The 72,089-nt window shown below is 44.3% G+C and overlaps 2 protein-coding genes and 3 pseudogenes across 2 annotated transcripts; 1 reads left to right on the forward strand and 4 right to left on the reverse strand.

Moving 5' to 3' along the window:
- Window positions 1-13,804: 13,804 nt before the first annotated feature.
- On the reverse strand, window positions 13,805-16,639 carry LOC136529669 (probable methyltransferase TCM_000168; annotated as a pseudogene).
- A 1,350-nt stretch (window positions 16,640-17,989) lies between these two features.
- LOC136525801 (inactive anthranilate O-methyltransferase 1-like) lies at window positions 17,990-21,836 on the forward strand (annotated as a pseudogene).
- Window positions 21,837-21,959: 123 nt separating this feature from the next.
- On the reverse strand, window positions 21,960-22,998 carry LOC136529553 (ethylene-responsive transcription factor ERF014-like; annotated as a pseudogene).
- A 23,437-nt stretch (window positions 22,999-46,435) lies between these two features.
- Window positions 46,436-51,210, reverse strand: LOC136526869 (uncharacterized). Its single transcript, XM_066519442.1, has 4 exons — window positions 50,290-51,210; window positions 47,311-47,448; window positions 46,988-47,227; window positions 46,436-46,902 (listed from the first exon to the last, which is right to left on the reverse strand). The coding sequence occupies exons 1-4, from the start codon at window positions 51,151-51,153 to the stop codon at window positions 46,822-46,824; spliced, it is 1,323 nt and encodes a 440-aa protein (XP_066375539.1). The 5' UTR covers window positions 51,154-51,210; the 3' UTR covers window positions 46,436-46,821.
- A 344-nt stretch (window positions 51,211-51,554) lies between these two features.
- Window positions 51,555-54,600, reverse strand: LOC136526870 (transmembrane emp24 domain-containing protein p24delta3-like). The gene is made up of 4 exons (XM_066519443.1): window positions 54,272-54,600; window positions 52,223-52,432; window positions 52,051-52,127; window positions 51,555-51,859 (listed from the first exon to the last, which is right to left on the reverse strand). The coding sequence occupies exons 1-4, from the start codon at window positions 54,473-54,475 to the stop codon at window positions 51,715-51,717; spliced, it is 636 nt and encodes a 211-aa protein (XP_066375540.1). The 5' UTR covers window positions 54,476-54,600; the 3' UTR covers window positions 51,555-51,714.
- Between the last annotated feature and the right edge of the window lie 17,489 nt (window positions 54,601-72,089).

Genomic DNA, 72,089 nt, shown 5'->3' on the forward strand with positions numbered 1-72,089 from the left:
GTAAACAAATATATTCACGATACCATATTGAACCATAATGAAGTCTTCTTGAACACATTCCACAACACCATGAAAGAGGTGTTTCATGGGTTTCTAGTTGATTAGGTTGGTCCGGCTTATTACAACATTCCACATCCGTTGACTCAGGGGACTAATCAAGCTGGTACTAGCCATCAAGAAGCAGCACTAGCTGGTAATGATGATGTTTAGGTAGTTCAGAGTTCATCTAAGCAAGTTCAAGATGCTACTACAAATCAGATATAGTATAATCCTGGATCGTCAGTGCAGTATGTGCAACAGCCGGTGGGGTAAGGTCACAACCAGATGATTAATTTTGGCACATTAGGCCACATACCATGGTCGGCTCAAAAAATAGCACCATCAATTCAAAGGATCCATAGAGATATAGATCCTAACATCTATAACCAGAGACTTCAAGCAGCAAACTAGCAAAGGACCCAGCAGATAGAGATTCCATAAGGATATCATTATGGCATAGATTACAATAACCTTCACATGATTCCAAATCCAGGGTACCAAGGTACCTGAAATTTTAATCCACAAACGAGTCAACAGGTGCAGAGAAATCCAAATTCAAATGCTAATGAGTTGTTGCTGAGAGTAACCAAGATGATGAATAATCAGTTCGGTTTGAAGCTGAAAGGGCAGACCTTCTAGTACAAACGCCCATGTCCAGAAGGGTATGATTTGGTTGCTCTTCCTACAAATTGCAGGCTCCCAGAGTTTGCTAAGTTCACTGGCCAAGACAGCACAAGCACAATAGAACATGTCAGTTGGTATCTTACACAATTGGGCGAAGCATCCATTGAAGAGGTCCATCGAGTTCATTTCTTCTCCTTGTCACTATCAGGGCCAGCCTTCACTTGGTTTTCATCACTGCCAGTTAACTCGATTACCAATTGGGCTAACCTAGAGAAGAAGTTTCATACATATTTTTACACTAGGACAGGAGAAAAGAAGATTACTGATTTGATAACTATAAGGCAGAGAACTAATAAATCAGGCACCGAGTTTCTTCAGAGATTCTGAGAGACCAGAAATTTATGCTTCTCACTGAACTTAACTGATGATCAGCTAGCTGCTTTGGCCATTCAAGGAATGTTGCCAACATGGAGAGAGAAGCTGATGGGACAAGAATTTGACAACTTGGGTCAATTAGCTCAACGAGTGTCAGCGCTCAATAGCCAATTCTAGAATATATGTAGAGATACCCGATTCTAAAAGAGTACCATAATGGCCAAAGCCTATAATCTGTATTCAGTCAATGACTGCTATGAGGACGATGAGCAAGAAGAAGTTGCCATGGCTAAATAGAATTAGGGTAAGAAGATGGTAATGGTGCCAAATCCTTGGGGAAGAGGAGTCGAAAAAAGCTACGATTTCAACATTACAAAGTTAGACAAACTCTTTGATTTCTTGCTTAAGAAGAGACATATCAAGTTGCCTGATAATCATGTTACGTTGCCCCCTAATCAGCTGAAGAATAAGAAGTTCTATAAGTTTCATAACACTACATCTCATTCTACTAATGAGTGCAGAGTTTTCCAGCAATGTATACAGAGGGCTATTCAGCAAGGACAGCTCAAATTTGATACGCCTCAGAAGATGAAATTTGATGATAATTCTTTCCTAGGAGATCAGAACATGGTCGATGCTAGGTTGCTCAAAGGGAAGACTAAGGTCCTAACATCAACCAGATCGAAAGAAACTAGAACAGTCGATCCCGAGAGACAAATATCAGCTGATGAATACAGAGAAATTAGAAGGCGTCGTGACCAACAAAAGAGCTGATATGAGCAGGGAGAAACGTCAAAGGATGGGGCGACAAGACCTCATGTTACATCTCAAATTTTGTTGAATAAGTGGCAGTGGCAGAGGGAAAAGGATTATCAGCATTGGTTAGAAGAGCAAGAATACCAGCGTCAATAAGAGAAAGAGAGGTATGAAAGGAAATAAGCTAAATCACTTTAGAATTATCCTTTCTTTAGATATTGCTGGAATAAAGGTTTGAAATTGTCTACCAGAAATAATTGTCCAGAGTGCAGCGAACAATATTGAGAGTTTAGGCAATCTCAAGCCAATAACCAGTCTATCCATGCTCAAGATGCGTATCATCATAATAATATGGATTGGCACTTAAAAATAGAAGTGTTCATAATTGGCTTGGAAAACGAGTTGTTGATCAAAACTGGGCTAATTGTGAAGAAGAAAGTAATGAGGGAGAATATGTTTGGCAGGAAGGCCAATGATGTCCAAGAGGTCTGTCAAGAAGCTAGAAAAGAAGAGTCCAATGCCTAAGGAACAGAGAGCTAGAACAGGCTCAGGTGTCTGGTAAACCTCAAGTATGGCGTGTTAAATAAACAGTCGATAGAGGGCAACCATCGGCTAATATTCAGATGACCTTTCTATTGCCGTTTGAATTTAGAGCTCTAGTAGATCAAGAAGTTTATTCATATTTTGATGAATCAGAGTATGAAGAAATAGTTGCTAAGTTGACAGTTATACAATAGGCTATATTTGATAAGCCAGTCAAGCATTGGCACTTAAAAGCTTTATATGTAAAGGGTTTTATTGATGAGAAGCCGATGAACAAGATGTTGGTGGATGGAGGTGCTTCTATCAATCTTATGCCTTATACCACTTTTTGTAAACTTGGTAAGGGACCAGGAGATTTAATTGAAAGTGATATGATGCTTAAGGATTTTGGGGGCAATGCGTCTAAGACCCAAGGGGCAATGAACATCGAACTAACAATCAAAAGTAAGACTCTGCTCACCACATTCTTTGTCATCGATGGAAAAGGGTCATATAGTTTACTCCTTGGTCGTGATTGGATTCATGCAAACTGTTGTGTGCCGTCAACCATGCATCAATGTCTGATTCAATGGCATGGAGATGATGTCAAGCTAGTTTGGGCTAATGAATCTATAAGTATTACAACAGCCGATCCAGTATACTAGGAGCTAGAAGACTTCAAATGCTTTTCTAACAAGTTATGGGAAGGAGGCTTCATTAAGATCAGTGATGAAGGCCAACAGCCAATCCAAGCAATCGGCTCTGAGAGTTTATTTTCATGAATAATCATGGCTTCACGTCGGCTAGTGGATCAAGGGAAATAAACATTGGTCATGAAGATATGCCTAGGCCGATGTATGTAAGCGCTAAATCAGATCTTGAGTACAAACCATAGTTGATAAATTTATTAGAGGTTCTTCTGCTTGATGAGATGCTTGGCTTAGACTAATCAAATTGTTCAAGCTTTGATCCGAAGAGTTCTGATGCAACCTATCAAGAAGCGATCAGTGAAAGTAATTGAAGGAGTATTATCTTAACATTTAGATCAATGCTTGATAGCTAGTTTGTTTAATCATCGGCTCTAATAGCCGATACCAGAAGGGTATCGCCTCTAGTTCAAAAAATAAAAATCTTCGAAGATGTAAAAGCTGATACAATATGTATCGCCTCTAGAGCAAAAGCAAAAACAAAGACAATCATGGCATATACAAACATATTGCACTAAGACACGATCATGGAAGAGCAGAAGATTTCATTCATTAGTTTGCCCTAAATATAAACTAATCAAAGACCTTATTCACCACATCCTGAGTGGATGTGATGTCCATAATGGCCTCCACCGCGACGACGAATTCTTTGATCAGATCCTCATGCTCCTTGGGGCCATCGCCCATTGGGAAGCCAATCTCCATGGCGTGGAGCTCGTACCTAGTCTGGACTTGCGCCACGGCCAGCGCCACCGACACGCCCTGATGAACGCCATGGAGGGTGATCTCCTGAACGTGAGCCGGAACGTCGTTGAGGTGGATGTTGATGAGGGGGCCTCGAGCGTTGATGGCATCCACGACCACATTTGCTGCTAATTGAAGAGACTCCAACTGCACCATTAGGGATGGCAATCATAGAAATAGAAGAGCTATCAATATAAAGACAATGAAAATCAGAATAAAGGCATTCTTGGACATTCATCTTACCCACCACCCTGGCATCGGACTCGGCTAGCCAAGCTCGAACGGCATTGGCCTTGTCTTTAGTGGTGTCAAGGGCAGCTTGGGTGACCCTGAGGCGGATCTCAAGCTGACCGTTTTCCCGAGTCACCTCGAAATAATAGTCTTGGGCCACCTTCCACTCTCGGAGAAAGCGCCGGGCATCGTTGCCATTGTATGAGTTAGAAGAATCTGACGACGAGGCTGGCGTGGAAGATGCAGCATCAGAGGGCTCGCCGACCCTAGGAAGAGGACGAAGACTATCATTCAAAATGAACCTATAGACCAATCAGAACAGTTCGTTGTCATGAACAAAAGATGCCGATCTCACCTTATGCGTCGAAGGCGTTGGTTCACCGGCCATGAAATTGATTGGATCTACAAGAGGAGGAGAAGGCTGCTACAGAGGTTATGAGGGTGAAGAAGTGCAAAGGAACAGGAGCGGTTGCATGTGTAGATGTGTTCGAGGCTAGAGCCCTCGGCTAGTATTTGAAGCCACGGAGCAAAGAGGTGGACTCCTCGGGGCATGCAAAAGACAACCGAAATTAATAGAAGGCAAAGCGCCACCTCACTAATGCCAAAGAGAATACGGTGCTGGGTGAACTAAGGGTAGAAGATCGAGGGGTTCTCTTAATAAAGGCCGTGTTTTCAGACTTGATTGGATTAAAATTAGAAGTCTGGAATTGGCTATTTTCAAATTGGCTCTTTAGCCAAAGACAAGAAATACAATGAGACGACAAAAGTACAGTTATCGTTGATTCTACACAAGATACACATTGATATACATATCAGATTACTTTCAACACTTCTAGCTGGATAGTATCAACTTCTGTGATTTGTTGCTTGTCTTCTTCGGCCGATCTAGGAATGTTCTCGAGGCTACTTCAGATAACTCTGCTTTCTCTGACTTTGACCAGCAATTCCTATTTCTTTTGTTTGATGACATCGGGTATTTGAGCTAGGGTGGACTTATGACGATCGATGGCAGCCTTCATGTTTTTTAGCTCCTTCTCAAGTTCTGCATGCTTGATTTCCAGCCGAGACAACTCTAGGTTGATCCTGAGGGAGGATTTCTTCAAATCATCAATCAGTTGTGCCAGCTCTTTAGCCTCTTGCCTGTTGGAGTTCCTCTTGGTCAATAAGGTTTCACGGTTGGACAGGTTCCTCTAGGCCTTTTCACCTTTGAGGCTTGATCTTCAATGATGGATAAAGGTGACAAGACTCTGGAGAGGACTGGGGATGGATTATCCTTAATAGCCAAGAAGACTCTCTACATTGAATCAGTATCTTGGACCAAATCGGCTATATTCTTCTCAAACATTGGTAGTACATCCCTTAGCCGATTTCTAGTCTCTTCCGACAAAGCTTCCTTAGAGGAGGAGGCTGATGAGTTGATCTCGTCTTCATCTAGATACTCCTCAAGATTGAAAGAGTAGCTTAGAGCTAGGAGATTGAGTGCCTATATATAAGAAAATCTTGATTACAAGGTTTGGATCAGTTTATAATAAAATAAACGGTAAAAATGGATGCGGAACCTTTCCTGTGGTAGTCCCTGTCTGAAGAGAAGGAATAGCTGATGATGCACCAATGATATCTGGTTGAATCGACTCTGAACTCTCAACATTAACATCTGCAAACATCAGAGCAAATTTTTAGTTCATGTTTGTTGTAGAGAAATAAGCTAAGCATATGACTTCCTTACCATCAGTTATGTGTTGGACTGGGGAATCGACAGTTTGAATATCATCAACAGTAAGATCATTTTCAATTAGGAGACTGTTAGACTCCTATTCTTGCATAGGTGTTTCCTCAGGAAGTATCTGACATGGTAAGAAGTCAGATGAAGGATAAAAATTGAATAAAATCAAGAATTTTGGAAAAATGCTTCAGCAGCATCAAGGGTAAAATGGAGGGGCTCACATCTTCTGTCGTTTTTGAAGCATCTATTGTTTCAACCAAAATTGGCACTTCTTGGGGATCAGTTGATGAAGGACTAGTTGATGTCAAATCGAACGTCTAGGACAATAGCTCCTTACCCAGAACTGATTGGGATGCAATGGTTGATAACTATGAAAAAGGGGATCAACAGTTGAATATCATTTTGAGAAGGAGATGAATTGTTTACCTGAGCTGCTGATGGTCTTGTTCTGTGGAGTCTCTTCCTAGTAGTGGTTTTTTGGGTTGTCCCTTGAGCCGCCTTGCACTTTGAAGATTAATATGTTACGATGGTGGAGGCAGCATGAGTTTTCATCAATTTCTTCAGTGAAGGCGCAACCGATTCTATTCTTGAAACTGGGCATGGTGGCCGGTAATCTATAGGATGCCCCTTCCTATTTAAGCTCAGAGGATCAAATTTAGTATCCTAAAAAGGTCGATTAGAACAATTGGCAAAAGAATTCATCGAACAATTTTCTTGAAAAGGAATGGCAAGTTACCTCTCCATCAGAAGCAAATTCCCCATCTAGGGCTATACACAAAGGGTGGACCAACCCATAGAAAAGAAGGGAGTGTCATTCTTGCCACCAGGAGTCGAAGAGAGTGGAAGAGAAGTTGACTCTGATCTAGTCATGCAAGCAGAGGGAAGGGAGATCTGATCCCAGTTGGAAAACTCTAAAGGCTTCTAGCACTTCACTGATACCTTCTCTTGGCCTCAGTATATTCTTGAAGAAAAGTTGAGGAGGCAATTGACCAAGACCAAACTGATGAGCTGCAAAAGAGGGATTGTAAAATTCATAGGTTGGATGGTTATCTAGGAGGAAGGAGCCTGTAGCCATTTTGCCATAACAATGATGAAATTCAGCTGGAAGGACACAGGGCTTGATGAAGAAATTGAAGATTACAACCATCGTCTCGTCTAAACAGCCTGATTCAAATCGAAATTTGAATGGGAAGATCAACTCATTGTTCTCATCCTCATCATAGGGTAACCAAATCAGGATATCTACATCAAACCCTCTGTAAAACTTTTTGAAGAGGTGGCCAACATTGACAACAATTATTATGGCCGATGCAGCTTCACCATAACTCATGCACTGACGGGTTCTTCCATCTTCGCCTCTATATTCCTCGTCAAAGCTAGAAGAAGGAAAGCTCAAGCTTCTGAGATCAGACCTTACCATCTTGTGCATATACAGGTTCAGCCATAATTGTATCAACCACCAAGGACCACTAATAGTATGCACTGGTTCGTTCTTCAGTAACTAGGCGGCTACCTGATGCATCAGATAATAAGCAGCTCCTAATAGATATTTTTCAAGAGGAATATCCTTGCCTACTGCCAGATGCTCTGCCATAAGTTTATGATTATAAGTCAGACCACAAGATGATCCATAGAAGATGAATCTCTCCAACCACATGTTCAGAAAGGCCACATATTCCCTTTCACTAACAGTTGATTCGTCTCCACTATGATTCAGAATGTAACTGGCTCATCCTGTGCAGTCTGATATCTTGGCTAATTTCTTAGATCTAGCACTTAAGAAGTCATAAGGCTGCATCGATCCTGTTATTCTGAGGCCGGTCAGTATATAAACTTCGGCCAAAGTAATAGTCATTGGCCCATGACAAAAAAACAAAGGCATTTAGGGTATTGGACTAGAAATAAGATGCAGAAATCAAGAGTGGATCATTTCTCTCCATTCTAGACAATGAGAGCGTCAAGCATTGATTCAGATTATAAAGCTCCCAATCTCCACCCTTTTTCTCAGACACCCTACGGAACTAATTTCTCCACCCCTTAGGCATTTTGGGCCAGTTTCTGAAAGGAGTTTTGGTGTTTCAAGAGGACAAATCTACTGTAGACTATTTGAAAGAGATTTGGTTGGTTTCTTGATAGATAAAATAATATGGATCTGGGTCACCCATAGGCCCAAGAAAATAAACATTGGAAGCAACAACTGATAGAATCAAGATTTCATTCCTTATTTCCTAGAAATCGGATGAAATAAATTTGAGAACAAAGGAAATGTAGGGTAGCGACCGATGCTTTGAGAACAGGAACATGAAAGTATACCTCAAGGATATGGTCGCTAGTCGCCATTACAACCGAGATAGATTTGAATCTAAGGAAGACCGCTTGAATAAAGGCTTGATAGGGCAGAAGATTTGTTAGGTTTGAGGCCTTGGTGAGTAAATAGGCTGAGTAAGTTGGAAAAGATGCTATTGGATATTATATAACACTCGGACCGAGAAGTCAGGAGTCACGCGTCTATCTCAGAATAAAACGGTTGCGGCGTGGTAAACAGATAAATAGGAATTTTGGAATAAAATCATTTTTATCCCAAAATTGGGGGGCATGTGTTTACACTAAAATTTGGGGAGAAGAACGCGGAAACTCGAAGCTTCCAAAATTGTGTCGATCAAGGACTTGATTGCATGAAGATCGATATCAGCTGATTCAGAGGAGGCACTAGAATCGGCTCCCTTTGAATGACATCAGTAGATAACGATAATGGGCTACAATTGGCATCAAGAAATACATATTGGACTCTATAAAAAGGGAAAGATTAGGGTCTAAGTTATCTTAAGTTAGGAATGTTCTCTTATATACCAAAGATTGTATTGAGTCATACTTGAGTAGGATTCATGTTTAGGCTCCAGGTATAAATACTGAACCCCAGCTATTATAAAGGACACACAATCAATCAAATATAAGTTATTTACTTTTTCGGCTCCAGCCACCCCTTAGGAGTAGGATTAGAGTAGATCTCGATGAGTTCTTCAGCGAGCAGAGCTGCATCGGTCCAGCCGACCTCTGTCTTGTCTATAAGTACCTTCATGGCTTATACTTCTATTTGTATGGCTGCATCGATCCTGTTGACCTCCACTGCGACTCTGGTATAAGCTAGTTATCGACTCTTGTCTAGTTCAAGTATGGCTGCATCGATCCAATCGACCTCCACTGCTCGAATTAGATTAAGGTCAAGTTATCGGCTCTACCTAAGAGTGACAATCTTTGGTAGATTCATTAAGTTACCGATCTTGTTGATGTTTTTTATTGTCATTAGTCTGCAACAACATCAATCTACCTGGTCAATATTGATTTAGATTGGCCTCATATCCTTTAGATCCCCACTGTTAGATCGGCCTCATATCGATTTAGATTCATCGACTTAATGATTCATACTGGCAATATCCACCTAGCTGATGATCTCATTAACATATACATGCACTATACCTATCAACATAAAATCAATCGCTACCCACGAGCCTTACAGTCTGTAACAGTCGATTTATGTGTGTATTAGCTATTTAATTGCTCTTCCCATATGGCTGCTCCCGAAGCAGCACACTTGGAACTATCTAGGCACAGACTGGCACGTTCCACCTTTAATTACTGATAAACTTTCTCTCCTTATCAATTGCAGGGTCAAATTAACTGGCACGTCTTAGAAGGAATAAGAAGGATCGATTATCCCTACGTTAAAGCTAGGCGGATCTCTAGCTCCATCGAGCAGACCCTTCAAACTTACTGTGTGCCGACACGACACATTTTTGTGCCGACCGTTCTGTTTTGGCCTCCCCCCTCTGTAGGATCTGACCTCCCCTTATAAACCGAGGTAGGTCAGGTACAAGGTGGTTCAAGGGTTGAGTCTATGGTCCACGTGCACCGGTTCTAGGATGGTGCTGTTGTGGCGTGGATGGACCTTGGCATTGTCATGGAGTCAGAGGAGCTCGGGCATCGTCTGGCTACTCTGCCCTGATGATCTGACCGTCAGGGGTTGTCGGCTTGGACCGGCCTCCACCGGGTGAGTCTTCTCAAGGCTTCCTTAGCGGTGAAGGCATCTGGCTTGAGGGGCTGATGAGTGGGCCTAGGAGCCCCCAAGCCCCTAGAGCTGGCGAAAGGGATTGTCTCCTTATGTCATGCCGCGCGAGTGACCTTATCGGAGGAGTGGGCAAAAGTGGCATGCCAGTTGGGCGAGGCAGTGTTGACGAGCCCCCGAGCCCTGGGTGCTCAGGGTGCTAGGTTTCAGCCCAACCTTTGGCTCAAACCTGAATGGAGCTAAGGATCAGGCCTAGGCTAACGCCGATCGGGAGCATGAAGCTCAGGCTAGCCTCCCTGAAAGCTCTAGTTTGGTTTTAGTGATTTGATGAAACCCAAAGTGCTAACCCAGTTTATCAAAGTGATTATGTGATAGGTAGCACCACTCCAAGTGGTGAAGCAATGGTGATCATGATAAGATGATGGTGATGGCATGGTGATGAACAAATGCTTGAACTTGGAAAAAGGAGAAAGAAAAACAAAAAGCTCAAGGCAAAGGTAAAACTTGATAGGAGCTTTTTGTTCTAGTGATCGAGACACTTAATGAGTGTGATCACATTTAGGATTGATAGTCGTACTATTAAGAGGGGTGAAACTCGTATCAAAATATGGTTATCAAAGTACCACTAGATGCTCTAACTCATTGCATATGCATTTAGGATCTAGTGGAGTGCTAACACCCTTGAAAATGTGTTGTGAAAATATGCTAACACACATGCACAAAGGTGATACACATTGTGTTTAGCACTAGGGAGCAAGGGTAAGAAACTTCACCGGTGTAGTGTCTGCCCATAGAGTACGGACAGTCCGACGGTGCCACCGGCGCCCTATACAGAAAAGATAGGGTTTCATAGAGTGCACCGGACGCTGGTCTCAACTAGATCGGAGCATCCGGTCAGTGGAAGTAGTGAAGACATTGGCGTCGGTCTTCGACCGGACGCTGGGTCACTTCATGACCGAATGCTGGCTGGCTACGTTTGGTCCCACTGACGTGGCAGCGCATAGAGAAGACCGTGAGTGACCGGACGATGGGCGAGTCCGGTCAGGCATGACCGGACGCATCCGGTCACAAATTTCCACCTCTAGAAGCTTACTGGAAACGACCGAACGCTGGTGTTGGTGCGTCCGGTCACTTCGAGCAGCGCATCCAGTCACAACTTAAGTGCACTGATGACCATTGAGATCAGGCGATCAGCATTTGAAGCAGGGGCCACGTGGCGAGCATCGCGCGACCGGACGCTGGGGTCCTGCATTCGATCGATCTAACCTGCGTGTCCGGTCGCCCTGTTTTTCAGTGGGCTGAGGAGCCAACGACTCTATTTCATGGGGGCTTCTATTTAAGCCCCATGGCCGGCTCTAGCTCACTCTCTTGTCCATTTGTATTGACATAGCAACCTTATGAGCTTAGCCAAAGCCCTCCCACTCATCTCTATCATAGATTCATCATCTTTGTGAGATTAGGAGTGAATCCAAGTGCATTGCTTGAGTGTTTGCATCTAGAGACACTTGGTGTTCATGTTTTATTGTAGGATTCACTTGTTACTCTTGGTGGTTGCCGCCATCTAGACGGCTTGGAGCAACGAGGATCGTCGAGCGGAGGTTGGTGATTATCTCCGGCTTCGATCGTGGTGATTGTAAGGGGTTCTTGACCTTTCTCCAGCGGAGAGCCAAAAGGTACTCTAGTAAATTACTCGTGGCTTGTGTGATCCTCATCTTGTGTTGGTTGTGCGGCACCCTATTGAGGGTTTGGCGTGTGATGCCAATTAGCGCGTAAACCTCCAAGTGAGTGAATCACCACAACAAGGACTAGCTTGCCGGCAAGCAAGTGAACCTCGATAAAAATCATTGTGTTATCATTTGATTCTGAGGTGATTGGTCTTCATTGATATTGATTCTAGTGATTGATTGGTTCATTCCTCGACTCGGCGGTATAATCATCTTGCTATCTCTCTTTACATTACCGCAAACTAGTTATCAAGCTCTTTAGTGTAGCTAGTTGTGAGAGCTTGTTATTTTGGTTAGTGTGGCTCTTTAGTTAGCCTTTGAGAGCACACTAACTTAGTATAGTGACATAGTCATTGTGTGGTTAGAAACTAGAATTGTGGTAGGTGACATAGCCATTGTGTGGTTAGCCAAAGCCCTCCCACTCATCTCTATCATAGATTCATCATCTTTATGAGATTGGGAGTGAATCCAAGTGCATTGCTTGAGTGTTTGCATCTAGAGGCACTTGGTGTTCGTGTTTCGCTACAGAATTCGCTTGTTACTCTTGGTGGTTGCCGCCACCTAGACAGCTTGGAGCAGCGAGGATCGTTGAGCGGAGGTTGGTGATTGTCTCCGGCTCTGATTGTGGTGATTGTAAGGGGTTCTTAACCTTTTTCCGGTGGAGAGCCAAAAGATACTCTAGTGAATTACTCGTGGCTTATGTGATCCTCAGCTTGTGTTGGTTGTGAGGCACCCTATTGAGGGTTTGGCGTGTGATGCCAATTAGCGCGTGAACCTCCAAGTGAGTGAATCGCCACAACGAGGACTAGCTTGCCGACAAGCAAGTGAACCTCGGTAAAAATCATTGTGTTATTATTTGATTCCGAGGTGATTGGTCTTCATTGATATTGATTCTAGTGATTGATTGGTTCATTCCTCGACTCGGCGGTATAACCATCTTGCTATCTCTCTTTACATTACCGCAAACTAGTTATCAAGCTCTTTAGTGTAGCTTGTTGTGAGAGATTGTTATTTTGGTTAGTGTGGCTCTTTAGTTAGCCTTTGAAAGCACACTAACTTAGTATAGTGACATAGCCATTGTGTGGTTAGAAACTATAGAAACTAGAATTGTGGTAGGTGGCTTGTATTTCTAGTAGGCTAGCGCAATACTTGCTTCGCCTTATAATTATCTAACCGATTTGTTAAGTGTTGTTGTAGAAATTTTTAATAGGCTATTCACCCCCTTTAGCCATTAGGACCTTTCACCCCTGAGTCCTAGGCCAAGGGCGTGCTCGGATTTCGCCCGATCCTTTGCTGGAGGATATGCGCGAGCGTACTCCAGGATCGCTCAGGGGTCCTTTGATCGGGAACCTGTCTTCCAAGGACTTAGCATATCCCTATATTTAAGTCTCATCACCTCTCTTCGCCCAATCACTAGTGGCTACGGTAGAGCATGGGTGGTGGAGAGTCCTAGACGGTTAAATATGGTTGTGAAACAGGGACAATTATTCGTAGTCTTTTGGAGTACTTATAGAATTTATGGTCCGTTTCATCATCATCTAGTATTTTCTAGACGAGATTTATATTATCTTTTATATGGTGCAAACTTACTTTATACTCGCAGAATCCTTGTAAACATCCGAGCCCTGTTCAGATTCTAATAGCAATGCCAATATTCACGATGGAATACTATATGCGCCATTATTCTATTCCCGTTTTGTTAGGGAAACTGACAAGGACATCACTCCTTCGGATGCACCCGTTGATCCTCTAAACAATAAGCAAGGTTTAATGACCCAAGCTTGAATGCACCAGCTAAATTTAGAGGTGAGTTCGTTCTTAAGCAATCATTTTCATACTTTTGAAAATAGACTACTGTCTAATGATGTTATATTTCTTAGGAACATTCGATAGGGTCTTCAGGAACTTGGAGGAAGAGATGGAGACAAAGATGACCAGCAAGGACGTCCAACACAAGCCAAGCCAGAGGGACGGTGCAACATGAATTCGAGTCTGCCTCGGTCTGCAGGACCAGTCTACCATAAACTGGTCACCCAGGACACGTCTGGACTCCGTTTTCGACGATCCACATATGGATGGGAAAATAATTTCTTAAGAAACCCAATGAAAGCGGTCCCACATCAAAATCCTTTCAGAATCAACGGAAATCGTCAAAACAAGTCTACGTTCAGAATCTGTCAGGGTGTTGCGTCGCCGTATTTGGTCCAATGGGCCGTGTATCGTCTTTGAGCCCTTTAGGGGGGCACGTCCAGGGTAGGCGACGATCCTAAGACCATTATAATCATACGCCGCCACCCTCGTTAGATTTTGGGTTTTGCTTAGACCATTCTGTCATTGACAGTCGCCGTCTATTGGTTCGTGGAACCCCAACTCGTGTGCTTAATATTCATCTGTAGTTTGTCTCAAATCTTGAGCTGCGTTCTTTCGAGTTCTTGCTTGTGTTCTTCGTTTCGTAGGCAGGGATTAGCCTTCTTAGCGAGGTCAACCGGTTTGGTGACACGGTTGATAACCTGAGGAGTCGTGGTGCTAAGACTGCAGGGTTCGGGTCTTTGGATGTGAAGCTGGATCGGTGTGTTGTGCTCCACCAAAACAAAAGTTATCATCACGTGATGGAAGATCAGGATCCCCGTTCCCATCAGAAACACATAAGAAAAGTTAGCTGCCTGCAGGAGAAGCTGGAACGTGGCTGAGTTGGCGCTCAATGGTTCCAACGAACTCATCCATAACTCCTTCCGAACGTACAAAATGCTGGATGATTGTTGGCTCGAATGCAGCCCTGGCTGCGAGTGCCCTGATCATTGGGGTCTGCAGGCCTTTGTCTACACCACTCATTTGTTCATGCACATTGTTGATCTCGAAAGACCCTTCATATTGTATGATCTCCATGAACTCCTTATCTGAAGGCCCATATAGTGGTATGTAAAATGAATCTAACTTGTCTCTACTGATCACACCCTGCTAAATCAGAAATGTGTGTGTTAGTTTTCTTGCGACAATACAATGTGTGTAATTGGACACGCAAAACCCTGGATATGTTTTATGGATTCAAATGAAATTTAATGAGTTAGCCCAACCAAGAAACATAATCAAGTGGAAGAATTTTACCGTGCCCTTGATGCCATGTCATTTAAAGGCACAAATAAAAAATCCCATGGTTGAACGGATTGGTAGGCAGTGTCACTGGAAGGTCTGCCTACCATGGAAAGCACCATTTGACAATTAGGGACTAATTCTTTAGCCCGTGTGTTCAAGAAAATTGCGAAATCCTTTCTGAATTGTTGGCTAAAAGCCTGAACAACGAAGGGCCGCCTTGCTGCCTGAGACCCTCGTCTTTGTCATACACAGGGATCCTGCTTTTCTTTAGATCCTCAGGTACCTGTTATTTCATTATGCCTATGTAAATCTCCGAAGATTATTGCAAGTCAGGGACTATATAGATTACCTGAGCTAGCCAATTCAAGCTATGTGATGATAAAACTAGATTCACGGAATTACTGGTGAAGAGTTTCTTGTAGAATGATCCAGGTACAATAGCAGTAACAGCTGGACCACAATCCTGTGTGCTTTGCTGGAATGCATACAACCTCTTTGCGACGTCGTTGAAGTCATTATCCGGGAGATCATTCAGCAGCACTGATATCTCCGATACTATTTCCTTATGATCTGAGCAATGGTGAAATATTGCATCAACTGCAGTTTTAACAAGGGTCAGTGCATTCGGTCCAGCTGAGCATCCCAAATCAGCGATGACTATGTTTTTGTGGGTGTTTGTATTTTTCCACAAGTTTGTGATAGCCTCCTGTATCAAATGCTTCATCCTGTTTTGCCCTGCATTCTATGAGGGAAGTGTAGATTTTGTTCAGATTTTTGAACAACCTAACTGTACGACTCTACTGCATAGAAACAGAAATTTAATCATACTCCTAAGTCCCCGTGGTGGCCTATTTAGAAAAGGGGGAGTATACTCTAGGTTACTAAATCCTGCAAAAAACCTCTTTCCAGTTAGGAGTTAGCACCTAAAGATACAAAGAATGAAATTGTGAACCAAATCTGTGACCTTCACCACTTTCACAACAAGCCAAATTTGTGAAATGTCAAGAACGATACATAAAGAGCAGGTAGAAAGCATATTAATTCCACATAAAAAGCAGGTAGAAAGCATGTTAATTCCAAACGGTTGAGGCATATAAGTTCGGAGGATACCTGAGTGGTAGAGTTCCGAGCATAGCTCGCTTCTCCCTCTCCCCTATTCATGTGCAGAGATTGCCCGGAGGACATGGTACTATTGCAAATGTTGCGTTGACGCAGAGGCTACCACCAGAAGTTGCAGCTGCTAAAGATCAACAATACAAAGGCTACGATGTTATAGATGTATGGGATCGTTTGGGACTTCAGAAAGTTTTTTTTAACAGTTGGAAGCCATCCTTTAAAAAAATTAATCTAATAGAACCAAATGAAAATTTATTTTAGTATCTAGCAAACCGCAAGTCAGCATGATTATTTGAGGTAGTTAGAAGACAAACGAAACAACTGATAACATTGTTTAAGTTAGCTAAATGCAAGCCAGATGATGATCCCAGTCAGCTTCACTATATAAACTAATTGTATTATCTTAACGCTGGGCTAGACAGAGATTACAGTCATCTCTGTTCCTATTCTAGACTACATGAAAGAGTATTATCTATAGGAGTACAATACAAAATGATTCAAAGATCCGCGAACGTGAGCCCTCACCTACAGATCTGCGAACTCTGGCAACGTTCCCTTCCGGGCTAAGTCGGTCTCCCTCCGTTTCCTCAAATGTTTCGGGAGATCCACGAGCTTGATCGCAGATTTTGGCAAGTCCCCATCTCATCGCTGATTTTGGCAAGTCCCCATCTGAATGTTTGGGTGCGATTGGGGCAAGTTGCTGGTCTTCGTGCAACTCGAGCGAAATCAGACAGAGGAGCAAGGGTGATTTGGTTTGACTTTGCTGATCCTCTCGCTGATCGGTTGAAGGGAGCAAGGGAAATTGGTAGGTGGATCTGATGCTGGCTGATGCTGTTGTTGCCATGTGGGGCAAGTCCTTCACAAGGCACGGCAAACAGGCAGCGACCAAGGCAGTGGCTCATCAGTCCCAAACAGGCAAGTCTAGAACTTAGCTAAGAACCTTATCAATTTGAGAGATTTAAGGGATAAGATAGAGTGAATTTAGTGGAGTGTTTTAAAAGCTGGCCGTGGACCTACGTGTAAGCCATTCGGCATCGACAGATGAAGGCATAGCCTATTTTCTATTCCTCTCTAATCAAAATAGGAAGCTGAGGGGCAAAATCTTGCTCTCATGATCTCATCCTAACCGCGACTACGGTTTTCGTATTTGGAGCTCGTCACCTACTCTACCATTGTTGCCGCCATACCGGCGACACAACATCATGGTATGAGATTCTAGGCCCCCATCGCCCTCCCACGCTTCCCCGCGCTTTGCCCCACCTCTGCTCAACCGCGCTGCTCCTAAGCCATGTCACTCCTAATTACAGCATTAAGGTACCTACAGGACATTGGCGGTCATGTCATCTCTTTGATGTCGGTAAAGTGAGTGAATAGCTGGAGCCGTCCAAGCTATGATGGCGACTTCCATGGGCAAATGCGACCGCCTATTACTAGTTATAGTGTAATTTTTAGCGTAGATATAATCTGGTAAGATAGTCGTCAATCGTCAAGATTTGTAATATATATTTTGTTTGATTTTTGTAACCTCTTGTGAGATGTGGTCTTGATTTGGGGCAGCTATATCGGTATTAATGCGCAGCTAGATCCTGTGTCTTGATGTAGTGGAGATGTGGATGGCATCTCCCGAGGATCGAGGTCAATTAATGCGGCGGATCCCTACAGTAATAACCAACCGCGTAATCACAACATTAAGGTAATTGACCTGCCATTAGAAGACCAGCACGTCGCACGCCCACGCCCATCACCCTATCCCGGCAATCGAGCGAGCGCATGCTTCCTCCTTTTTCTCTACCCAACAACTTAACTATTTAAGTTGGCTTCACTCCTCCTAGAGTAGCAATGTGTGAATGGACCTTTGGGATTTATTAAAATTATTATTTGGACCAGCCTAAATCTTCAAATAATTTACTCATGTACTCTTTGTCATGCTATGACTCTACAATCGGAGCAGAGATGACTCAGTCATGTACTCTTGTACTCTCTGTCTAGCCCCAGCGTTAAGACAATACAATGAGTCTAAATAGTGATGCTGACTTGGATCATCCGGCTTGCATTTAGCTAACTAATCTGAATAATAATATTCACTTTTTGGATCATCTCGTTTGCCTTTAGCTAACACTTCACATAATGACGCTGACATGCCAACTGTTATAGAACTTTCTGAAGTCCCAGACAACCACATAAATCTATGAGATCGTAGCCATTGTTGATCTTTAGGACCTGCAACTTCTGGTGGTAGCTTCTGCATCAACACAAGATTTACTATAGAACCATGGCCTCTGAGCAATTTCTACATATGAATAGGGGAGAAGGAGAAGCGAGCTATGCTCGGAATTCTACCACTCAGGTATCCTCCCAACTCATATATGCCTCAACAGTCAGAAGCATTACTATGCTTTGTATCTGCTCTTTAAGTATTGTTCTTTACATTAAGTGGTGAAGGTCACAAAGATTTGGTCCAGAATTTCATTTTTTTTGTACCATCTTTAGGTCCTAACTGGAAAGTTTTTTTTTGTGTGTGTCCAAATCATAAGGATTTAGTAACCCTGAGCACTCCCCATTTCAAAATAGGCCACAAGGAAGTAGGCGTATGGATATGATTAAATGTTTGTTTCTATTAGCAGAGCTGAACAGTTAGGATGTTCAAAAATCTGAACAAAACCTACACTTCGCTCCTAGAATGCAGGGCAAACAGGATGAAGCCTTTGATACAGGAGGCTGTCGCAAGCTTGTGGAAACATACCAACACCCTGAGAAACGTAGTGATCACTGATTTGGGATGCTCAGCTGGCCCGAACGCACTGACCCTTGTTAAAACTGCAGTTGACGCGATTTTTCACCATTGCTCAGTGTTAGATTGATCTCCGATTCCAAACTGGGCCCAACGGCCCAGTTGAGCCTTTCATCCGCGCCCTGATCGGGGGTGCCCAACCCACTATGGTTGGAGGGCACCTGTCACACTGAGCAATAAATAGAGGTGAGGCCGGCGGCTCAAGTCACGAGGTTTGGCTGAGCCGAGCTCCCCACCGAAATCTAAACCCTAATCCGATCTAGAGGGGCGCAGCCAGCGGCGGGAAGCCACCAGCCGTGCCGCCCCGCTCTACCGACGTCGACAGCTTCATCGACCTCTTCCCTGAACGTCGCTGCCCGTGCGTGGACTTCACTGACGAACGAGATGGCCGACGCTTCTGGATCGACTCCCTCTGCAGTGTCAGGTTTGACACGTCCATCTTCTACCCCTCTCTTTTTCTCTTGTTCTACCTACTGTTACTGCACTAGTAGATGTTCTAGGGTTCATGATTCTATTCAACAGCATAGGGTTCATGATTCTATTCAACGGCAAGTAGATATGCTAGTTCTATGCCTATAGATCCTATTCAAGGTTCAACACTCAGATCATAAGGAAATGGTACCGGCGATATCAGTGCTGCTGGATGATCTTCCTGATAATGACTTCAATAATGTTACAAAGAGGTTGTTTGCATTCCAGTAAAGCACACAGGATTTTGGTCCTGTTTTTACTGCTATTGTACCTGGATCGTTCTACCAAAGACTCTTCACCAGTAATTCCGTGAATCTAGTTTTGTCATCACATAGCTTGAATTGGCTATCTCAGGTAATCTATATAGGCCCAGACTTGCAATACCCAAGAAAATCTCTGGAGATTTACATAGGCACGATGAAATACACAGGTACCCGAGGATCTAAAGAAAAGCAGGATCCCTGTGTATGACAGAGACGAGGGTCTCAGGCAAGCAAGGCGGCCCTTCGTTGTTCAGGCTTTTGGCCAACAGTTCAGGAAGGATTTCACAATTTTCTTGAACACACGGGCTCAAGAATTGGTCCCTAAGGGTCAAATGGTGCTTTCCATGCGCGGCCGACCTTCCAGTGACAGTGCATTTATTCCTTTAAATGAAATGGCATCAAGGGTATGGTAAATTCTTCAACTTGATTATGTTTCTTATCTATACCAACTAATAATTAGTTTTCTTATGAATGCATAGTGCACATCGAGGGTTTTACATGTCCAATTACACGCACTGTCCATTTCAATTGATAGAGAAGAAAGGTCTCCAGGGGTGAAGCAAAATCAAAAGCTAATTACAACAATGATAGCTGAAATATTAGCCATGGGAGGCAAGAATTCGCGGCCAGCTTCTTCGCCCCCCACTAGTACCTAAGTTCTAGCTCCGTCCTTCATTTTTTTCAAAGAGCCAATTGGTCGATGACTCTGTTCTAAAAGAGTCTTTAATTCCTTTCTTTCGAGATCTGCCAACCCATCTTACTCTTACTAATTAAAGGTCCCAATGAAGCCTCCGCGGTAATTCTAACGAAACATGCTAGAAATTGGATGAATATTATCCACACAATAATTAGATACATCTGCTTGGCTTTAATCATTATGACCAAAAATCCTAGATATTCTAACTAGAGTTACCAAAGGAGCCTCCATATTAATCCTCACGAAACACACGAAAAAATCCTACAAATTCTCACAAAAATTAAAATCATCTAACCATCAATTCAACATACTTTAATCACCATAGATAATAATAATCATTTGATCTATTCTATTTTCTAAAGATTTACCACTTCTTCGATTATGAAAAACAACATAGAATACCCATAAATTTGTATTTAAATTACCCACACCTACCATTATGATAGCTAATCTATTTAGCTTGTTAAATTTACATATAAATTATCACTTCTGTCATTATTAAAAAACTAAAATAACCTCTCAAATCTACATATAAATTACCAACATATTATATTACGAAACTTATTCAAATAACCATAAACTACGCATATATATGTTTCTATATTACCCACTTCTATTAATATATATACAATACTGACAAATATTTAAAAAATATATTTATAACCATGACATATAATTTATAGAGTTGATATTTTAGACAAATTTATACATTTAACTAAAGTGTTTGACACGATAGTATAATTGTAAAAACTTTATTTTTGTAATAGATAAATATTATTACACACATTATTCTTTGATAAGAAAATTCAAAAAGCTTGTGAAATTGAGGAGGTTAGCATAGACCAAAGGTGACCCATAACCATCTGTTTGAGATTTCATTCGTGTAAAGTGTGATTATAAGGCTTAAATATTAATATCCTCTTGATATTCGCACCGCTACCCGTCTTATATCTTACTTCAACCTCTACCATCGATCTTAGTGACATGGGTGCAGCTTTAAATAATCGTGATGCCATTATACTACATATGACTAGTGCAGTTTACAACCTTAAATCTTTATTTTCAATAAAATATAAAAAAGGAGATTTTAATAAAAGATACAATAAGCAAGTCATAAGATCAAGATTTGAAAATCAAAATATAGATTCATAGTTTAAGCTAAGTTTTCAACTAAATGCATAGTTTTGTGTTGCAAAGGAAAAGAAAGTAATTATATGTATGAAAAAAACAAATAGATCATTAGTTGATAAGTTTATCGAACTAGTAGTGTTAGAAAATGAATAAAGAGAAAAAAAAAGTGCAAATTAATATAAGTAATTTTACTAGTCATAGCCTCATATGTATTAAACAGTAAAATCTAATACTTTCGTCTCCTAAGATGTTAGCCCGCGTGCAGGAGCAGGCTTGATGGACTTAGTTAGAATAACGAGTGTTCTCAAAACTTTTTTTTATGCATTATGTGTGAGTGTGTGCGAAATTAGTCCACCAAGCACTGCTAGCTGCGATGTGATTGAGTGAAGTACACACATTGTATTTTTGCAAGCAAAATAACACACATTGTATTTCTGATTAGCAGGGTGTGATCAGCAGAGAAATGTTAGATTCATTTTACATACCACTATAGGGGCCTTCAGATAAGGAGCTAATAGAGATCATACAAGATGAAGGGTCCTTCGAGATCAACAACATTCAGGTGCACGAACTCATGAGTGGTATAGACAAAAGCCTGCGGACCCCAAAGATCAGGGCACTCGCAGCCAGGGCTGCATTCGAGCCAACAATCATCCAGCATTTTGGAGGTTCGCAAGGAGTCATGGATGAGTTTGTGAGAACCATTGAGCGCCAACTCACCCTGACAAGCCCAGAAAGCTTGCTTTTGTTATGTGTGTTTCCCTAACAAAAACGGGATAGAACAATTTCTTTGTGCAATTATACTGGAAATAAAGTTGTTTTTACTCATAATTAAACAAGCAATAGTAAAGAGGTTAACTTCATGCATGGAAGCTACCTTAAAACATGTAGCTCCATCCATGAGAGCTCCCCGCTACAATGCTTAAAAATTAGCTTATTAAGAATGTATACATACATCGAATTAAATTATCATCATATCATGTATATGGAATTTGTGCCGTTGATGAAGCAACCAGTTTTTGGTCACTTGATCGGCTATTTGTCAGTAACTGCTTGTCTGAATTGCTTCCGCTTCCCTGACGCCACTTGGATCAGCAGTCGAGAGTGGAGAAGCTCCAGAGCGCAATGCCGCCGTCGTCCTCCCAGCAGCCGTCGTCGTCGGTGGCCATCGGCGCCGGCGCAAAGAAGGCGCTGCAGGGGTCCATGAGGGCGTAGTCCATGCACTTGGGCGACTGGAAGAAGGCGTCGATGTCAGCGGGCGAGCTGTAGTCCACGTCGCCGGAGAGATCACTCTCGCTGCTGACGGTGGACTCCGGGGAGGAGACGTCGTCGCTGGCTGGCGAGCTGCTGCTCCACGCCGGGGTGGTGTCGCCGTCGCCGTCGGTACAGGCGCTGCAATTATTATTCTCCGCGCAGGGCGCGAAGGGCGTGGCGCTGGACGCCGCCGCCGCGGCGGCGGCGGCGACGCGCTGGATGGCCTTGGGCGACATGGCGCCGGCGGGGGGCAGGTCGAACGGGAGGCGGAGCGGGAAGTTGAGGTCGGCCGCGGTCGCCGAGCCCTTGAGGCAGAGCAGCGAGGCGTCGGCGGTGGAGTGGGATCCCAGCCATATCCGCGTATTCTGGCCCGGCGCCCGCAGCTCCGACACCCACAAGCCCCAGCTCCGCATCCGTACGTCATCTTGGCGCCGTGCCTCGCCGCCGCCGCAGCCGCCGCGGCGTCATTGCTGCTCGCCACCACCGCCGTCTTCACCATGATGTCTGATAATAAGTAGCTCTCCGGCCGGCTTCGTTCTTCCCAGACGCCGCTTGGTTTCTTGGTTTCCTTGGACACGATCGACGGACGGCGATGGTTTGCAACGCAAGGTTCTTCGTGTACTATGAATGTGTGTGGTACCAGCTGGATGAGTGAGTGATGTTGCTGCTGTGCTTGTCTGTCTGCCTGGGGAAACTTTGGCGATGTATGCCCACGTTTTATAGGATGGCATGCTCGCAACTGTGCTAATGTCAATGTGAGCGTCTTGCGCATTAGTTTTTGCATTTGTTTGGTGGTTGAACATTTGAATACCTTTCCTGTTCATATCAGGACCGACACGGTGTGTGTGACGGGACACGTCTGTTCGTTTGGCTTGTATATGATCGTAAATTTTCAGTCGAAACAGTATTTTTCTCTCACATAAACTATTCAGCAGTACTTCTTTACGAACCAGCAATGATACGAACCAGCCAACCGAACAGGCTGCACATAAGCTTAGGTCAGCCGTACAGCTGCCAGTGATGCAGAGGGCCATTCGAACGAGGAAGCATCCTGCATTCCTTTCCTGCTGATGGAGTTTCCCGCCACGCCAGGTGGGTACTGTGCAGTGCGCAAGTCTGCAGTGGTATACGTATGAAGTAGTACGAGTACTAGTACTAGTAGTATAAACAAGCAAAGGCCGTGGATTTTGGTAAAGCGAGGATCTTGCGTGATGTTGTACGACTTGCACAGCTGTCGTACGAATTGGCAGAACCCAACTCGAAGTGCGTCAACAGCGCCTACCTGTCGCTTGGAACTTACTCCGATCCTGACGGCTAAATGGCTACAATTCACAGCCGCGGACATGGTAAATGGCTTGAGATTCAAGCTTGGATTTCACTGGGGCCTGGTTTAGATCATAAATTTTTGCAATCTGGACACTGTAGCACGTTTCATTTGTATTTAATAAATTTTATTTGATCACGGACTAACTAGGCTCAAAAGATTTGTCTCGTGATTTACAACCAAACTGTGTAATTAGTTTTTTTTTACCTATATTTAATGCTCCATACATACGTTCAAAAATTAATGTGACGGAGAAAGAGTGAAAAAACTTGGAATTTGGAGGTGATCTAAACAAGCCAGTCGACTTTTGAATTTCGAGAGCAAACTTGGGTCAGTGACTGGCACGTGACTTTTGAGTGACAGGTAAATCCAGCCAATAGCTTCGCGGACTTTGGGGGCCGCGGTGGGGACGCCGGCCGGACGTACGTAGGCGATGAGACGGCGACAGGAGATGGAGGAGATCAACAAGTGCCGAGCCCTATAGTCGTGCGGCGGCGTACAGCGTCAGCACGGTAGCGACTGCCGTGTGCCTGCCGGGCGGTGTCTGCCGCGGGCAGAGGCAGCTGGAGCTTAGCTGCACGGGACTGCAACTTGCAGCGATCGGCTGCCTGCCAGTGCCAAGGAGGTGGTTGGGTTGGGTGGGCCGCCCCCGCCACAGACCGTTTCCGTTTGCTTGCGCCCGTTTCGTCAAAGAAAAAGGGAGCCGAGGAAATCGACAGCAGCGCAGCGCGAATAGCTGATCCATCTTGGCGTCAAGTATCTTTCGGCCCGTCGTCAGCGTGTGGGAGGAGAGCTGGAAGTGGAAGCCATCGGGCCGCGACAGGGGATGGGCACGAGCATGCCCGGAAGCTTCGTGCCACGAGCAGGGACACTGTTCGTTCTTCTTCAGGTTATCATCAAAAGGAGAATAAACGAAAAAAACAAACAAAAGGCTTGTTTTTTTTCATTCTTTCAGGATTTTCCTTTCGGGAAAAGTTTTTTCTAGTACATGTGCTAGGGTGCTGGTGTTGTTCGTCATGATCCCACTTTATCGGTTTGATTCTCCGTACAAAAGAGCTCTCGATTCGCCCCCAAAAATGCACGAGCCTTGTCTCACTTCGCGCCGGACTGTCACGCTGGTCTGACGCGCTCGTCAGCCAAGACAAGCTGGGGCTGTGTTGCGTGTGAACCTGGCGAAGGAACGATCTTGCTGTCCGCTTCAAACCGCGGTTCCAGTTACAACTCACGCCCACAAATCTGTGTGTTCAACTGTTCTGTCCATGATCGACGTTCAGTTTTCAGCGTGGCTTTGGACCTTTCCTGCACACCCTCTGTTTTCCTACTTCGCAACCGCATCATCACCCCGTTCGCTTCATCGTTTATGTGGCTTATAAGTCAGCTAATGCTTTTTTTTTTGTTGTGAAAGAAAAACACTTTATCATAGCTGATAAACATGGCTGATACGATCAAGCGAACATGGTGCATGAATATGATGCAGTGGAACTCCATTCCACAATCTCCTCGTCGTCGCTTAAAAAAAAAGAGCATGTCCTCTAATAATTGCGGCTCAACTTAAAATTTGAATGTAAAGTTATTCATTCACTCTCTTTCATTATTTGCTTTTGCATGAGGGCAGTGCACATGGGGGGCAGAAGAAGGGTCGGCACAAAGCCACGGTACAACAGTTTTGGCCGTGCCTGTTACGCTTACGCATCATCAGCAATCAAGCCGCCGACATGGGTAGATCAATCACGCAGATGAACACAAGTCCTCCTGACACTAATGTCGTTTATTTACAAGGCATGGACGGCAGTACGAGAGATACGACTTGCATTGGGGCGACAGACCTCAACTCAACATGCCCGCTATTAGGTCCAGTTTAGATCAAAAAATTTTACAAAAATTTTCAAGATTTTTCGTCACATCAAATCTTTAGACGCATGTATGAAGTATTAAATATAAATAAAAAATAAAACTAATTATACAGTTTAGACGAAATTCACGAGACGAATCTTTTAAGCCTAATTAGACTATGATTGAACATTAATTGACAAATAACAACGAAAAGCGCTACAGTGTATTTTGTAAAAAATTTCGCCATCCAAACATGCCCTAGTTGAGAACTCCATCTGATGTCTTCTCGATGACGAAAGTGTCCCAAAAACATTTCCCCGACTGTTTCCGTCAGGCGTTGGCAACTGATGTTTCGGACCAGTATCGGCTCTTGCTGCAAACCAATGCGGCACTCACCACTAAGCCGCGCTTCCACTCTGAAGTTTGAAGTGTTCCATACATGTCCTGTTCGCCCGGTCGTAAATGATTGTAAATTTCCAGCCAGAATAGTAGTTTTCTCTCACACTAAACCAGCCGTAATAATCCACGATCGTATACGATCGTTTCAGCCCCAACCGAACAGGCTGACAATTGTTTGGACTGCATGTTCAGAAACCTGATCTAACAACTGCAGCGCTGGTCTAAAACGTAGATCAGAGGATAATCTTGATTTAGACGGGGAAACTTGTTCCTGTACCTCGCCCTTGCGCAGTTGCGTCCATGGCGCTGCAGCGACGTGGACGCCGGTGTCGTGGCAGCGTAGGTGCGGTGGAGACCAGAGGACGGGGGCTGCCGGCGGCGCTTCCCGTCACTTGCAGCGCTGCCCACGATCGGAGGGGCTACTAGGGTTCTTCGGTAGGGTCCAGTGACGGCGTTGAACCTCGTGTCTTGTACCCCGGCCCCCACCTCCTTCTTATAGCGCTGTGTGACAGGGGCCCGCCGACCAGTGGTTGATTGTGTGTCCCCGATCAGGACACAGTCAAGGGGTCCGACACGGTCGTTGGACTGAGTCGGATGAGATCAATCCTAACATTCTCCCCCTTGATCTCACCTTATGACTTAAACTTAACTTACTTACTTTATCTTGCTCCCATTCCATCACAGATCAGTGCATAGAGTGTGCCTCATCGTCACGGTCTGTTGCCATTAGATTAAACAGCTACAACGCACATCTCTGTTTTGAAACAGATACTCAACTAGGCCCTTAGTATCCAGAAATCATAGGCTTTCCCATAAATCCATGTCGACTGTGTGTTCTCTGAACGCACTGGGTGGTTAGCCTTTGGTAAGCGGATCCACAAGTACTTACTCGGTACTTATGTGCTCAATGCTTTCAAAATGATTCTAGATTTTCTCCTTTACAACATATTCCTTAGTGTCGATGTGTTTGGCAGCACACTTGACTTGTTGTCTTAGGAGTTAACTTACTTTAAATTGTTATTGTTGTTGTCTACCATTATTAAATCCGGATATAAATTCTCTTAACCTCCTTTTGCCTGTTCCTTAAGCCTCATGACAAGCCATACTATGGTATGCATCACTGATGACACCCCAACCGCTTCTTTGGAGCTTTTCCACAATAATACTTCAACTACGAGTGTTTGACAACTACTGTGGATTTTACTACATATCTCGCAAAGACTTAACTTTTTGTACCCTCAACTAATTAAGAGTACTTATTCTTTCTTACTCAGCATGAGGCCTATGATACTTTGCAAAATTGCAAGACATTCTCAACTCAATTCTAGTGATCTATATCTGAATTGGACTTCTGCTAAAATATCCCGGATACATAAACTACATCAAGGTAAGTTCTTACTTGTACTTGTACACACATCAAGCTTTCAATAGCTGAAGCATATGGAACCATATTCTTTTGATCGATCTCATATCGGTTCATGGAACACTTAAAGTTGCCAAATCCATTACCCTTGACTATAGAAGCAGGCATAGATTTACTCACATGCATACTTTACTTCTTTAGAATATTTTCTAAGCATGCCTTTGCGATAGTCCTAATACCCCATTTTATTCTATCTCGGTGAATTTTGATTCCTTGAACCAATGACGCTTCACCAAGATCATTCACATTGAAACTTGAGGGCAAAACTTCTTCTCCAATAACAAATTAACATCACTACTAATGAGTAGAATGTCATCTATTCATAGGTTGTGGAAAGTGATTTTCCATTCTTGAGCTTTGCATAAATGCTATTGTCCTTCTTATTTTCTTTAAAAAACCTAAACTTTCTTATCGTTTCATCAACTTCAAATACTACTGTCTAGAGACTTACTTCTAACCCATAAATGTATTTCTACAGGCGGCATCTCTTATGTTCTTTTCTTCCACGACAAAACCCTTTTGGGGTTATGCCATGTAAACGTTTTCATATAAATCCCCAATGAGAAATGTCGTCTTTACATCCATCTGATGTATTTCTAAATCGTAATATGCCATGAACACCATTATGATTCTAAAGAATCCTTGCATGAGACTGGAGAGAAAACTCTCATTGTAATCTTTTCATTCTCTTTGCATAAAGCATATTGCTACAAGTCGTGTTTTATATCTTTCTATATTCACTTTGGAGTCACATTTTGTCTTGTAGACTCATTAATAGCCTACTGTTTTTGCTCCATTAGGAATTACTTCTAAGTCTCAAACATCATTGGTATTCAACGAATTCATTTCAACTTCCATAGCTTTCTGCCATTTAAACGAGTAAACGTTTCTCATGGCTTCTTTAAATGAGGTAGAATCACCCTCCATTTGAATTTCTTTACTAACATAGACTTTATAGTCATTGGAAAAACTGGTTTACTAATTCTTTAAGATCTTCTGGGGCCTCATCTACTGGCACTTTTATATGGAGCTGTTGTTGCTCTTCATTGCCAAGAGACAATTGATTCTACAGGCTACTGTATTACAAGATCCTTGTTTATATTATTCATCTTCTTCAAAAAGCCAACAATAGGTATTGTATAAGTCATACAACATCAACAGGTATTGAGAGATTCGTTGTTTTTGAATCACTGAAGTGAGCATGCAGTCCCGCTTTTCTTTAAGTCTTAGGTCTCTATATACCTCTACATGCCATGCTCCACCAAATCTTTCCATCTTTTCTAAAGATAGTGTATCTTCAAATATCTTATTTTGGGTTTAATCTGTTAAAATCTTATATGGCACTTTAAGCACCACCTTAACATCTTTGAGACTGACTACGCTATTTTCCAGTCAGAACTTTAAAAGGTCCAGGAATTTAGCTATTTCTCTGTTTAGGGGTGTCATTGTTGTAACCGTTGTACTCCTCCAACGTCCTTTATCTCACTCTTAATGAAGAGTATCTTTCTTAATTGATCTTTATCTCACTCTTAATGAAGAGTATTTTTCTTAATTGATATTAATATTCTCCCCCTTAAAATATGGCATGAACTTTACTACCATAATTTCAATAACTATTTAGAAAGCCCGTAAACGAGGAGACACTTATAACTTACTTCATTCACATGATTGTGTCATGTAAACAAAGTTATTTCTTGATCCATTTAGGAGTACACTTTTCTTAATTCACTTTAAGAACTCAACGATGTCTTTCATTAGCGGTACTTTTGCAAGTCACGCTTGCATCTTTTTCTTATCCTTTGGTTAGTATTGACCATAACGATGCATTTCTATTGTACCATGGTCAATACTAGGATAGCATAAGAGTTACCCAAACTTATCTCGCTATGTGGGGTACAAAAACATATGATTCATCATAAAACTTCTCCCGCCATGCAGGATGGACTAGCATAATTACTATGCCAAAACTTCTCTCCATGCGGGATACATCTATACGAAATCTTAGTCATGACGACTAAAACATTCACTTATACTTCATTTTTCAATTAAATCTTCCCGTTTGTTCCAATTTAATCAAAAAATTTGTAAACAAACTCAAATATGTCCTAAACTGGCTTGACTCAAGCCTTTTCATTCACATACCCTAGCATTGCAGCCCGTTGGCATGCAGCCGAGTGATCTCGTCGGTTAAAAATAAAACATACAATATGCTTCTGCATTAATTCTACATCACCGTTGGGCAGAAAATAGAATTAATGCATAAATCTCATAAATTAACTTAAAATCCATATAACTACTCATTAAAATTAAATTCTTTCATTGGCTCGAATTTAATTAGATGATAATCAACTTCATTGCAGCGGAAATATGTTAATAAAATATATTCTATTAGTTCAGAAATATTTCTTGGTCCTTATCTACTCTCTGAAAAATTGACCACGTTGGTGTAAAATTTATCAGAGATTTAAACCTCAAACTTAAATTAATTATAATATTGTCATCATCAACGTTGGTCAGAAAATGACAATAGAGGATAAGCACAATCATAATTCACTAAATATAACTGCTCTTTAAATTAAATTCTCCCATTGGTTCTGAAAGCATCTAGGCCCCTTGTTGGGTTTCGGTGATTAATGACAATACAATATTACTATGACTAACGTGTATTTTGCAGAGGCAATTAAGTTAGGTCATGGTAATGGAGATCGATTAGGCAATCAAGGTGGTCATGCCCCTACGATGGAAATCATTTCGGTTTTCAAAGGATGGACGACAAGGTTAAGGATGACTAGTTCTAAGTGTCGATTGGAGTTGGAGAGACACTTAGAGTAGTTTAGGACTTTGTTTTTCCTTTGATCTAGATGAGTCTAGTGAGTTAGGTGTGGTGCACACTTGTTAAAACTAGCACTAGGTAGCTCCACAACAGCCCTATGATCCTATGGAGCAAACTTCATTCACATATGATCGAGAGTTGGAAGTGAATGAAGGGTCAAATGCTGACCAGACGCTGGCTCCGGTGCGACCGGACGCTGGCCATAGGGTCCGGTCAGTTCATTTGATCAAGGAGATTGCGTTCGATGCGACCGGACGCTAAGTGCTGAAGTGACCGAACGCTGAGTGGCAGCATCCGGTCGACTCCAGTATGGTTCCAGAAGAGTGAATCTACGACCGGACACGTCCGGTCAATACTGATCGGACCCTGAGGATCCAGCATCTGGTCGAGTACAGTAAGGTTCTAGTGAGGGTTTAATGCGACCGGATGCGTCTAGTCAGTGGTGATCGGACCCTACCAGCGTCCGATCAACACTTAATCACTGGTGTGCGGGTTGAACTGACCGGAGCGTCCGGTCAACATGACCGGAGCGTCCGGTCACCCCGCAGAGGCACATAACGACTGCCTTATAAATAGAAGCTCCACTCGTGTGTGGAGTTACTTTTGCTCATTCCAACAGCTGAGAAACACGTTTGTGAGTGCCAAGAAGAGCAAGGTCCTAGTGAGGTGATTGAGATTTGAGAATCCAAGAGAGTAGCCTCATTAGTGAATCAAGAGTAGCAAAGTGTGCATCCATCGTTCTCATTAGGCTTCGTGTGGTCAAGTGAGGGTTCGTGCTTGTTACTCTTGGTGATCGCCATCACCTATATGGCTTGGTGGTGATTGGGAGCTTGGTGATCACCCGGCGGAGCTTGTGGGTGACCCAACTCAAGTTGTGAGCGGTTTTGGGTGATTCACCATGACGAAGTGTTGAAGAATCAACCTGTAGAGAGCACTTGATCCTTGCGCGGATCAAGGGGGAGCTACACCCTTGTGTGGGTGCTCCAATGAGGACTAGTGGGGAGTGGCGACTCTCCGATACCTCAGCAAAACATCACCGCGTTCCTCTCTCTCTATTTTACTTTGAGTATTTACTTTGAGCATTTACTTTGAGCAATTTAATACTTGTTTTTACATTCATAGAATTGCCATGCTAGAGTAAGTTTGGAACATAGGTTGCAAGTCCTTTGTGCGTTAGATTGATAGAAACACTTTTCTAGGCATAAGGGGTTAATTGGGCTAACCGTAGGATTTACTTATTGCAAGAAAATTTAGAATTAGCCCAATTCACCCCCCCCCCTCTTGGGCATCTTGATCCTTTCAATTGGTATCAGAGCCTCGTACTCACGTTTTTAAGCTTAATCGCTTAGAGCAAGATGTCTCACAGGGATGGACCTCCTCCTATCTTTGAGGGAGATGACTTTCCATATTGGAAAATCCGTATGGAGGCGTACTTAGAAGCTCTAGATGTTGGTATACTTAGAGCCGCCACACAAGGCTTCCCAAAACCTCAGGATGCTACACACTTACAAGGCGATGAGGTTAATTATGAAAAGTGGAATGCAAAGGCTTGAAACAACATCTTTAGAGGCCTTTATAAAGATGTGTTCAACCGCGTAAGGAACCATAAAGACGCCCATGCACTATGGTTGGACGTTTATGCGCTCCATGAGAGAACCAAGAGTGAGCGTGAGGAACGCTATCATCTTGTGATTAAAAAGCTAAATTCATTTGAGATGCTTCCCAAAGAATGTGCTAATGAGATGTATTCATGTTTGAATGTTCTTGTAGAGGAAGTTAATGGGCTTGGACTTACTCAAATATCACCATCCGACGTTGTGAGAAAGATCTTGAGTGTCCTCCTCATTGACAAATATGGGCATATTATGACCGTGCTACACCAAGGTGATCTTTCCACCGCTACACCGACACAAATCTTGGGAAAGATCAATGCTCATGAGATGTACATGCACATCACGCCACAAGATGGCTCATCCTCTACCAAGAAGAAAGAGAAGGACATAGCATTCAAAGCTAGCCAAGATAAGGGCAAAGCAAGACTTAAGTATGAGAGCTCAAGTGATGAAGAAGATGAAGATGAAGATCTTGCTCTCATGGTGAAGAAAGCTACCAAAATGCTAAAGAATCTAAACAAGAGTGGCATCAAGTTCGATGGCAAGAAGAAGAAGTTCTTTATAAGCTCTAGAAGAAAGCCAATCTCCGAAATGGATTGCTTTAATTGTGGTGAACTTGGTCATCTAGCACATCAATGCATCAAGCCCAAGAAAGACAAGTTCAAGAACAAAAACAAGGGCAAGAAAGATGACTCAAGTAATGAAGATGAAGATGAGAAGAAGAAGAACAAGCCATACAAGAAGAGAGATGGCAAAAAGAGGGACTTCCACAAGAAGAAGAAGAGTGGAAAGGCCTACAACATCAGTGATTGGCTCACGAACATTGATTCATCTAGTGGATCATCCGATGATGATAGTGAAAATGAGAAGGTGGCCGCCATTGCTATTGATCTTTCATCTTCACCGCCACCAACGCCATCATCCTCTACACACCTATGCCTTATGGCCAAGGGTGAATGCAAGGTAAAAAATAATGATGATAGTAGTCATGATGAGCAAGCTAGTGATGATGATAGCGATAGCGATGATGATGATTCACCTTCATATGATGATCTTGTCAAAATACTAAAACAATACACTAAGATCATTAGAAAGAGTAGAGCTAAAAATGAAAAGCTTGATGCTAAAAATGATTCACTCTTAGCAAAATGCGATACATTGGAAAAGGCTAATGTTGAGCTTAAAGAGACAAATGATGCTATATTATCCAAACTCAAGGAGCTCAAATCTTCTAAGAAAGAGCTTAAAGATAAACATGATAAACTTGAGTGGGTGCACAATGAGCTCATCACTAGCCACAACAAGCTAAAAGATAAACATACAACTCTAAAGATCAATTATGATACTCTTGTTATTGCTCAAGAATTTTTACCAAATGAGCCACATGATGCTACTAACCATGTTTGTCATATTGATATAGCTACATCATGTGATGATTTGATTGATGAGAGCATTGAGCAAGGATCTAGTGGCAAAGGCAAGAAAGTGGTTGAGCGCAATGACTATGATGAATATGTCAAGCTCAAGAATACAAATGAAAAGATCATGAAGATCTTGAAGAGATGAAAAGCCACAACACCATTGTGTTAGAAACTCTTGATCATGATGAAGAGTTGATCCTTGAGAATGAGAAGCTCAAAGAAGAAAACAAGAAGCTCAAGGAAGAGAAGAACAATGATATTCTCAAGGAAGAGAACAAGAAGCTCAAGATGGAGAAAGAGCATCTCAAGATGGGATTGAGCAAGTTTGCAAGAGGCAAGCATCTCCAAAGTGAGCTACTCATAAACACTACCATGAAGATGGACAAGAGAGAATAACATTTGGAGATAACTCAAAGGGCAAGGTTAAAGGATTGGGCAAAGTGGCAATATCAAATGATCATTTCATCTCCAATGTGCTTTATGTTGCTTCATTGAGCTTCAACTTGCTATCCGTTGGACAATTGTGTGATCTTGGCTTCCAATGCTTGTTCACCGAGAAGGAGGTTGTTGTATCCAAGGTAGATGATAATCAAGTGATATTCAATGGATTTAGATACAACAACTTATATCTAGTGGACTTCACCTTCCGAAGATGCAAATTTGAAGACTTGCCTATTCACCAAAACAACACTTGGGTGGCTATGGCATAGAAGACTTGCTCATGTTGGGATGAGCTCACTCAAGAAGCTTATGAAGAATGATTTGGTGAGAGGGTTGAAGGATGTGAAGTTTGAAAAGGACAAGCTTTGTAGTGCATGTCAAGCCGGCAAGCAAGTTGCAAATACTCATCCAACCAAAGCTTTCATGTCAACCATAAGAGTGCTAGAACTCCTTCACATAGATTTATTTGGACCAACAACATACAAGAGTTTGGGAGGAAATTTTATTGTCTTGTGATTGTTGATGACTATTCAAGGTATACATGGGTATTCTTTCTTCATGACAAATCCAAAGTTGCATCTTATTTCAAGAAGTTTGCTAAGAGAGCACAAAATGAATTTGAAGTAAAGCTCAAGAAGATAAGAAGTGACAATGGGAAAGAATTTGACAACACAAACATAGAAGCTTATTGTGATGAAGTTGGAATCAAACATGAAGTCTCCGCAACTTATACTCCTCAACAAAATGGTGTAGTTGAGAGGAAGAACCAAACATTGATCACTCTAGCAAGAATAATGCTTGATGAGTATAACACCCCCGAAGCTCTATGGGCAGAAGCAATCAACACTGCATGCTATGCATCCAATCGCCTATTCCTTCAAAAGTTTTTTGGCAAGACACCTTATGAGTTGCTCAATGGGAAGAAGCCAGATGTCTTCTTTAGGGTGTTTGGTTGCAAATGCTACATCTACAAAAGAGGCAACACCTAGGTAAGTTCCAAAGACATTGTGATATTGGTTTTCTTATTGGTTACTCATCAAAGTCCAAAGCATATAGAGTATTTAATCATGCCACCAGGCTTGGTTGAAGAAACATATGATGTGGAATTTGATGAATCTAATGGCTTCCAAGGAGCACATGAGAATCTTGATGATGTAGGTGATGAATCATTGAGGGAGGCTATGAAGAATATTCTGGTGGGAGACATCAAGCCAAAAGATGATGAAGATGATGTACAAGTCATTGATCAATCCTTCTTCATCAAGTGTGCCACAAGATGGTGAAAAAGATGGAAGAGTAGAAAATAAAGATACTCATATCTCCCATGAGCAAATGGTGGTACAAGCACAAGATGTTGATGCTCCACAACCTCCTCCTCAAGTGGTCAATAGAAGAAATACACCTCTCCTACAAGATCATCCACAAGATCTCATCATAGGGAGTCCATCAAAGGGTGTAATGACTCGATCTCAAAAACTTGCTTCATTTATTGCTCATCACTCTTTTGTCTCTTGCTATGAGCCTACCAAGATAGAAGAAGCTCTTAAAGATCCGGAATGGATCAATGCCATGCATAAAGAGTTGAACAACTTCACTCGCAATGAAGTTTGGACTCTTGAAGAGCGGCCAAAAGGTGCAAGAGTCATTGGAACAAAGTGGGTGTTCCGCAATAAGCAAGATGATCAAGGTGTTGTTGTGAGGAACAAGGCAAGACTAGTTGCAAAGGGGTTCTCCCAAGTTGAAGGTTTGGATTTTGGAGAGACCTTTGCACCGGTTGCAAGATTAGAAGCCATCCGTATCCTACTTGCATATGCATCACATCATGAAATGAAACTATATCAAATGGATGTAAAAAGTGTATTTTTAAATGGCTTTATTAATGAACTAGTCTATGTTGATCAACCTCCCGGGTTTGAAGACCCTAGATATCCTAATCATGTTTATAGGTTGTCCAAGGCACTATATGGGCTTAAGTAAGCCCCAAGAGCTTGGTATGAGTGTCTTCGGGACTTCCTCATTGAGAAGGGCTTCACCATTGGGAAGGTCGACACCACACTATTCACCAAGAAGCTTGATGGGCATATCTTCATTTGTCAAGTATATGTTGTTGATATCATCTTTGAATCATCAAATGAAGACTCATGCAAAGAATTTGGTGAATTGATGTCAAAGGAGTTCGAGATTTCCATGATTGGTGAGCTTACATTCTTTCTTAGTTTTCAAGTCAAGCAAATGAAAGAAGGCATCTTCATCTCTCAAGAGAAATACACAAAAGATCTTCTCAAGAGATTCAAGATGGATGAATGTAAGCCAATCAAGACACCAATGCCTACCAATAGACATCTCGACCTAGATGAGGGAGGTAACCCAGTTGATCAAACTCTCTACCATTCCATGATTGGTAGCTTGTTATATTTAACCGCATCTAGGCCCGACATCATGTTTAGTGTGTGTATGTGTGCTAGATTTCAAGCTAATCCTAAGGAAACACATTTAATTGCCGTAAAAAGAATCCTTAAGTATCTTAAGCACACACCAAGCATTGGCCTTTAGTATCTTAAAGGAGCTATATTTGAATTAGTTGGCTATTCCGATTCGGATTATGCCGGTTGCAAAGTTGATAGAAAAAGCACATCCAGAGGGTGCCATTTGCTTGGTAGATCACTTGTGTCTTGGTCCTCTAAGAAACAAAATAGTATGGCTTTGTCCACCGCCGAAGCAGAATATATTGCCACGGGTGCTTGTTGTGCACAAATATTATACATGAAACAAATTTTGCTAGACTATGGTGTAGTTCTAGAAAAGGTACCTCTTTTGTGCGATAATAAAAGTGCGGTAAAACTTGCAAATAATCCGGTTCAACACTCTCGCACCAAGCACATAGATATCCGCAATCACTTTCTAAGAGATCATGTTGCTAAAAATGATATATCACTAGAAGGTGTAAGAACCGAAGATCAATTAGCAGATATCTTCACTAAACCTCTGGATGAGGCTACATTTTGTAGATTGCGGAATGAGCTCAATGTGCTTGATTTTAGCAACTTCACTAAAAATTGAGCTTGTGTTGTCCCTTGCATTGCATTGTAATATACAACATGTTTAATGCTTTATAATGCATATAGGGCTTGTCTAACATGATTAAGATAACCGCCGAAAAGCGTGTGAAGAAGCTTAACCTTGGATCAAACTTGACAAGCAACTAGATTTACTTACAAGTATTGCATATGCATGAATGTTGTTTTGTCGTTTTGTTCCATTTGCCCTCTTATTGCCTATTTTCTTAAAAAGAGCTATAGCCTAAGGCAAAATATTTTGAAAAATATGAGGGTTTGAGAGAGGTCACTCACATCAGTCCTAATTGGTGTTTATTTGGATCTTATTTGAGTTGGGACTCGATTGGGAATAGGCAGCGCGAAGGAACTTTGAAGATCTGCTAAAAAGGGTGACCAGACGCTGCACCGGACTCTGCAGTCTAGCGTTCGGTCAGTTGACAGGTGGTGAACTTGCTACAAAGGAGTGACCAGACTCTACCTTTCAACATCTAGTCAGATGACGTCTCAGCATCCAGTCGTGTGAAGAAGAATCAGGCTGAGTTGATCGGACTCTGGCTGCGTCCGGTCGGTGTTCACCGAACACGTCCGGTCGTGATTCCAGAGGAATTGGACCTCTCTAGAATCGACAGGACACTGGGTGGTAGCGTTCGGTTGCTACCACCGAAGCGTCTGGTCAGTAGATATCATGCGGCATTAAGTCTCTTTCCTATTTTCCGTTTCTGACTCGTGAGGGCCACCCTATTTAATCAAAGCACCGACGATTTCTTTTGACCTAATCCACTACTGACATCGTCGTGCCCCCATCGTCCCGTGCCGCCACATCATGCTCGCTGGATTCGCCACCTACGCACCTCCAGTGACTTCCCGCGCCGCTGAGCCCCGCATGCCTTAGCCCGTGCGCACGCCGCCGCTAGCCCATGTCCACGCCATCTCCAGCTGCTCGCGGCATCACCGCGCCTGCTCTGCGCCACCTAGCATGTCGTCGTGTCTTTCTTCCAGTGCCATCGAGGTTCCACACCGTGGCCTGCACCGCCGTGGTCTAGAGCTGCCTCTCTGCCGTCCACATCCAGTGTCGGTTAGGGTCTGACCTAATGCCATTGCCCTTGACCTAGCTCCTAACCCTCATTGCCTCGCTCGTAACCTAAATCAATTTCAAAGCATTGTTCTCCATTGCATCCAGGTCTATTGACTAACTGCTCACCGCCAACCCTAACTCGATGGTTCCCCCACGTGTCACTTTCCTTTTCTTTGGATCGTCGGTTCATCAGGTAGCATGCCAGTCGATTCAATTTTGTACCTACATTGCTTGCTCTCATAGGGTTTCGCATCTATTAGATATATCGTATTTACTTGTATATCCATCTATTCCATCGTGCAGCGAGTCGGTGTCGTTGAGGTGACAGGTGCTATTGTCAGTTAACTCAGAGCCAAGCTCATGAGTATGGATCAAGGCCAAGCCTCAAAAGTGTCAGTGGACAGTTGCTCTTGTCAGCGGCAGTGGTTCTAGTCAGATCAGATGGCTCGCACCAAGAACGTTGGTGGTGGTCCAGAAGATGATGATCGGAGGCCTCCGCCTCGCCTGCCTATAGGTCTTAAAGGCAAGGCGACAAAGAAGACTACATCCAAGAAGAGGAAGTACCCTAATGCAGAGACAGCCAGAGCAGCTGTAGTTGCTGAGGCCACAGAGTGTGCCGAGAGAGGAGGTGCCCGCAGTGGAGTTGTCATTGCAGATCATCTGTTACCAGATGCGCAGGGTAGACTTGAGCAGATTGAGCATCTTCATGGTAGTCCACCTGGGACTATCATGATGGCAGGACGATGTCTTCGCATTGTGGATCCTCAGCCTTAGGGGGAGTCACAGCAGGAGTCACAGCAGCAGCCCCCACTAGTAGAGCCTTAGCCAGCTCAAGAGACACATGAGGGACAGTCGTCACAATAGACTTAGGAGGGTCAATAGGCCAAGGAGGCTAAGGAGACTGAGCAGGCACCCCAGCCACTGCTATGCCGCTCTAGTCGTACCTAGGTTCCAGTGTTACCGAGGCCACCAACACAGCGGAGGGGATCACGTCCACCACCTTGTCCATAGGGTCTGCCTCTAGTGACCCACCTTGACTTGAGGGCCACCACGGCCAAGTAGGTTCAGCAGCTTCACTTTGTGGAGTTTGATGTGTGGTTTCCACCCAGGAGGGATGAGAGAGCTTCAGAGGGATTCTACACACCGCTCCAGGAAGACTTCTATAATGCATATCTAAATAGTGGAGCAGTTTTCAGATCTCAGCGGATTTGCAGCACTGAGGCTGTAGTCGCAGTAGCTGGAGAGCATATTCGCCCCTACCTTGCATATCTGCTAGGGCTAACAGATTTGATTAGATGGACTGGAGTATATGTTCCATCCTGGGTTCGTCAGTTTTATGCTTCTCTCTATATTGACCCACACCATAGATATATTCACTTTGCATTCAGAGGCAGAGATTGTAGGATGATGAGTTAGAGGGATAGGGAGATACTGAGGTTACAGGAGCAGCCTGTCAGGTTACATGAGGTATGCTATGGACAGCAATAGCCTCTAGGTGCCCTCATGGTGGTTTGGTGCCCCCTACAGATCTTGTGCGCCATTGCTTCATGGAGCCCTTTGGTGAGGGGTCAAGGAGGAACCCCAGTGACCTTACTCCTACTGCTAGAGTGCTAGAGGCTATCATTAGGAGGACACTACTTTCCAAGATGGGATACCGAGAGGGCTTGACTCGCCTCCAGCTTTGGCTCCTCAACGCCCTGATGCAGCAGACTGTGTTTGATATTTGGGACCTCCTTCTATCAGAGATGAAGGATACTATAGCTGAGGGCTTCAAGGGTCATAGGTAGCTTCCATATGCACATTGGATCACATTCCTTATTCTCAAGGCTGTGCAAGTTAGGACACCAGAGACGGTTGCAGAGTACAGAGGTGCCACTACAGAGTTTCTAGCTTATAACATGGCACAGAGGATCAGGCATAGCACTCCACAGGCACCCACTCAGCCTTGCCGTCGTCCAGATGTACCAGAGTTCGCAGCTCAGCAGGACGAGATTATCAAAGGCATAGCCACTACTGAGGACGTGCAGCTTGAGGCTTAGGAGGAGAGGAGCGAGTCTAATGATAGTTCAGATGACGACTACCTGCCTTTTCCTTAGATGCCTCCATGCAGACACGATGTAGAGGCCGGTAGTTCTAGCTTAGCTCCACCTGCACCACAGATGGACCCCATTTTGATTGCTATCCTTGAGCAGATGTAGCAGGATCAGGCTAGACAGGCTTAGGAGACCGCTGCTAACTTTGCACGGTTTTAGGCTTGTCAGGACGAGTTCCAGCGACAGCAGCAGGTCCTCCAGCAGCAGCAGCAGCAGCAGATGCATCGGCAGCAGTTACTCATGCAGCAGCAGCTTTTGGGATTCATGCAGCATGTAGTGACAGTCATTGGGGCCCCACAGCCACAGCTTTCGCCCTAGATTGGTCAGGCTACTACCACTATGATGACTCCAACAGTACAACCTAGTGGGCTTCAGAGTCAGGGATAGCCTCCAGCTCTGTTTGCTTCTCTCACAGTACAGGTGTCCCAGTGGTTATCCTCACCAGTGGTAGCCCCGCAGTTCACACCATATCAGACGGGCTTCACACCGGATTAGTTACCATCGCTATTTGTACCTAACATGTCAGTCTCTAGGAGTCTTGGAGGATCTTTCAGCGAGTTGATAGGGATGCCTACACCACCACATATGTATGCCCCAGGTCCCTCTACAGCAGCTCCTGTCGCCGTGACTACTCAGAGGCTCCCTTTGTCTGTCGCATCTTTAGATCCTACGACAGATATACCAGTAGCATCACAGGCAGCACCTGCTCCAGCTCAGACCTAGACCTCTTTAGCGATGCTTCTAGCCACAGATGGTCAGTCAGTACAGAGCTTAGGGTTAGATGATGATGGCGCCTAGTTCCAGCTTGCCCCTCGTACCTTAGTGCCCGGCTCGTTCGCTGCAGCCCCGCCGACCGACCCTTAGGTTTTGGTGTTTGACGCCAAAGGGGGAGAGGGTTCGAGTATGTAGACTCAAGGGGAGCGACTCTTAGGGGGAGCCTAGTTAGCTATTAGTCTATTATCTACATTTGGAGTCTTATTTGTGTGATATACTATTACTTTTATGCATTCGTGTGTTTACCTTCATGCATATTATTATATCTATGTGATAGTGATATCTACGTGATTGTGATTTATGACATGTGTGCTCTCTACTTTGAATTCATTTATATGTCATATCACTTGTGTTATGCACATTTGCTTTTGCTTCCACGCTTTACTCTGATGCAAATGAGCTTCATCACTTGTACTCATGCTTATTTCATATCTTTTGAGTACATTGTGTTGGCTTGGGTCATATAAGCGTGCCTAACGCTCTTGTTCTTATTGACAAAAGCTTATATGAACCAAGTATGTCAAAAACCTCACTCTTTCACATACTCGAGGTGGTATTGTCATCAATCACCAAAAAGGGGGAGATTGAAAGCATCTAGGCCCCTTGTTGGGTTTTGGTGATTAATGACAATACAAGATTACTATAACTAACGTGTGTTTTGTAGAGGCAATTAAGTTAGGTCATGGTAATGGAGATCGATTGGGCAATCAAGGTGGTCATGCCCCTACGATGGAAATCATTTTGGTTTTCAAAGGATGGACGACAAGGTTAAGGATGACTAGTTCTAAGTGTCGATTGGAGTTGGAGAGACACTTAGAGTAGTTTAGGACTTTGTTTTTCCTTTATCCGTACTATTAAGGGGGGTATGGACGGGTAGCTTGACCTAGATGAGTCTAGTGAGTTAGGTGTGGTGTACACTTGTTAAAACTAGCACTAGGTAGCTCCACAATAACCCTATGATCCTATGGAGCAAACTTCATTCACATATGATCGAGAGTTGGAAGTGAATGGAGGGTCAAATGCTGATCGGACGCTGGCTCCGGTGTGACCAGACGTGGGTCGCAGGGTTCAGTCAACTCCAGTAATGTTCCAGAAGAGTGAATCTATGACCGGACACGTCCGGTCAATACTGACCGGACCCTGAGGATCCAGCGTCCGGTCGAGTATAGTAAGGTTCTAGTGAGGGTTTAATGCGACCGGACGCGTCTGGTCAGTGGTGATCGGACCCTGCCAGCTGAAAGGTCCTAATATGGCTAGAGGGGGGTGAATAGCCTATTTAAAAATCTACAAATCAACTAGAGCAATTTGATTAGTATGATAAATAGCGTAATGCAAACTTGCTCTAGCTCTACAAGGGTTGCAAGCCACCTATCCAACAATTCTAGTTGCAATGATTACTTAGGCACCCAAACTTGCTATGTAACTACTCACTAAGAGCTCTCAATCTTGCTACTCTAAAGAGCTCAACTAGATGAATGACAATAATAAAGCAAGCTCTCAATTCTAATTATACTAAAGAGCGTGTATCAACTAGTTTGCAAGAATGTAAATAGGTGAGTAGGGTGATTATACCGCTGTGTAGGGGATGAACCAATCACAAGATGAAGATTAAGCCAATCACCGGGAGAATGCAAATGACAAGAGACAACCAATTTTTCTCCCGAGGTTCACGTGCTTGCCAACATGCTAGTCCCCGTTGTGTCGACCAACACTTGGTGGTTCAGCGGCTAAGAGGTGTTTCACAAACCTCATCCACATGATAGGACACCGCAAGAACCGACCCACAAGTGAGGTAACTCAATGACACGAGCAATTTACTAGAGTTACCTTTCGACGCTCCGCCAGGGAAGGTACAACTCCCCTCACAATCACTGGAGATGGCCACGAACAATCACCAACTCATGCCAATCCTCCACCGCTGCTCCAACCGTCTAGGTGGTGGCAACCACCAAGAGTAACAAGCGAAATCCGCAGCGCAACACAAATACCAAGTGCCCCTAGATGCAATCACTCAAGCAATGCACTTGGATTCTCTCCCAATCTCACAAAGATGATGAATCAATGATGGAGATGAGTGGGAGGACTTTGGCTAAGCTCACAAGGTTGCTATGTCAGTGAAAATGTGCAAGAGAGTGAGCTTGAGCCGGCCATGGGGCTTAAATAGAAGCCCCCACGAAATAGAGCCGTTGTACCCCTTCACTGGGTAAAACGTGCTCTGACCGGATGCTCTGGTCATACTGACCGGACTCTAGACACAGCGTCCAGTCCATAGATGTAAGCCACGTGTCATTCTAAGTTAAACTTGAGCCGCCAGATCACAACGGCTATTAACTGACCGGACGCTCCGGCAAAACTGACCGGACCCTGAACCACCAGCGTCTGGTCATTTACAGTAAGGGTCCAAATCCGGTTTTCTTCGATCGGACGCGTTCGGTCCACCTTGACCGGACACAGACCAGTGTACGGTGCTAAACCCTAGTCACTGTGTTGCCATGTTAGTTTGACCGGACGCAGAAACCAGCGTCCGGTGCATCTCAGGTCCAGCGTCCGGTGCAACACCGAAACTGGTGACCTCTCTGCCACACCTGACCGAATGCGCCGGTCCACCCAAGATCAGCGTCCGGTCACCCACAGTGACCTCCAATTTTTCTGTCTAGGGTGCCGATGGCACCGTCGGACTGTCCGCACTCTATGGGCGGACACTCCGCTAGTGGAGTTTCTTGCCCTTGCACCTAAGCTTCACTACCCTTGATCAAATGTGCCAACCACCAAGTGTATCACCTTGTGCACATATGTTAGCGTATTTTCACAAACATTTTCAAGGGTGTTAGCACTCCACTAGATCCTAAATGCATATGCAATGAGTTAGAGCATCTAGTGGCACTTTGATAACCGCATTCCGATACGAGTTTCACCCCTCTTAATAGTACGGCTATTAATCCTAAATATGATCACACTCACTAAGTGTCTTGATCACCAAAACAAAATGGCTCCTATATTTTATACCTTTGCCTTGAGCCTTTTGTTTTTCTCTTTCTTCTTTTTCAAGTTTAAGCATTTTACCATTACCATGCCATCACCATTGTCATGATCTTCGCCATTGCTTCATCACTTGGAGTAGTGCTACCTATCTCATAATCATCTTGATAAACTAGGTTAGCACTTAGGGTTTCATCAATTAACCAAAACCAAACTAGAGCTTTCACCAGCGTCCGGTCAACACTTAATCACTGGTGTGCGGGTTGAACTAACCGAAGCGTCCAGTCAACATGACCGGAGTGTCCGGTCACCCCGCAGAGGCACATAACGACTGCCTTATAAATAGAAGCTCTACTCGTGTGTGGAGTTACTTTTGCTCATTCCAACAGCTGAGAAACACGTTTGTGAGTGCCAAGAAGAGCAAGTTCCTAGTGAGGTGATTGAGATTTGAGAATCCAAGAGAGTAGCCTCATTAGTGAATCAAGAGTAGCAAAGTGTGCATTCACCATTCTCATTAGGCTTCGCGTGGTCAAGTGAGGGTTCGTGCTTGTTACTCTTGGTGATCACCATCACCTATACGGCTTGGTGGTGATTGGGAGCTTGGTGATCACCCGGCGGAGCTTGTGGGTGACCCAACTCAAGTTGTGAGCGGTTTTAGGTGATTCACCGCGACGAAGTGTTGAAGAATCAACCCGTAGAGAGCACTTGATCCTTGCGCGGATCAAGGGAGAGCTACACCCTTGCGCGGGTGCTCCAACAAGGACTAGTAGGGAGTGACGACTCTCCTATACCTCAGCAAAACATCGCCGCGTTCCTCTCTCTCTCTATTTTACTTTGAGTATTTACTTTGAGCATTTACTTTGAGCAATTCAATACTTGTTTTTACATTCATAGAATTGCCATGCTAGAGTAAGTTTGGAATATAGGTTGCAAGTCCTTTGTGCGTTAGATTGATAGAAACACTTTTCTAGGCACAAGGGGTTAATTGGGCTAACCGTAGGATTTACTTATTGTAAGAAAATTTAGAATTAGCACAATTCACCCCCCTCTTGGGCATCTTGATCCTTTCAGGTTCGAACTTAATTGGAAGATATCAACATTGAACTTTGCAGCGGAAACTTAAGAACATAATTTATCTACTTTTCAGAAGCATTTCTCTGTGCTCATCTACTCTATGAACAATTTATCCCGTTGGTTCAAAATTGAATAGAGGTGAAAACTAATCAAAATTCGCTTCTAAAAATAAATAAGCAGAAATTTTGCTACTAAAAATAGAAAAACTTAATTCGGACCAAGGCCGAATGGCGCGGTGCGTCCACATGCATTCCAGGCACGAAAACCGGCCCAAGGCCCATAGAAGCGCTGCGCCCTCCCGTGACCCAGGCCGCAACCTGGGCCTAGGCTGGGAAACCTCTTTCCCGCCTGGGCCACATTCAGCCCGAGCGATGCCGACCGTCGATCTTCATCCGACGGCTGTCTGTTCTTTTCGCCCGAGTAAAACCCCACCGCGGCGGTTCACCCTTGAACCCTAACTCACCCTAACTCATCAGCGTCTCCCTCCCTCTCGTCTCTTAGCTTTCAGCGCAGCCGACGTAACAACGATGACGACCCAAAGTGCGGCGCCGCCGTAGGTCCCCTCGGCGGAGCGCGCGCTCCCTAGTGGGTGAACACGCCGCCGTCGAGCGATCCTGTGACGGTGCCCTAGCCGGTGCTCGCGTGCGCGGTGACGAGCGGCGGCGTCTTTCTTTCCGGGTGCCGACGGTGAGGAGAGAAGGAAGACGGCGGCACGACTGCGGGGCCCCTCGCCGGCGCGCATACTCGGCCTAGGCTGAGTGTGCCGCCGTCAAGCGGCCTTGCGGTAGCGCCATGGATCCCGAGCCAGCACGTCAGAGACCGCGCGACGGCGTGGCGAGATCTCGGTGAACATCCTGCGCGGTGGCGTTGGTGACAGCGGTGAGGTCCAGGTAGGTCCCTCTCTTCATGTCGTCCTCTTGTCGGTTAGGGTTAGGGTTACGTATTTGTGTCTGGGTCGATCCGAATCGAGCCCTTTTTCTTCTGTTGTTCTTCCCCTTCTAGGGTTAGGGTTAGGAACCCTCTACTTCGATCCGAATTGGATCTCTCTCATCTACTTCTAAACTGCTACTACCCCGATCTAGATCTACTCACTAGAAAAACCTGGCTCTGGTATTATTGATAGACTGATTGTATCTCTAAAACGTAGATCAGTGGATAATCTTGACTTAGATGGGGAAACTTGTTCCTGTACCTCGCCCTTCTGTAGTTGCGTCCATGGTGCTGCGGCGACATGGACACCAGTGTCGTGGCAGCGTAGATGCGGTGGAGACCAAAGGGTGGGGGGTTGCCGGCGGCGCTTCTCGTCACTTACAGCGCTGCCCACGATCGGAGGAGCTACTAGGGTTCTTCGGTAGGGTCCAGTGGCGGCGTTGAACCTCGTGTCTCGCGCCCCGGTCCCCATCTCCTTCTTATAGCGCTATGTGACAGGGACCCGCCGACCAGTGGTCGATTGTGTATCCCTGGTCAGGACACGGTCAAGGGGTCCGACTCAGTCGTTGGACTGAGTCGGATGAGATCAATCCTAACATGGAACACACCTTTTTTTTTGTGTGTGTAGAACGTCTGCGACACACATTGGAGATATCAAGCAACAAGCCCGAACACCAGCTTACACAACACAGCTGTTACTGTTAGTCTTCCCACAACAAACGACATTCACACCCACTCCGGCCCAAACACAGCGACATCAGAGCACCGGTGGCGAGATGAAGAAGGGCTTCAACTCGTTGCACGCTCTGGTGGCTTGGCATCCGCGGAAAGAGCGCAACAAAAAGGCACAATTCTCTTGGGCACAGTTCTCTTGCGTTTTGGAGAAGAAAAAAGTGTCCCATGTGGGGAGAAATTATTCCAACACCCGGTTTGCTCCAGCACACGGGCGAAACCGATACAACCTCCAAATAAGAAAATATCAACAGACATACAGTTCACAACCCCTACGCCATACATACAGTTCTTTCATCTTTGCCTATCATCCATATCACCATATTCGACAAATCCTGATGGCTTCGGAATATTTCCTTTGACATGTTCGTGACTGAAACCCAACCAATTATTACAAACCTGTAGGCCATAGCTTTGATGCTCTTACCTTCATTCAGTAAATGAGATGGGAATCCAACAATGCTACACATCATGCAACAGCACTTTCCTTTTACGAATCAGCCTTGGAACGAGCTTAGTGCTCTAATGACATGTTCGTACACTTTGATGCCCCTCAGGAATACCTTATCTTCCAGAAACTGCAGCATTTAAATAAACATTGATTTTGAGCATCACATTCTCGAACAAAGGAAAGGAAAGCGGTAGCAGCCTGGTTTCAGTTACCTCGTTATGGTCATGTAGTAGTATTGGAGTATTTGTCATTGGAGAAAACCCGAGGGCAGGAATGCCCAGCTGCCTCACAAAACGTGAATCTGTGGTTGAAGATAAAATCTCAGGCTTAGATAGCTTTCCTCCCGCGGAGGTGATAGCCTTCTCAAATATGGGCCACCATGGGTTCGACTCGTTTGTTGCTGTGAATATGGGACGTCCAGCCACATCTGTTACTGGACCTTTCCGTATTAGCTGTATGACAAGAAGGGGTTTCAGGAAATGCAGTACTTGGTTTAGTTTCAGCTATGGAAATGACAATGAAACTAACTTTTCACCTGGTAGGTCAAGTTTTTATGAGCTGGTGCCCATTCCTCTTTGACTCTTCGTTTGATCAGTTCAATATCTTCAGTTGGAGGAAGGCGGAGATCAAAGCCAACCTCTGCTTCTGAAGGTTGCATATTCATCACAAAACCCTGCAAAAATCTGTCTTTAGAGACTACAAAAGCCACAAATAAATTGCACAGTAATGTTGAATTTGGTGCATGCCACTATCTGTAACTGGAGAACTTCTCTTAAAATAAAATAAATTGGAGACTTGTTCTTTTACGGTTTTACCTTAATTCAGATAACTGATTAAGTGCTGATCTTTTTAGTGTCATGTTTTGGAGTAAATTATGAGTGCCAATTAATTAGTGTTGTAGTACACGTGTGGTAAAATAATATTTAGTGAAATACTAAAAGAGTAAAGAGAGAGTTACAGCATTCTGAGATGGTGGTGTTCATTAATCATTACTCCATAGGCATGTTTAAGTATAGTTTTCGATCAAATGGGATGATCATAAATTCATCACACATAATCACATCGCGTTGCTGATTTTTGGAAAAAGTATGGGACTTCAACCAGAATTATCCTCGTCCTCGACATGGTTTCCTTTGCCCTTTAGTTTTGTTTGTTAGTTTTGTCCTAAGAAACTTCAAAAGATACAAAGTGGTAACCTTGTTCAATTGGTTCATACCCTTGAGCTTGCTTATCAAAATCACATGTAAAACAAGTTGACCTCTACCAATTTGATAATATGAGTTATATGGGATTCTTTGCACTGTCAATCCAGGCTTACTTATCCAATTAGTAAAGAAAGCAGGCAAAATCAAACACATTTTGTCATTACAAGTTTTTTTCCTTTTTTTTAAAAAAAAAAGCATTTTTCCCATGTGCCTTATTTGTTGCATGCAATGAACAGATGCAGATCCAATGATACTTGAACAATAAGAGTATAACTAAAAATTGCATGATATTATTTAGTCTTGCAAAGAAGGAAATAGAGGGATGAAAATGGACAATTAGAAAACCAGGGGACCAAAAACAAGAAGAATGGTCTAAGGATCAAATAGGATAACGAAGCAGAGGTCAAGAACAATTCCACATTTGTTTGCGACTAATTTCAATATCATACACTATTAAGGTCTGAAAGGAAGATACTGCCTTCCAAATTGATAATGTCCTAGAAATGAGAAAATTTTGTATTTGGCCCTAAAAATAATGCTCCTTTCTTATTTGACATCGAAACTGAAAATCTTTCCTATATGTCCCGATCTCGAGTTTTTCTTTCCTATTTGACACTTCCGTCAGTTTAGGTTGTTAACGGTGTCAAGTCCTATGTGAAAAGTCCGTTTTACCCCTAGAGTTTTTTACTAGTCCTGGTATTCCATGGTTAATATTGCTATCTTTCCTAATGTTTCAGTTTAAGATAAAAACATTCATAAAAGATAGCAATATTAACCATAGAATGCCAGGATTAGTAAAAAACTCTAGGGGTAAAACGGACTTTTTACATAGGACTTGACACCGTTAACAACCCAAACTGACGGAAGTGTCAAATAGGAAAGAAAAACTCGAGTTCAGGACATATAGGAAAGATTTTCAGTTTCGATGTCAAATAAGAAATGATCATTATTTTTAGGGCCAAATACAAAATTTTCTCCCTAGAAATTGTCTGACAAATGCTGACAGCTACAATGAAGGATTACATTATATTCATTTTTGCCAGACCTATTTAACAATTTTATCATGTTTATTGTTGTGTAGGTTGTAGAGAGTATCTGCATAACTTTACATCATAGCTTGCATGTTCTCTCCGATCAAGAATGAAAAACTTTTTATAGTATAGTAATTTAATCATATAATATATTATGTTTGAGTAAGTTGCACCCATCATACAACAACTAGGGAAGGCCAGTTATTCATTTGCTTAGTGGTTTTAAGGTATGCAGTTGGCCTGGTGTATATCTACAGCACAGCATGATTATAAAATCACTAACATGTAAAATCACATGTAAATGTTATAAGCCTGGTGGTTGCGTGCACAACAACAGGTTCCCAGGCAGTTCTGGAAGGGTTTCAATTCGTTATTTATTTTGGTTGTGTAGTGGTTGCGGAAACACAGCATTCAGAGCGATGCCAGATTGTGGTGTATGGCAGGTGCAAAACGGCTTGGTCCTTTGTGACCAAGGTTTTTCTTCATGTCCAAGGTCGTTTCCTGCTAATTTGTGGTGCCTCTTTTTTTCTGTATAAAAGGCCTGTATGTGTGTGGGTATGTCTATGAACTAGCAAAAGGACTAAATTTTTTCTCTCCTATTTACTACAATGATATGCTAGTTCTCCTGGATTCAAGAAAACAAAATTGCATACCAAAATATGTCTAAGCCATAGGAAACAATTTACTTTCAGTCTGCAACAGCAATCTCAAACACCAAACAGAAGTATTGAAGTAAACTTTTTGCTTACTAGCCTACTCCAGAAGCCTATAAAGACCCTGTTTGGATCAATGGGTTAGAGCTAGTTTGGGCTAGTTGGAGCTCAACTAGCCCTAAAATAGCCAAACAGGAGGGCTAGAGTGGGTTATTTGCAACTAGCCCACCCTAAAAAACTATCCCCCCAAAGAGGTGATTATTTGGGCTAGTTGGGGCTATTTGAGGTGGGGTCCACTGTTTTCTCTTTACTTTCACCTGCACCAATGATTTGGAAAGCACATTTATTATCATTTTAATCCTTGTATCCAAACATCTCTTAGGCTAGAGTTAGTTCAGGGCTAGTCCTGAGCTAGAAACTAACTCTAACCTCTAGCTGTGCTAGAGTATCCAAACAGGGCCAAAGTCAGGCATGGCGCTATTTGGTGGAAAGTACAAACATCCAAATTGCAAAAATGTTTAGTAACGGCAGGGCACTTGTGCCCGTCAGACCATTTCAAATTAGAATCTGATTTCGTGCACTATTGTATCGAAGCTAAATTAGATAAAACCATTGCTATACTTACCGTGGGGCTTGGTATGCCGGCCTTCATGTACACAGGATTCACCGAGACCACCTCGCCGGGACCCCTCTCCCCGGACTTCACCATCCTGAACTGCGCATCCCTGAACCCAGCGATGGTCTCCAGGCAATCCATCAAATTGTCCACGGCCGCGCCGTCGAACATCCTCGACCCATGCCCCGGCGCCCCCGCCGCCTTCACGATGAGCCTCCACACCAGCCTATCCGCGTAAAAGACCCTGAACACATCCGTCGGCGACGCCTGCCCCTCGTCGAGCATGAACCCGATGTTGAGGGCGCGGAACTCCTCCGACTGGGCGAACTTGTCGAACCCATCCGCGCCGCCGATCTCCTCGTCGGGGACCAGCGAGATGTGGACGGTGCGGGCGGGCGCGAACCCCGCGGCCTGGAGGCCCCGGATCGCCTCGAGGTACTGGACGGGGAGGCACTTGTCGTCCTGAGCGCCGCGCGCGTAGACGCGGCCCGTGGCCGGGTCGCGGTGCGCCGCGAACGGCGGGTGCGCCCAGTGCTCGGGCTCCGCGGGCACGGAGTCGATGTGGGAGTTGAGGAGCACGGAGGGGAGGGACGGGTCGGAGCCCCGCCAGGTGAGGAGGAGCAGCGGCTTGGTCTTGCACGGGGTGAAGTGGAGCGTGGTGGTGTGGAGGCCGAGCGAAGCGGCGTAGGGTAGGAGGAAGGCGGCGGCGCCCGCGTAGTCGGGGGACGGGTGCACCGTTCGGATGCGGAGGTATTCCTGGAAGCGGGCGACCTGGTCGGACTCGAGAGCCGTGAAGGGGTGGGCGAGACGGGGGAAGCCGGAGAGGAGGAGGACGACGAAGGCGAGCAGGAGACAGCGGAGAGGCGACGGCATCGTGTGGACTGGTGGATGCGCTGCGACTGCGAGCTGGGCTCCCAGCGAAGTGTCCCCATTCACTCTATTTGTTCTGTTGGCTCAGTCACAGTACCACTGCAGGTCTGGAGGACTGGAGCGGCACGTGTGCGTCAGGCGAAGTCTGTCTGACGCCGGCCGGAGCGGCCTGGCCTGTCCAGAGGTTCACTTGTCACCACAAACTTTGCACATATATAAGCAGATGGCACGCGGTATCACAATTCTAAATTTCTACAGTGATTGTTATTTGATTATTAATAACAACCTGGATAGAGAGTAAAAAATCTGGATTTCAAGTATGGCAGATAATGAGATAATTGCACAAGTAGCACTCATTATTTGCCACCATCTGCAAGGAAATCAAGATGAAAGGACGACCTCAATTCCACACAGTATAAGTTGCTAGCCATTAAGTCATGTATCATGTATCAACCAGCTGTTTTGTCCATCATACGAGTTTCCTTTCGAAATAAATATGACAAAACTGTCCTCCTAACGTAGTTATCACTTAACACGGGAAGTACACACTGATAAAACGTGAATTTAAATGAGCTTCTTCTTCCGGAAGAACCCTTGAAGGTGCCACAACTGCAGCACAGAGACGGCAACGCAGACTCCCAGTGACAGGAAGCTGAACCAGGCAACCCTTGAATTTGTTTTCTCACTCACTGTTCGCATATCCGCTTCCCTGTATCGATAACATTCAAGAATGCATCAGACCATGCACCAGCTGCAGATAATCTCCCTAACTAGGTTGCAATAGGATCAATATGACAACGAGTTCCATGCAAAGAGTTCCATGCAGTGACCCTTTTTTTTTTTGCTGAAAAAGAGAGCAGAGAAGTTCATGTAAAAAATAAAAAGAGACAGATAGCTTACCTTGCTTTGAGATACAGCAAGTTATGATGGATGGACTCAACTGCAGCTTCAAGTTTCCTAAGCTCTAGTTCTACACCCTGAACAAGGAATCCATATCGCAAATAGTCAGAAACCAAGAGCAAAGCATTACTGGAGTGCAGGTGGACTTCAATTAGACTGTATTTAGCCACACCTCAATTTTCTCTTTCTTAGCAATAGTATCCCAGTCCTTTGCAGCAATCCCTATCCTCCAATCAAGATTTAGAGATGTTCCTGATCCTTTCTCCACACTGTCTATCCAGAAACATGCAAGGTAGTTTCCAGCTTCTGTAGTTGTGAAAGCAAACTGACCCATTGTAGCATTTTCATTATGATGTACAGTATTTCCATAGGGTGATGTAACCTAATAAACAAAAAACAAACATTTAGGGGTATTGAGGATATCAAAGGAAAAAAAAACCTCTGACGCATTCAACAAGCCGCATTGCTTAGATATGTTCAACAAGAATATGGACATGTCTGATGTCTCCATTATTACAAGATAAAATATGCAAGGGAAACCATTCCAGGAAGTCCCTTTCTCAGTGGAATCATGAATACCTACCCACTTAAAAGACATACGTACAAGTTTTGAAAAATTCTCCAAAACTCCATACTTATAAATGAGGAGGTGACATCCATGCATATAAAATTTCAAGTCCAACTCAATTTGTTTATTAGTATCAAATTGACAATTCGCTGAAAAGCCAGGCTGACAAGTACTGTTCGCTGATTTGTTACGAGAGAAAAACACTGTACCATGGCTGATAAGTTCAAGCGAACAGGGCAGTACATGTCTGTATGTCTTTTCTTTCTCTGTGATTTGTCAATTTCATTACTCACAGATGAGGTTGAGTTTGATTATAAAAATGTTATATGCGAGCATGTTACTATCTCATCTACATGTATGGAGTTTCTGTGAATTTTTAAAAAAGCTTCTAATTATGTCTTTTTAGTGGGTCTTCGCGATTCCACTGGGAAGGATTGTGCGGTGAATATTTTTGCCATATGCAAATATAAACAAAATAGAGACCAGACTCATACATGCTAAAGTTGCTTTCTGAAAATTAAGGCACTCTGAATCACATCGATCATTTGTACATTCAAATTCTAATGTGATTCCTACAAAACTAGAGTTAGGGGAAAAAGATCCCTCTCTAAGCACACACAACTTTCCTTACGATGCATTGTGGGGTTAACCAAAAAAACTGATCACAGAAATCAGATAAAAATGCAAGGCTACCATAGGATAACTAGATAAGACATATGAGCATCAGACTTGTGGTTAATCTGTTCTTAAGTTGGCAGATATGGCTACAGAAGTGCTGCTACCTATACTGCACCTTGTCACCTTGATCATCAAATCTTGTCTTCTGAAGTTTGTGAAATTCAATATGGATCTGAAGTTTCCTAAAGGAGTCAGCAATTGAGCAGGGTTCAGGGTAGGACTCCAGTCAGTTTTTTTAGTTTAGACTCTAGTAACACTATGCATTAACTCTTCTGCTCATACATGCAAATGATTAGAAGGTACTAAAACAATCTAGTAGCATGCAGTGGATATAAACTTGGGTATATAAACAATCGCAATAGCAAGCACAATCCAACATCTGCACCTTAGTGTTATGTTCACCCACTATTGCATTAGGGCTAGTAACTGGTAATATAAGAATTCGCACATGCACGTTACTTGGGAGAGAGCCATCCAGCATAGGAATGCCCAAATTGAAGATTATCCCCATCTGAAGCAATGGTCAGGTGCAGTTTTGACTCAAAAATCAATTTCCCTAATGTCTCGAAACCATGAATTAGGTGATACTATGACCAGATTCATGATGAATCGCCGACTTGCAGATTTCCCCTTCCCGATAGATTCAGATACAAAATTCACGCTGAGCTACTTAACACGAATTTGTAGCGAAAATAACCCGTACTAGGTACTAGAACATGTATAATTCCTCCCTCCCTCCATCTCTCATAAGTGCTAGTTTTGACTCGCAGAAGCTCAATCAGCCAACAATAAAGTTGCAGGGCTTAATTTGCACGGAAAACTAGCGCAATCTGGCACCTCAGCTGCGTCCCGATTCGCCTACACCGAGATCCCAGAACGCACCAGGTCACCGGCCCAGATCGAGATCAAGGACGAGAATGAACGAGACGAAACGGCACGCCAAAGTCATCCAAGAGCGAGTCGTGAGGCGCGTACCTTGACGGCGACGGTGGGGTGCGAGCTGGGGTGGGACTCGTACATGATCGCGTAGTCGGCGAGCACCACGACGTTGGGCTGGATCTCCTCGGAGACGCACTTGGTCCCCGACGGCGGCAGCTCGAGCCACACGGCCTCCGCCGCCGGTAGAGGCAGCAGCGCCGCCACGGCCAGCAGCAGCGCCGGAAACACCGACGCCGCCATCCCCGCCGGCCGATCTGGAGGCGGGCGTCTCTCTCTGCCTCTCTCTCTCTCTCTCCCGGTCGCGGTGGAGTCGTGGGAGCTTTGGACTTGAACGACGCGAGACGGCGAGAGAGAGCAATGGCTTGCAGGGTTGGTTGGGATATCGGGATATTTAACTTTTTACCATTATAACTGATGGCACCTCCTGAGATAGCATCTTTAGAATTGATATTACAATTTTATCAGCAGAGAGAGAAATTTGATACGAAATTACCACTTTTGCTCGCGTGGCACGCCAACACATCACTCCAGCGCGGATCCGAGTCAGCAGCCCCATGCGAAATGACGCCCCTGCCCCTGGCGTGTTTATAGTCACAGACAGTCGGACCCCACTTGTCATCCATCTCTCCCAGCCTCTCCTCCCACTGACGGGTGGACCTGGCCGTCAGGGTCATCCCCTACCTCCAGCCGCCGATCCCTAAGGCAGAGCGGGCGACAACGACCGGGTGGGGTCGAGCTGGCGGGAGGGGCCGACGCCGGTGACGCCGGCAGCGGTGTCATGCTCGGAGCCGACGCGCCACCGCCGGTGCCATTGCTGCGGGCGGTGAGGACCATAACGACGAGCTTCTCGTCGGCGGGATGGCGCTGCGGGCACGGTGCGACGCCGAGAAGCGGTGCAGCAGGGGAGGTGTATCCTTGTTGGGCCAACGGAGGAAGCGGGGAGGCGAATGGTGGTGTCTGTGTGGAGATCCGGAGCTCGAACCGAAGCTCGGCAATGGCGGTGGCTGCGGTGATTGGCAGCGCTGGAGAAGAAGAGAGGACAGAGGGAGGGGGACGTCTGCGGCGTGGAGAGAGGCCCGAGGGGCGGCGGAGATGGGGAGGAACGAGCAGTGGGCACCCCTGGCAGTGGGAAGCTCGGTCATATGCCGCCCATGGCGGCTTAACTCGGTGCGCACGGTGGAAGGATCGCGACTGCGGTGGTGTGGTGGATGCGGCGGAGGGGCCGCGTCCGTGCAGGATGCTGAGGACGCGGGAGGGGTGCGAACGGGGCGCGGTCACGTGGTCGCCCAGCCATGGCCAGCGAAGGGGATCAGTGGCTGGAGGTAGGGGATGACCCTGACAGGTGGGGTCCACCCCGTCAGCGAGAGGAGAGGTGGGGAGAGATGGCTGACAGGTGGGGTCCGACTGTCTGTGAGTATAAACATGCCAGGGACAGGGGCGTCATTTCGCATGAGGCTGCTGACCCGGATCCGCGCTGAAGTGATGTGTTGGCGTGCCACGTGAGCAAAAGTGGCAATTTCGTATCAAATTTCTCTCTCTGCTGGTAAAATCATAGTATCAATTCTAAAGATGCTATCTCAGGAGGTGACATCCGTTATAATGGTAAAAAGTTAAATATCCCTGGGATCTTAGGACGGGGATGGTCGGGATTTTCAATTGGGAAAATTGGTTTCTAGCATCAAAGATCTCGACATTCAAAAAATATAATAAAAACGTCCGTAACGTAAAACAGCACTGAAAGAACAAATTATTATCTTTAAATAGTATTTTGTCACGGTGACTGTCGTTACCGTGAATTCCTCTATCGAGACACCTTTCTTCCTCAACCCAGCTGTCTGATTAGGTATGGGCACGCTGATAGACAGCGACACATGCCCTACATCGCATGGCTACCTCGCATGGCCCAACCGCACCGGGTCCACACAGCGGCAGCCGCAGCTGCCTCATGCCCTCATCTCCGTGGACACTGCCAGGAGACCAGTGCGACTGTGTGTACGTGCATGGATCATCTATCAATGACCTCACGATGCATATAAGAGCAATCGAGTTTGCGTGCATGCATATAGGAGTACTCGCGATGTTTGGGACCTAGGACGACGGCTGCCTGTGCCTGGTCCACTTGCATGTGTCTGTGCCTAGACGCTAAGCTCGGAGCCGCCGATCTGCTCTCAGCTCTCACCACCACCGTTTCCACCGTTGGCACCATCGTTCCACTGCCGAGCCGTGTGCCCACCATCTCTGTCAGTATGTTCTCACCCCTACGCACGATAGCAAAAGAACTCCGGGCCAAAGCCACGCTATGTCGCCAAAACTGCTGCTATCCACCGCCATGGGCAGCTCTCGGTCCGCCGTCGCTGTTTCCAAGGGTGCAGACCACCAGCGCCTCGGTCGAGCGTACCACCACGTCCGTTTGGACTTCTTCTGACCATGGCTGTGGGGGGTACGACCTCGGATACCCACGGCAGACCATATGGGCCGCATCATCAGAGGTGGCCCAGCCTACAAGATCAAGGCATGCACGGCACTAGTTGACGTGCACCGCAAGATATTGTATAGTACCAAATAGGATACTTTCCTTATAATCCTACCCCTCCAGAGTATATAAGGAGAGGTAGGAGTCCCCTAGTGGACATCGATCTACATACATCTCATATCCAATATAATACAACAAAGACACATAACATAGGGTATTACGTCGATCAGACGGCCCGAACCTATCTAAATCACTGTCTCTAAGCCTTGTGTCACCATCCGGTTCCTGATTACGCGCACCTCCACCGATCAATCTACCTTCGTGAGATATCCCTCGGAGGACTACCGAGCATCTTTTGTCAACAGTTGGCGCCCACCGTGGGGCTCGTGCGCGCTAATCCCTAGCGAACCAGATGGCGTAACTCAAGATTAACATCCTTCGTGGCAACTCAGCCGATCACGTCGACATCCTTCGACAACCACGGTGCACGTCTTCGTACACGGATTGACACCGCCAAGCTCCGATTATGTCCGTCCTACTCCAACACGAGATCAACTTCGTTCCAACCGTCAAGCGAGCCGCTAAGCGAGCTACCCGTGTCGTCGACCAGATAACGCCATACGCCACCGACCAGACATTCTGTCTAAAGCTAAGTCACGCTTTAATATTTTTCTAAATATTCTCCAATCTTCGTATATCGCCATAATGTTTCTCTAGGTTGTTTTCTCCATGTTTGCTCTCCAAACGATTTTCTTTCATGTATACCATCTTAAACATGACATACAGCTAAGTTTAAGACGAACCCCCAAACAGTCATGTTGACGCTTGGTTGTCCCCAGAGACGGCCCTGTCTTCGGCTCCTCCCTACACATGCACGAGCGTCTGCCCGCTGTGTTATGGATGGTCGGCAGCGGCTCCTTAGCGACGCTTTGTTCTTCCTACACGCACACGGGCTCTGCGCTCCGCGTTATGGTTAACAGGCTAGCTAGGGATGTAGACTCAGCTACACACTAACTGGTCGGGCGGTTTATATTAAATATATATACATCTTCACACCAACTGATCATCGAGCTGCATACGCTATTTCATCACCATTGTTGATTCTTCTTCGAAGTTTATATATTTTTATATCATGTACTACCCGTTCTACATATTTGTATTACAGGATCATCGTCCAGGTGATCGGACCACCTGGTGCTCGGACTTCTCTACCGATCAACTGGTCGAACCACTAGGTTCATGGACTGCGTCGCCGACTAGTTGATCGGACTATTCGCCGATCGCTTCTACTCAATGCTCACTTCACCGCCGACTAGTTGACTAGACTCCTCAGCACTCGAACATCGCCAGCTACACCGGGGACTCCTTGGTGCTCGGACATCGCTAGCTACGCCGAGGACTCCTCGGTGGTCGGACATCGCTAGCTACGCCAGGGACTCCTCGCTGCTCGGACATCGCCAGCTACGTGGGAGACTCCCTTGGTGGTCGGATCTTGCTATGTCTCATCGATGTGCTATCAAGCTGCTCCATGCTGTTCGGATCAGGGTGCTGATCTTGGGCAGCAAGTCTGGGGTCTTGATACGCGCATGTCAGATGACGTCGTCAAGCTTTAGGACTTCTTTTCTTTAACCCTGCTATAAGATTCATTCTTCATCTTCCAGCAGGCTCGGGGACTACATGGCTACACTTCACCTAGCGGTGAATATAGTGCTTATTTCTTGATTTACCCTCCTTATTGATGGAGTCTAAGTGGCTACACTTCTTCTAAGTCAAAGAATTTTTAGATTTTGAACATGAGCTCCTTAAATCCTTATGGCAAACCTAACTTGGGATACGCTGCTCGGCGATGGTTCACACTACTTGGTGATGGTTCACAACTGCTCGGCAACTCATTGTAAGTGCAATCAAGCCCTATTGTGGGTTTGGGTATTGATGACCACCAAATTAGAGGACTAATGGGATTTATCGAGATGATAAGTAGGGAATCGAAGAATGAGGATGATGAGCAGGTTGCAGGTGTCCTAATTACAAAAAGTGACTAGACCTAGCTCAAAAGAGGTTTAAATTATTTTATGTTTTGAATTTGAGTTTAGGGAAAGCCGTACTATTAAGAGGAATTTTAGGACAGTTGGTCCACTGTTGAATCAGATGCTCAAATTCACAGAATTACATCCTCCCACCTAGTCAAAATAGCCAGCCAAATTTGATATCATATTACCTATTTTGGCTAGGGCGGCAGTGCCGCCCTATTAAGAGTGGCAATGCCGCCCTTAACTGACCATTGGGCTCGAGGGGTATTTATACCCTTCAGGCCTGGCCCACAACGGTCATCTTCAACACTCAGTCATTCTGCTCGAAACCAGGCAGAACCAAAGCTCACCTCTCTCCTCCATTGTTGCTCCTCCATCCCTCAAGCTAATTCTTGATTCCAACCATCAAAACTTGAGAGCAAATTCAGCAAAACTTGATTGGAGAGAAGATCCACTGATTCCCAAAGTCTAAGTGCATTTGGTTCACGTTTGGCCGGCGGTTCTAGGGTTTGTTACTCTTAGAGCTTGCTCCTAGCCGGCTAGGCATCGCCCTTGTGCTTGCCAACTTGTGTGGCAGCCTTAGAAGGTTTGTAACCTCATTCAAAAGCTAAGAAATCACCCCTCACTTTAAGAGTTCACTCTCTTGATTTGAGAAAGAGGGTAAGGCAAGTCTTTGTGGCAAGCTCAAGCCTTTTGTGGCTTCCTCAACAACGTGGACTTAGACAAACCTTAGTGGTGAGCTGAACCATAGGATAAATCTTATGTCTTGCGTGCTTCATCTTTATTATACTTGCTGTTTATCTTATTGCTAGCTGTTGTTAGGGTTTAGTTGCTTGATTCACATTTGTGTGAAGTTTCTGTGGTATCCAGTCTTTGAACTGGATCTTGAAGTTATATTGTAGGATTAAGCAGCTAGTGGGGTCAGGTTCATCTCTATTAAATCTCAACTGTGTTAGATTATTTTTCATAGAGCGGTAGTGCTGCCCTGTAAGGCTGGTAGTGCCGCCCTCTGTTCTAACAGAGTTTTGAGTTGAATTTTTACATGCCTATTCACCCCCCTCTAGGCCGTCTTTATCTTCCTGTAGATCCTACAAGTGGTATCAGAGCGAGGTTGCTTCGTATACGCTTCATCGCGTGAAGTATGGAAGAAGGAGAAGGTTCAAAGACCGTTCACGTTGCGGACATAAGTGGTGTGCATGTCGAGGATGTTGGCAGCAGCAGCAAGCTATCCATGTCCACAGCAAGCGATGCCACCATCAAAGAACCCAAGACCACCGATGCCGAAAGAAGAAAGGCAAGAAAAGAAAGAAAAGCCACAAAGATCACAACAAGAGAAGCTAGAAAAAAGAAGAAGGAAGAACAGCGGCTCAAAGACAAGAAGAAGAGAAAAGAAGCTAGAAGAATCACAAGAGAGGCAAGAGCTAAGAGAAGGGCAGCAAGAGCTCAAGAGCAAGAGAAGAATGAGTATGATGCATCATCTAGTGAGCTCTCTAGTAGCTCAGACGATGGAGATGATGATGTGTCATATCATACTTCAAAAGATAGCAAGGAGGTGAAGAGCAAGGATAAGGGCAGCAACAACAACAAGAACAAATATGCCGCCGTATCCTTTAATTATTCTTATTTGTCTAACCATAACAAAAGGTCTTTTGTCAATGTGCCCGTGGGCAAGTTGCCTCATTTTGATGGGACAAATTTTGCCAAGTGGAAGCACTTGATGAGTGCCTATCTTGTAGGTTTTCACCCTGGTTTTTGGGAGATTGTGGTGAATGGATTGCAACCACCGGAAGATCTCGAAGCACCAACAAATGAAGAACTAGTTGTTGTCCATCTCAATGCCCAAGCCACAAGTATTCTTCTTAGTGCCTTGGATAGAAATTAGTACAACCAAGTGATGAATGTCAATGTTGCAAAACATATTTGGGACACTTTGCATCTAGCACATGAAGGTGTTGATAAAGTAAGGAAGGCAAAGATTGATTTGTTGATGGCCAAGCTCAATAGGTTCGTGATTGTAGATGGAGAGGGGCCACAAGAGATGTTTGATAGATTGATGACCTTGGTGGGTAAGATTAGAGGCTATAGATGTGATGAGCTTGATGATCACAAAGTGGTGAAGGTTATGTTGGAAGCCTACTCACCAAGAAATGAGACCATAGTCACCTTGATTAGGGATAAGAAGAAGTTTGAGCACTTCATACCTAATGATGTGCTTGGAAGATTGTTGACATTTGACATGCAAAGAGAAGAAGCTAATGAGAGGAGAAGACTTGGTGAGTTGCAAGCCAAGCTAGAAGGCATGAAAATCAAGGAAGTAGCTCTCAAGGCCAATAAATCAAGCAATCAAGGCATCTCCAACAAGGCAAAGGGCAGCAAGCAAGCATCAACAAGTCAACCCAAGGAAATCAAGTCAACTCCACAAAATGATGATCTAAGTTCATCCTCAAGTGAAGATGAAGATGATGGGGCTGATTACATGAAGATTGATGACATGGCTTTGTTCATGAAGAGCTATCACAAGGGGTTGAAAAAGAATGGGTATAAAATAGTGCAAAGAAGATTCCCCAACAAGAAGAAGAGGACTTGCTACAATTGTAGCAGCACAGAGCACTTCATTGCTAAGTGTCCCTATGACAAGAAAGAAAACAAATACAAGAAGGACAACAATAAAGGCAAGCACGAACACAAAAAGAGATACAAACAAATGGGAGAGGCACACATAGGGAATGAGTGGGACTCAACTAAGGAGTCAAGTGAAGAGGTTGTGAAAGTTGCAACCGTGGCTATTCAAAAGTCATCCTCTACATCAAGGCTCTTCAACAACATGTCCGATGATGATGACCACCGCTCCACTCATGTTTGTCTTATGGCAAAGGGTGAGAAGGTAAAACGAAGAGCCAAATCTCCTCCACCTCCTAGTGACATCTCTAGTAGTGAACTTAGTGATTCTAGTGATGATGATACTAGTGATGTTAAGAAATATGCTAAATTGACTAAAAAGTTAGATTCTAAGACCAAGCTATTTATCATGAATCTAATGGAGGAATTAGAAAGTGTCAAAGCCAAGCTAGCCGATAGAGATGATTACCTTGAGGAAACCGAAAAGATGTATATTGGCTGCAAGGAAGCTCTTGAGTTAGAGAGAAGTGAGGTGGACTCTTTGAACAAGGCCTTGGCCAAAGAACAAAGAGAATATGCTCTCACAAATAAGGCAAATATTGCACTCAATGACAAGTATTGTGTCTTAGTTGAAAAGCACAACAAACTTGAGAAGAAATATAACCTTCTATGTGAGAGCACCCCACTTTCCTCCAACACAAATGACACTTCTATTCCCTCCACTAGCCAAAGATGTGGAAATTGCTATAATCTTGACTTAAATGTTCATTCCACTAACCTTGCAAACTTGGAGGTTATGAAAAAGGAGATTGCTAGGCTCAATGCTATGTTAGGAAAAAGGTGCATGGAAGACAAGAAACCTGCTGGTGGCAAAGAAGAAAAATCAAAGAGGCCACAATACAAAGATGGAAGAAATCCACGCATCAAATATGGGCTTGGGCACACTCATGGAGGTAAAACCAATGGGAGAAAGGTAATCAATGGATATGAGTGTGTTCAGTTCGTGAGCAAAGGGCAGGAAGGTACAGATAGGTCTGCACAGATGGTGGCACAAGGTCAGCCCAGAGCAGCACCGCGGCCTATGGACAGTAGTGCTGCTGTAAAGGGCGGTATAGCCACCCCCCCACAAAAAAGGGAAGACCACCTCCTACTCATCTACTCATGTCAAGCCCAAGAAGAAGGTGTCTCATCCAGAGCAGGTTGTCATGAAACCAAAGAAATCTATCTGGGCCACTCCAAATAGATATGCTTACCAACCAAAAGCAAAAACATCTCCATAATATTTGGATTCTAACTTTGTTTTGCAGCACAACAGCAAGGGGGAGGTGTTTGCCAAGTTTGTTGGCAATGGTCGAAATGTTTATCATAATGCTTCCATTTGGGTTCCTAAAGTTCTAGTGACTAACATGCAAGGCCCTAAGAATATTTGGGGACCTAAAACTAGGAACTAAACTTGTGTTGCAGGCATACTCCTTCGGTGGGTCAAGTTGGGTGCTTGACAGCGGCTGTACAAATCATATGATCGGAGAAAGGAGTATGTTCTCATCATACTCCCTAACTACAAATTTAGATGAGAATATCATATTTGGTGACAATTCAAAAGGGGGTGTGATTGGACTTGGTAAAGTAGCTATTACACTTGATCATTCAATTACAAATGTCTTATATGTTGATTCCTTGAAGTACAATCTGTTGTCCATTTCTCAATTATGTTAGATGGGCTACAATTGTCTCTTCACGGATAAGGGTGTGGAAGTCTCTAAGAGGGAGGATTCCTCTATTGTCTTTACGGGTCACCTCAAGAACAAGCTTTACCTAGTTGATTTCAGCAAAGGGAAAGCTAAGCTTGAGACCTATTTAGTGGCAAAATCTAGCATGGGTTGGCTATGGCATCGCCGACTAGCTCATGTTGGGATGAGGAACTTGGCCAAACTCCTAAAATACAACCACATCCTTGGACTAACCAATATTCAATTTGAGAAAGATAGGATTTGTAGTGCTTGCTAAGCTGGAAAGCAAGTAGGTGTACCTCACCCACCAAAGAGCATCATGACCACCACACAACCGTTGGAGTTGATTCACATAGATCTCTTTGGACCGGTTGCCTACATAAGCATCGGGGGTAACAAATATTGTCTAGTTATTGTTGATAATTATTCCCGTTTCACTTGGGTATTCTTTGTTTATGATAAGTCCCAGGTACAAGAGAAAGTCAAGATATTTGTGAGAAGGGCACAAAGAGAGTTCGGTCTTCCTATCAAAAAGATAAGAAGTGGTAATGGGACCAAATTCAAGAACACTCTAGTTGAAGAGTTTCTTGATGATGAGGGCATCAAGCATGAGTTTTCAACTCCTTACACCCCTCAACAAAATGGTGTAGTAGAGAGGAAGAACCGTACACTTCTTGATATGGCAAGAACAATGCTAGATGAATACAATACGTCAGACCTCTTTTGGAGTGACACCATCAACACTGCTTGCCATGCCATCAACCGCCTCTACTTACACAAGAAACTCAAGAAGACTTCATATGAGCTTTTAACCGATAACAAACCAAAGGTGTCATACTTTAGAGTGTTTGGATGCAAGTGTTTTATACTTAACAAAAGACCTAAAACCTCTAAATTTGCACCTAAAGTTGATGAAGGCATTCTTCTTGGTTATGGATCAAATGAGCATGCTTATCGTGTCTTTAACAAAACCATGGGTAGAGTTGAAGTCACGGTAGATGTGACATTTGATGAATCTAATGGCTCTCAAGTGGAGCAAGTTGATTCAAGTGTTGTAGGGAAGGAGGATCCACCATGTGAGGCAATCAAGCAAATGGCTATAGGTGACATTAGGCCACAAGAAGATCAAGCCACTGATGATGAGGATCCCTAGGCTATTGCTGCACAAATTTCCGCTGACGTACTCCCTCAACAAGGGTAGCACCCACCTGCTGAACATCAGCAGGGTGGTAGTGCCGCTTATAAGGGCGGCAGTGCCGCCCCATCTACCTCAGCAGCAGTTCCTTCAACTCCTACTCCACCACCTCAAGGACTCAACCTAGAGCCTATCTTTGAACAAGAAGAGGCTGAAGGCCCAGAAGAGGAACAAGGAGGTGTTGAGCATCCAAGACTACGTCAAACTATACAATGGGATCACTCCGTTGACAACATTCTTGGGAGCATTTGAAAGGGGGTAACAACTCATTCACATTTAGCAAATTTTTGTCAATATTACTCGTTTGTTTCCTCTTTGGAACCTCTCAAGGTAGAACAAGCACTTGGAGATCCAGATTGGGTCATGGCCATGCAAGAAGAGCTCAACAACTTTGAGAGAAATCAAGTGTGGAAATTGGTAGAAAGGCCCAACACCAATGTCATTGGTACCAAGTGGGTCTTTTGCAACAAGCAAGATGAAAATGGCGTGGTGACTAGGAACAAGGCAAGATTGGTGGCCCAAGGCTTCACTCAAGTAGAGGGCTTGGATTTTAAAGAAACATATGCACTGGTGGCAAGACTTGAAGCAATCCAAATGCTTTTAGCCTTTGCTGCCCATCATGACTTCAAGTTGTACCAAATGGATGTCAAGAGTGCATTCCTCAATGGCCCAATACAAGAGTTGGTGTATGTGGAGCAGCCACTAGGATTTGAAGATCCCAAGTTCCCCGACCATGTCTATAAACTCCAAAAGGCGCTCTATGGGCTTAAGCAAGCACCACGAGCATGGTGTGAATGCCTTAAGGAATTCTTGCTCAAACAAGGCTTTGAAATAGGCAAAGCCGACCCTACACTCTTTACTCATAAAGTTGGAAATGATATATTTGTATGCCAAATATATGTCGATGACATAATATTTGGTAGTACTAATCATGTGTATTGTGATGATTTTAATAAGATTATGACTAAGAGATTTGAGATATCCATGATGGGTGAGCTGAAGTTCTTCCTTGGATTTCAAATCAAGCAAATGAAGGAAGGGACGTTCATTAGCCAAACCAAGTACACCCATGATATGCTTAACAAGTTCGACATGATGAATGCCAAGCCTATCAAAACTCCCATGCCAACTAATGGACATTTTGATCTAAATGAAGAAGGGAAAGCCATCGACATCAAGGTATATCGTTCCATGATCGGCTCTTTACTTTACTTATGTGCATCTAGGCCGGACATAATGCTTAGTGTGTGCATGTGTGCTAGATTTCAAGCCAACCCGAAAGAGTGCCATTTAGTGGCTGTTAAAAGAATCTTGAGACATTTAGTACACACTTCTAACCTTGGCTTGTGGTATCCCAAGGGCTCTAAGTTCAATCTACTTGGCTATTCGGATTCCGATTATGCCGGTTGCAAGGTAGATAGAAAAAGCACTTTAGGGATATGTCAATTCCTTAGACGATCCCTAGTGTCTTGGAGTTCTAAGAAGCAAAATTGTGTAGCCCTTTCCACCGCCGAGGTCGAGTATGTTGCAGCCGGTGCATGTTGTGCTCAACTACTTTGGACGAGGCAAACCCTTCGTGATTTTGGATGTCAATTTACCAAAATCCCACTCTTGTGTGACAATGAAAGTGCCATAAAGCTTACAAATAATCCCATAAGCCACTCAAGAACCCAACATATAGACATCCGACATCATTTTTTGAGAGACCACGAAATCAAAGGAGATATCGAAATTCATTATGTGAGCACCGAAAAACAACTAGCCGATATCTTCACTAAGCCTCTCGATGAGTCAAGGTTTTGTGCTTTGCGTAGTGAGCTAAATATACTTGATTATCATAACATGGTTTGAAATGTGGCACACCTATGTTTGATAACCTAGCGACATAGGAAAATGATTTAAAAAGATACTATATTGTGTTTCAAAACCATTTCAAAAGGCCAACTAAGTGTCATGACCATTGTCTATATTGTTGATTGCTTACTGGTCATGATATTTAGAGAACATATGTCCATATCTGAGGTGAAGGAGGTTATAAAGTTTTAAAGTAATCCCTGCAAAATTGGTAGGGCGGCAGTGCCGCTCTTAATGGCCGGTAGTGCCACCCTCTGAAAACTAGGCCGTTTTCTGCCAATTTTGGCTGGGTTGCAGGGCCCATTTTCTTCTACTTATTCCTTCTCTAGCCCCCGACCCAACTCTCTCCTTCTCTCCTAGCCGACGCTGACGCTCGTGCTCCTCTCTTCCTCTCTCTCAAACACGCGCCATCGTCGTTTCTCGCGACCTGCCACCCCGGCAGTGCCGCCCCTGCTGCCGGCCAAGTCTCTCCATCGCTGGTCACTGCAGGAGGCTCCTAGCCAAGCCATTTCTTCTCTTCTCCCTCCACTCCAATGGTTTGGAAGCAAGGTGAAACCCTAACCCCCCATTCGATCTATGCAATGTGAAGCTTCTAGTCATGGATTTTAGTTTCTAGGGGGAGTATGAAGGGTTTAGAAAGGTTTTTGATGGTTGAATCGAGTTGATTTTAGATTTCACCGGTTGGATGATTTTGGGGAGAGCGGCAATGCCACCCTTGGGACCATTAATGGCACCCCTAGCGGATTCTAACTGCTATACTCAAGCTCATAAATCCGATGAATTTTAGAATAGATTGGATTCTAAAGTTTTTCATACTCAATCTTTCAAATTCATGGCTAGGGTTTCATGTATTTCTTGCTTAGACTGTGATTCTAAAATTGTGATGATGAATAGACACTGTTGGAAATAGGATTTAACTAGAACAAGAAAGTTAAAATTGAAATAGTGAAGCAACTGAGGGCGGTAGTGCCGGCCTCAGAGGGTGGCAGTGTCGCCCTACCATGCTGAATCCAAATCCAGCAAAGCTTCCTGTGTCATTTTCAAAATTATTTTTCTCGTTAAAACCTGCTTGCAGCTGTGTCTAACTCATTATCTTATACAATTTTTTATCAAGTCTCATTTAAATTACATAGATGGACTGAGGTAAAAGGAAGGTGTTGACAACCAAGCAAAAGGTCAAGAGAGGTAGGGGACAGGCGAGCTATACTCCCAGAGACAGAAATCTTGATGAAGATCTTGCTAAAGAGGAAAATATTTAGAGGATGGGAAGAACTATTCATGTGTGGCCTGATTCTCCTTTACACATTTTAGAGTTTGATAGCAGCTACATGAGAGATAACACTGATAGGTTTGATCTCATTCCTCCCCAAAACAGCGATGATCATAGAGTTGTTGATTATTCCATGAGTTGGAAGAAGACAGGTGAAGCCAGCGAGATTGATCCCTACTGCTCTGACAGATCAAATGGCATTGATTATAGATTTTGGAATGCTTTCCAATCTGATTTCTATGCTACAGCCATTCTGTCTAAGTCAAAGGGCAAGATTAGCAAGATGTAGTACATTGACTTTGGTGACTTGGAGAGCAGGGATGATCATCAGTTTGCTATAGCAATTAAGACCTGTGACCACTTTGAGATGATCTGTCATCTCAAAGCGGTCACAGGTCTTAATTGCTATAGCAAACTGATGATTATCCCTGCTCTCCAAGTCACCAAAGTCAATGTAGGTATGATTGGAACAGGGAGATTCTTGCTCAGTTCCATGCTACTTACTATTGGAATAGGGAAGTGGATGAGCTTCATTGGATGACTGATGGGCAACATTATCGCATTGATTTTGTCACCTTCTGTCGTATTCTTGGTTTTCGACATATCCACAGGGGATATGAGAGGATTCATAATGAGCGTCGTCTTGAGCCAATGGAAGTAAGCTTCATGTGGGAGGATCAAAATCTTACAGTTCCTGATTGGTCAAGGACCAAGCTCAAGAGTTTCTACTACATCATGAACAATCTTTTCAGGATCACTCTTAACCCTAAAGACAATGCAATAGATTTGAATGGCTATATCACTAATATGTTGTCTAGGTTTCCTAGCAGTGAAAAGTTTAATGTTCCAAGATTCATGTGGGTTGAGCTAGTATATGCCATGGATGATGGAAGGAGATCTTTGCCCTATGCTTCTTACCTCATGTTTATGATTGAGAGAGTGACTGGCATGTGGTTCCCTAAGGATTGTGAGCACACTATTTACAAGATTAAGAAGACCCATGGTGGTTTAAGGGGAATTGGATCAGCTACTCAGCACACTAGTTCTAGAGGACCTGGAGATAGTGGGGCAGCAGGCTTTCACCCTTCTGGAGCTACACAGAGAGATATTCCTGAGCCGTCCAGGGCTAGGGAACAAAAGAAGAAGTCAAAGTGGGGAAAGATGAGTGCATGGATGAAGGCTATCTTTACTCATTGTGCATATGCTTCACAGACTGCTTATGAGGATCGAATGGAGAATAGGGAAGCAGTGAGGCATGCTAGAGAGATGGCAGGGCTGCCACCACTTCCACCAGTGCAGCCACCACCTTAGTTTCCTAACTTGCCTCGCCTTTCTTCTTCTGATGAGGAGCAGGATCAGGCACATGAGCACCATGATGAACAACCAGATGATCAGCAGCATGGACACTCATATGAGCCATTCAGTCAGTACTACGGGTATCCACAGGGATAGCATTTTGAGGAGCCCCCAAGTCAGTAGGACCTTAGTGCAGAGATCCACCCTACTGAGGCCGATCCACAGGTTCAGGTAGCTTTGTTTCGCACATATTCTAGGAGATCGTGTCCATTGACGGGTCAGCCAGGGACTTCTACCTCAGCTAGGGCAGCACCTCCGTGACGTTCAGCATGCTTCACGTCACACACCCACGTCACCAGACGTGCACGCGTCGACTCCGACAGTGATGAGTGATTTCTCTTCTTTTTCTTCTCTTTTTGGTACTTGATACCAAAGGGGGAGAAAATTAGAGGAGTCAACAGTTTTTTATGCCATATGTTCTTTGCTGCTGCGCTTCATGTTCAGATCCGATGAGAGTAGTTAGGTTGTGAGTTTGAGAGTTGCTTAGAACTCTATTTTATGAAATTATGCTACTTTGTGACTTAATTTGCTTTGGATATGGATATGTATTCATGGTTACTGTTTTAGCTTGTCATATTCTGATTTTAGATTGTTTTATATTCACATGATATGCTGTAGAAATTTGATTGCTACCTGACTAATATAGTCAGGACGGCAGTGCCGCCCTATGCTATATCAGCCAGAATCTTATGTGCTTGAACTGATAAAACCTGTCATGTGCATCAAGTCTATTCCTGTGACACTTTGTTCAGCACCCCACAGTAGGCATGGATGTAGGGGGAGGTTCCCATCACACCTAAAATGTGAATTGTGGCCTTTCATGCTAAATTGAGAATTCAAATCTCTATTCACATATTTAGGGGGAGGCTCCTACACCCATGGTTCAAAAATCTCAGTTTAGATTTCATATCATGTGTAAGCTCTAATTGGGTTGTCATCAATTACCAAAAAGGGGGAGATTGTAAGTGCAATCAATCCCTATTATGGGTTTTTGGTATTGATGACCACCAAATTAGAGGACTAATGGGATTTATCGAGATGATAAGTAGGGAATCGAAGAATGAGAATGATGAGCAGGTTGCAGGTGTCCTAATTACAAAAGGTGGCTAGACCTAGCTCAAAAGAGGTTTAAATTATTTTATGTTTTGAATTTGAGTTTAGGGAAAGCCATACTATTAAGAGGAATTTTAGGACAGTTGGTCAACTGTTGAATCAGATGCTCAAATTCATAGATTTACATCCTCCCACCTAGTCAAAATAGCCATCCAAATTTGATATCATATTACTTGTTTTGGCTAGGGCGGCAGTGCCGCCCTGTTAAGAGTGGCAGTGCCGCCCTTAACTGACCATTAGGCTCGGGGGGTATTTATACCCTTCAGGCCTGGCCCACAACGGTCATCTTCAACACTCAGTCATTCTGCTCAAAACCAGACAGAACCAAAGCTCACCTCTCTCCTCCATTGTTGCTCCTTCATCCCTCAAGATAATCCTTGATTCCAACCATTAAAACTTGAGAGCAAAGGCAGCAAAACTCGATTGGAGAGAAGATCCACTGATTCTCAAAGTCTAAGTGCATTTGGTTCATGTTTGGCCGGCGGTTCTAGGGTTTGTTACTCTTGGAGCTTGCTCCTAGCTGGCTAGGTGTCGCCCTTGTGCTTGCCAACTTGTGTGGCAGCCTTAGGAGGTTTGTAACCTCATTCGAAAGCTAAGAAATCACCCCTCACTTTAAGAGTTCACTCTCTTGATTTGAGAACGAGGGTAAGGCAAGCCTTTGTGGCAAGCTTAAGCCTTTTGTGGCTTCCTCAACAACGTGGACTTAGACAAACCTTAGTGGTGAGCTGAACCATGGGATAAATCTTATGTCTTGCGTGCTTCATCTTTACTATACTTGCTATTTATCTTATTGCTAGCTGTTGTTAGGGTTTAGTTGCTTGATTCACATTTGTGTGAAGTTTCTGTGGTATCAAGTCTTCGAACTGGATCTTGAAGTTATATTGCAGGATTAAGCAGCTAGTGGGGTCAGGTTCATCTCTGTTAAATCTCAACTGTGCTAGATTATTTTTCATAGAGTGGCAGTGCCGCCCTCTGTGCTAACAGAGTTTTGAGTTGAATTTTTACAGGCCTATTCACCCCCCTCTAGGCCTTCTTTATCTTCCTATAGATCCTACACTCATCACGGTGGTTGGATCATGAGTTTAGATGCTCGGCTTTGTTCGCACCTGCTCGGACAAGCTCAAGATAGCGTTGGACAATGGATACAAGGCACTCGGGGACTAGCTGTGGGGGGTACGACCCCAGATACCCATGGCAGACCACATGGGCTGCACCATCAGAGGTGACCTAGCCCACAAGATCAAGGCATGCACGGCACTGGTCGATATGCACCGCAAGATATTGTATAGTACCAAATAGGATACTTTCCTTGTAACCCTATCCCTCCAGAGTATATAAGGTGAGGCAGGGGTCCCCTAGTGGACATCAATCTACATACATCTCATATCAAATACAATACAACAAAGACATAGAACGTAGGGTATTACATCGATCAGACGGCCCAAACCTGTCTAAATCGTTGTCTCTGCGCCTTGTGTCACCATCCGGTTCCTGATTATGCGCACCTCCACTGATTAATCTACCTTCATGGGATACCCCTCAGAGGACTGCCGAGCATCTTTTGTCGACAGTTGGCGCCCACCGTGGGGCTCATGCGCGATGATCCCTAGTGAACCAGATGGCGTAACTCAAGATCAACATCCTTCGCGGTAACTCAGCTGATCACGTCGACATCCTTTGACAACCACGGCGCACGTCTTCATACGTGGATTGACACCGCCAAGCTCCGACTACGTCCGTCCTACTCCAACATGAGATCAACTTTGTTCCAGCCATCAAGCGAGCTACTAAGTGAGCTGCCCGCGTCGCCGACCAGATAACGCCATACGCCGCCGACCAGACATTTTGTCTAAAGCTAAGTCACGCTTTAATATTTTTCTAAATATTCTCCAATCTTCGTATATCGCCATAATGTTTCTCTGAGCTATTTTCTCCATGTTTGCTCTCCAAACGATTTTCTTTCATGTATACCATCTTAATAATGACATACAACTAAGTCTAAGGCAAACCCCCAAACAGTCATGTTGACGCTTGGATGTTCCTAGAGATGGCCCTGTCTTTGGCTCCTCCCTACACGTGCATGAGCGTCGGCCCTCTGCGTTATGGGTGGTCGACAATGGCTCTACGCTTTGTTCTTCCTACACGCACACGGGCTCCGCACTCCGCGTTATGGTAAACAGGCTAGCTAGGGCTGGAGACTCAGCTACACACTAA

The sequence above is a fragment of the Miscanthus floridulus genome, chromosome 19 (assembly GCF_019320115.1).
Source record: "Miscanthus floridulus cultivar M001 chromosome 19, ASM1932011v1, whole genome shotgun sequence".
NCBI lineage: Eukaryota > Viridiplantae > Streptophyta > Magnoliopsida > Poales > Poaceae > Miscanthus > Miscanthus floridulus.

What these genes read in the sequence shown, in the direction of transcription:
- LOC136526869 (XM_066519442.1), bottom strand. Translation starts at nt 51,153, where the DNA reads ATGCCGTCGCCTCTCCGCTGTCTCCTGCTCGCCTTCGTCGTCCTCCTC. An exon ending in CCGGCATACCAAGCCCCACG is followed by an intron (nt 47,449 to 50,289) that starts GTAAGTATAGCA and finishes AGATTTTTGCAG; the next exon opens with GGTTTTGTGATGAATATGCA. An exon ending in TACTACATGACCATAACGAG is followed by an intron (nt 46,903 to 46,987) that starts GTAACTGAAACC and finishes TAAATGCTGCAG; the next exon opens with TTTCTGGAAGATAAGGTATT.
- LOC136526870 (XM_066519443.1), bottom strand. Translation starts at nt 54,475, where the DNA reads ATGGCGGCGTCGGTGTTTCCGGCGCTGCTGCTGGCCGTGGCGGCGCTG. An exon ending in CTAAGAAAGAGAAAATTGAG is followed by an intron (nt 52,128 to 52,222) that starts GTGTGGCTAAAT and finishes TTCCTTGTTCAG; the next exon opens with GGTGTAGAACTAGAGCTTAG. An exon ending in TTGCTGTATCTCAAAGCAAG is followed by an intron (nt 51,860 to 52,050) that starts GTAAGCTATCTG and finishes TTATCGATACAG; the next exon opens with GGAAGCGGATATGCGAACAG.